The following is a 72,089-nucleotide window of genomic DNA, read 5'->3' on the forward strand; positions in this document are numbered from 1 at the left end:
GTATGCCCACATTCTGCAAGTATCAATAATAGCCCCAGGTTCGCTCCGACTTGTGCCCACTTTTCCACCCTTGATCTAACTTTTATAGGTGGCATATCAGTTGCAAGGCCAGTGGGAAATTGTATGCGATCGGGGGTCCCACCTAGTTTTGTACCACACCTCTTGCTGGCCAGCAACAATGCAGACATATACCGCTTGTTTTCCACCAGCCGGAGCTTGTATGTGGAACATTTTACATATAAGCAGTCAGCAGACATACAAAAAAGAAACAACGGATTGAAAGAACGAAATTTATTGCATCTACGGTGCCAGTACATCGTGAAATGCACTGTGCCGGAGCCGCTGAATCGATGAGTCATATCGGCACTAATCGTTGCACTCCTCTTGTAAGAGAACTTTTGCAGTGCCTTGAAACAAATTCCTCGCCAAGCTCTTGCACGATGACCTGGCTGTACATCGCAGCTGCAAAGAGGTGCATGATGTGATCATGAGTGTAAGTACAACCATCGCAGAAAAAAGACAAGAAATAAAATAACACATTGATCTTATTGGCGCGCAGTGTGCGAGAAGGTACTCGCAACATATGTTGAAAGTATAATTTCTAAATTACTCTTAATATAAATCCCCACACTAATAGCAAAACGTTGAATTGAATTTAACAATTTTTTCCCACCGTATTGCTAATTTCTAATCGCAATTTGCCGTGTCACACCCTCAAATGCATATTAAAAGTCACAAAAAGAGATAAATATAGTGTTTAATACAAATCAATCTATTTTTATATTTCCTATCAAAATTATAGGTCTATTGCGAGCTGGTTGTTTGCCTTTTTGTTCCAGCAAAGTATGGCACAGATGGTAGCAGCTCCTCCCTATTGAACAGCTGTGAGCAATTTTTTTTTCGCTATGAAATATAATATTCCATGCAAAGACAGCTTGCACAGTTTTGCGAAATGCGCTGAACGCAGGAGACCGAATACACTTTTTTTAAAGTAAGCAGATTATCGATGCCGCTTGGCATGCATGTAACGGGGCAGACGGAAATCTTACTTGAAAACCACACGAAATCACTCTTCCGATAGTCCATGGGTGATTAATTCCGAGACAACATGGATAAAGTTCGCTGGGACCAGGAATTCCGCTTTTTCTCGTACGCCTGCAACTGGCCAAGACAAAGGCACCCGGCACGGGAATATTACACGCGGCCAGAAAACTGCTGCAGTGGAAGAATAAGCGCTTCTGGTACTCATCTTGCACAAACGATAGACGACCAATGTCGTAATGAACGCAACATGAGTCGGGCCACACAACACTCCGCCACGGTGATTGAAGAGATAGTCAACGTTCGGTAAATCCATTTTTTCAAAGCTGAAAAATAAAGTTCTCACCATTCTGTGCATGCCTTTGCGCTAGACATTTCGCTGTGAAAGTTGCCATTCAGAAGTTGGCGCCAGTGCTTTGTCGCTTTCTCTTTTCCTGCCGGAGAAACAAAAGGTCGGCGCTGATTCAAAGCGGCAATTACGCCAAGAACCATATTCATTTCCGAACACATTTCAATATAAAAGTATGGTGGTACTCACAAATAGAATCTTGCAGGCCAGGTTACTGAATTCCGTCATAATTGTCAAATCGTATCGGGTGCGGATTCTCGACAACGAACGGCGTCAGCTTGAGCGCGCATGCTTCGTCGGCACGCTGGTTGTGTGGCTTTTCGCCGCCTTGCTAGCTACAGGCGATACTCGTTGGGCGAGTGTTCGGGAAAGGAGGAGACGACGATGGGACAGGTTTCTTATATTTTTCGGAGAATTTGCTGCAGCAAGAGAAACGGCAGCTGGAAAAGGGGTAGAAGAAAATCTAGGGAGGGTGGATGAGCGGCGTTGCGGTTAGTTGGGCGCGAGGGGAAAACAGGTTAGAGAACGTCAGTGTACCTAAAATCACAAAGAAAAAAATAACTCCTAGCATGGTGAGGGCCAGCGCTCTTCCAACAAAGAGGCTCGGCCCGGCAAAAGCCGGCTGTATGGGACTTCAAAAAGGGGGTGGAGAGGGGGGGGGGTGAAATGAGTGAAAGAATTCCGGAATGTCCGGAGGGTGCGCCATAGGCGTTGAGCACGTGAAAAGCGGCAAGGGAACGACAATGCGGAGATGTTGGAAGTGGAAACGTGGTGCTTGGGCATGAATTTCGTCAAAACGGCTCCAAACATTAGCGTAATCTCTGCGGTCGTGTGCCTCTTTGGTTGAAGCTGAGATAAATGTGTTACTATGAAAATACCGGAAATATAAAACAATCAATAAAATTAGCGGGGACAATGCGTGTTCTTTGAGTGTTTCATATATGATACTTGTGGCGGACAAAGTAGGATGACATACGTCCAAGCAACACCATTCATCAATATAATCCATTGATTCGCTTCTAGAGCGACGAATACCCTACATTTTATACACACCAGTGTAGGCAGGTCGGTCTAAGCCATAGTCATGCGGCCCACCCGTGCGTGTCTGCGCTAGCTCGAAATGACGCGGCGCGCTACTCAGCAATGCACCTGTTATGGCTCATTGGTATTAAGGATACGCGCAAAGAAAAGGCAAAAAAAAACTAGTGGAAATGCGACCGGGAAAAAGTTCCGATCTTTAATTTGATAAACGTGATAATTTAAAGCAAAAACGTATGCTAGAGCCGTCGTTATAGAATACCCAAGAAGCACAGCAGGATAACAAAACAATTTGCAACATCAAAAAAACCTAGCCACCTTAGCTTCGCGGCTTCAGGAAGCAGAGCCGTTTGTTCGCTTATTATTTTTTTTTAAATTTAACATACATCTACATTTTCTTTTCCGTCTGCTGCTTCTTCACGCAGTAAATGCGCGGCCACCGCGGTGGCTCAGCGGTTATGGTGCTCGGCTGCTGTCCCGAAAGACGCGGGTTCGATCCCGGCCGCGGCGGCTAGAATTTCTTTGGTGGAGAAATTCTAGAGGCCCGTGTACTGTGCGATGTCAGTGCACGTTAAAGAACCCCAGGTGGTCGAAATTTCCGGAGCCCTCCACTACGGCGTCTCTCATAGCCTTAGTTGCATTGGGACGTTAAACCACATAAACCAAACCAAACCAGTAAATGCGCAGGAAGTTGTTCACGTCAACTGTTTATTTGCGATAAAACCAAAATCCCGTTTTACTCACATCGTTTATCTCTCAAAATGCGCCACGCAATAATTTGTGACCTAGTGGAAAAAGCGATTTATTTGTTTTTTTCTAGGGTGAGCATCCTGTGGGTGAGGCATTGTGTTCCAGATTGTGTAATACGATTCAGCGTTTCGTGCAGCATAAACTTATTAGTTAAGTTGAGCCTATATCTTGAGACACGAATTTGAACCGGCAACCCAGAATCGGGGGCTGTGGTATGCGAGGTATGCGAGAGATATGCGAGGCAGTACGTTAATTAGTGCATTATTATACCATTCCTCGAATCTAAATTTCATTTTCTTGATTGTGGTGTTAAAAAATAAATAAATAAACAAGTCCGAATATTGACAAAAAAACGGATTGAGAGAAATAACCACATATATTCCCAGGGACATCCTTTGGTGTGCCGCGGAGCGGCACTGCCAATACAGGGAAAACAGCGGACAAGTAGGGCCATCGTTGCGGGTGTAATGAGGCGGCACTGCCAATATGGGGACGACAGCGGAAATTTAGGGCCATCGTTGGAGGTGTAACTAAGTGGCATTGCCAATATGGGGAAAACATCGGACAAGTAGGGCCATCGTTGGAGGTGTAACTAAGCGGCATTGCCAATATGGGGAAAACATCGGACAAGTAGGGCCAATGTTGGAAATGGCACATTGTGGCAGTGCCAACATGGGGACAATGAAGGCAACATTGGTCCTGTATAGGGCCACACATAGCCAACAGGCTCCCAATATTGGGCCAACGGTTTGTGCTGCCCTTTTAACATCAGCGGAATATCCGCATCTGAAATATCCCTGGAGCAGGAAAATTTGTCAATCTCGGCAGCTAGAAGTATCTCTGACGAGGTTGCGCTGCCGTATCCCCCCTCTAAATTTCTGTCTGCACAGATCTGGTTTGGCGTTATATCCCCTCTGTGCATTTTGCCGTGACCCTGAATCTATCGATCATTTTTGGCTCCATTGTCGTCGTTTCACATCTTTGAGAAGAAGACTGCTGGAGTTGCCCTTAAAGCAACTTGGCCTTAGTTTGAGCAGCCCACACTTGCTATCATTTGGCGCCACCACGCTTGGGTTCAGCCACAGGTCTCTTGGTGACGCTGTTCAGAATTTCTTGCTGGAATCTCATCGACTGCCTTGCTAAAGCTTTCAGTATTTTCTTCTTTATGCTTCATTATTTTTCAAATTAATCTCTCTTCTCTCTCTCTCTCTCTCTCCAATCCAAACTCCTATATATATATATATATATATATATATATGAAGGCAATATATATATTGTTTGCTTATATATATATATATATATATATATATATATATATATATATATAAGCAAACAAGGGAAGGGGAATGCGGGGCTCGTTATAAATATGAGAGAAGCCAACAGCCACACAAGCCAACAGACACAGGCGATTTTTTTTTCAATTTATTTATTTATTTGTAGTGTTCATCAGTTTAGAATATAACTGAATATGTTATCGCTTAAAAGCAGAAGAAAAAACAACCACATGCCGCCGGTAGGATCCGAACCCACGACCTCCGAATTACTCGTCCGGTGCTCTACCTCTGAGCTACAGTGACGGCTGTCAAATCTGCTTTCGGGGGTATTTACGTTTACAAATAACCTAACCTTCAGAGTGTTCATCAGCTAGGTTAGGTTATTTGTAAACGTAAATACCACCGAAAGCAGAAGATCGGACAGCCGTCGTCGTAGCTCAGAGGTAGAGCACTGGACGCGTAATTCGGAGGTCGTGGGTTCGAATCCCACCGGCGGCATGTGGTTTTTTCTTCTGCTTTTCTATTCAATTAGCTTTAAGCGATAACATATTCAGTTATATTCGAAACTGATCAACATAACAAAAGAATAAATCAATTTTAAAGAAATCCCCTTTGTCCGTTGGATTCTGTGGCTGTTGCCTTCTCTCATATTTATAACGAGCCCCTCATCCCCTTCAATTGTTTGCTTAACTGGTTAGCGAGGGCCTCGGTTCTGGCAGCCTTGACGCCATAGGAAGCATCAGAGCGTTCTCACACAGCTTCCACCTTCGCCGTTCGGTGACGTTATACGTCACACCAGCGGTAACTCAAGACGTTCTACGTCCGCCGCTTACGAACGTGGCTAGCGCTGATGAACACTCTGAAGGTTAGGTTATTTGTAAACGTAAATACCACCGAAAGCAGAAGATTTGACAGCCGTCGCCGTAGCTCAGAGGTAGAGCACCGGACGCGTAATTCGGAGGTCGTGGGTTCGGATCCCACCGGCGGCATGTGGTTGTTTTTTCTTCTGCTTTTCTATTCAATTAGCTTTCAGCGATAGCGTTTCTGTGGCTGTTGGCTTCTCTTATACACCAGGTGTCCCAGCTAAATGTGACCAAGCTTTAAAAAACACGGGGTGTCCTAGCCGTCTCAAACCAAATGAGGGTTGTTTAGAGTCGCGGGACCTAGTCTGCAGTATTTTTTTCGTTCTTCAAGGCTGACTAATCAGTTAAGCTTAATTAACAAACTTTTTAATTATTGACTTGATGAACAAAGTGTCAATGGAAAAGTTGTAGATCGCTTTGAGAAACAGCTTACTGAGACATTTGCAGCGAAGTAGTATTTACGTAAAGTAATTTTTTTACCGGCCTTTAACCATAACCCGCACAATAAGAAAAAGCGTTCTCATGACAACTGTGCCACTTCAACGTCCCAAGACGCGCCTTAAACAACAAAATCCATTTATTTCTTAAGTCCTCTCCTCGATGAGACTTTGGGTGCACATTGGGACAGAGAAGTGAGCGAGCAGCTGGTCACGTGACAACTTTCTTTTAAGGCCAATAAATGAAGCTACGTAAATCGTAACTTGACGGAAACTGCACTACCAGCGGTTTTTCGAAGTGGTCTAAAACTTTTGGATCGACACTTTCTTCCTCAAGTTAATAATTAAAAAGTTAGCTAATTAAACTGAACTAATTAATTAACTTTGAAGAGCGAAAAAAATACGAAAGACTAGGCCACGCGACTATGAACAACCCTGTGGTGGTTTCACTGGACTAGGACACTTCGCCTTTTTTAAAAGTTTGGTTATATTTAGCTGGGACACCCGGCATATATATATATATATATATATATATATATATATATATATATATATATATATATATATATATATATATATATATATATATATATATAAGTAAAGAGTTGAAGTACACTTCTTAAAGAAACATTTATTTACCGACGGTTTCGGACGGTGGACCGTCCTTCATCAGGGTAAGGTTGTTTGTGAACAAAAACGATCCACTTGCTCACGGCACCGCACACCGATGGAGAGGGGAAGACGCTCTCCTTTGAGGAAACAAAACAAAACACGAAAAGCAAGACAGTGGCGGACAAGGGTGTTCCTGCCGAATAAGGGGAAAGTGAGGGCTGCAATGCGAGCACACAAAAAAGAAAAGAACGAATTCAAGAAAGGGGAAAAGAGGGGGTGGGGGAAGGGAAGGAGGCAAAAGGTTGTAGCGGAAGTGGAGAGGGTTGAGCTGTCTGCGAGGAAAACCGTTGAGAAGAAATATTGTGGGCGGAGGCTTCCTTCGGCGGGAGCGGGACGTTCGAACACGCGGGAAGAAAACATTATCGCGCCCGTTGCATCACAGTGCCAACCGCCCGACAGAAGTGTAGTACCTGACTGTTTGAATGTGAGTTACGGCGGCGGCGTGATCACATCGGCGGAGAGTTAACCGTGTGCTCGCATTGCAGCCCTCACTTTCCCCTTATTCGGCAGGAACACCCTTGTCCGCCACTGTCTTGCTTTTCGTGTTTTGTTTTGTTTCCTCAAAGGAGAGCGTCTTCCCCTCTCCATCTGTGTGCGGTGCCGTGAGCAAGTGGATCGTTTTTGTTCACAAACAACCTTACCCTGATGAAGGACGGTCCACCGTCCGAAACCGTCGGTAAATAAATGTTTCTTTAAGAAGTGTACTTCAACTCTTTACTTATGTTGTTAGCAGTCGAGCAAGTTTTTTCATCGTAATATATATATATATATATATATATATATATATTATTCCTTATGATTATTATTTTTTCCCCTCTCTCTGCCCTTCTCGTGGTAGACTCCCCCGGTGTTGCTCTCCCGTGTGCTTTTATTTTGCCTTTACTATGTACAGGTGAATACCAACCTTTACGTCTCGATTCTTGGCCGATCCCCCAGTGTGGGTACGTGCCTCCCTGTCACAGGCTACAACAACAAGCTCGCCTAGAACGTTCGGTCACCCCGCACTCGCTCGAGGTTCGGCTGGGACTCGTCTTGAACACCCCCTATAGGAATTCAGCCATATCTCTGCCTGGAGCTTATGGTGGCCCACCAGTTGAAGTACCTGGGCACTGCCATAACCTCCGTGTCTGCGGTAAGTTTCACAAGGTAGAAATTGTTTACGCACCGGCTCCACCAAGCATATGCTGTTTGCTGCGAATGCGAGATCATTGTGGGAAAGCAACGTTCTGTACGCTTCATTCTGCGCAGGACATCGTGGGACATCAGTCGGTGGCGATGCCTGTCACCGCCACGTGGGTTGCGTCGCCGACCCGCTGCCTTCGATCGCGCTGCTCGTCTGCCGTTCCCAGCTCGGCAAGGGCACGAGTGGTAAGCACGCCTTTCCAGCAACTTGTCTCTTCTAAACGTGGCCGTAGCAAAAAATAAACGATGCAACGAATGTTACGCTGACATCATAACAGGAGCCTACCACACTGCTTTGAGCTCCGCAGGAATTATTGAGGGAACATTGGAAAGTATAGGCTCAAGCAATGCCAGACGCTCTGGCTCTGTGAGGTGCGCCAAATATGCTGATTTGTGTTTCGTGCACCGTTGTTTGCGAATTCTCTGACACCCGTGACATTCAGGAGGAGTGGAGGTAGTAGACTCAGACTCAAAAGGATCATGGCCATCTCAAATCGTCACTTTCCGTGCTGAAACCGGTAGCACAAATCTTAGCATAGCGATAGGGCAGAAACGCAGAATGTTACTGCGGTTGCAAGCTGTTTGCAGTGCTAGCGGACAGAGTTGTGATTTACTCGGTTTAAGACTGCAGCAACTGCCTAATTATTAATCAAATATTTGATACACTTGAATGAGGAGTGAATAATTCTCTGAAGTATGCCGACCTATTTCAAGAACAATGTTCTTGCGCATATTAGAGAAATACAACGTCTTTTCTTAAAACTAAAGAAAACCGGAATGCTGTGTGCATACACAACCGACGTTGACACTTCCTGATGCTAGTGGCGCAGCTGTTATTGTAAATTATCTACACCCTATATGCGTGAACATGATGACGTGACCGCAGGCAGCACTTCTTATCGTTGAACTGCTGTGCGAAGATGATTGTTACAATTATTTGCCGAAAGAGCGGGAGTGCCTTTAATTTTGACCGGCCTACTTCAGTATTAAGCATACAGTTTTTGTGTACCTGCATTTGGGATATAACGTGCGAAAATCTAACTTGCGAACCTGTGCCTTCTCATGAAAGTGAAAAATTACCACGAGACCAACCTTCATTATTAGTGAGCTTTACGCTAGGCGCTCTTATTCCCGCACCGCCTTTAACTAAGCGCTCAGAACAAAGAACCCATCCCCTGTGACTATTCGTGGTATCGCATGGCGCTCTGACGCAGCAGGACGTGGTAAACCTCTGGTGCCCAAGAGATGAAATGGCGGCGAAGTAGCATCGATGCAACCTTAAACTGGCTCCCGCTAAACGAGAGCGAATTAGTCCGAGACAAACCACCGTCCGATCGTCACCATGAACACTCAAGATGAAAACGTTCGTGCATAAAATTCTCGCAGCGATAAATTCTTTTAGTCCCTTTAAGGTGCACAGTGCAGATGGGAAAGCGAATGCACTGCGTGTGCAGTCTGAGAGCCAGCATTAAACCCTGCACCTCACCGTTTATATCTCTAAGTCGTATTACTCCTCAATATTCTTATTCTCTCACATCAAGACCAGCCTGTGATAGCAATTTCGGCTCAAGCTGAAAGGAGTCAAACAGCAGAACAAGAAACTTGACCTGGGCATAGATTTGCACATTGAAAACCTTCGCAAGGGGTGCGTAAGGCAGTAGGGCAGTATCGGTGCTTGAATATTAGAGGTTTTTATTCTTGCTGAGACCTACTGTAGTGTACATGAATATCGGTTTATAGGACGCCGGCTGCGCACGCGCAGTAGAAGCGGCGCGGCCAGGCGGGGGTACGGCGTGTGCGCAGGGAGCACCCTGTGATGAGGTGCAGGATAAGTCACTAAGTCTCTGTGTACAAGTCTCTATAACCATGAGGTCCACTGAGAGCAAACATACGCACGCTTGCTTAAACACGAAGAAGCCGGAAGGTCGCCTCAGAATTAAACGAACCTTGGTCCATGGCTTTGCAAGTATTATCGCCGTGGACCGGTGCCTTCGAGAGCTGTTGGTCCTCAACGCGGAGTTGACGCCCTTCAAAGAGGAACGGACGCGAGCTGCAGATGCCGACTGCGGGGACATATCCCTCAGGGGCTTTCAGGCCGAGTGCTTCCGCACTGACTGGCTGCCATACCCGCATGTGTCCAGTGATGGTACTCAATGCACGCAGCCACCGCCGCACAGCGCGAAAACCGAGAGAGTGATTGTAATCAATAACAGCAGAACGGCTGACAATTCGCTACACAATGACGCGTCCCCCTTTTTAAAGTTTTCGCTACGTAAAGAAATTAGCACATATCCCTTAATAAAACAAGTTAAATTTTCTCCTCTTCCTAAATGAAATTCTTGGTAATGCGGGTTTAAGCTCGAAACTGCTTGATCTTCTATTCCAAATCCGCTTCCGCGTCTTATCCCACCGAGTGAACTCGGGCGCGTTTGCTTGAGTTCAACGCCTCAAGGAAGCGGGTTTACGTGTGTCGGTGGTGGTTGCATTGGAGGTTTGCCAGGTGAAGAATTTGTGGAGTTAAGCAGAGGGACACAGGGCTAATAGCTTGATTTAAACACAAGAGGATTCTGAGCAAGTTTTGTTACCATGGGAACTCGAGCTGCACGCTCTGAGCATTCATCGAACCTCCGAGTTATTGTCCTGAGTGGTCAATTTCGCCATTAAGTCGAATCAAAGGTCCCGGCTCCAGCCTTCTTTTTTATCTCACCTCCATAAAGAGGAGGAGTCAACCAGCGCATGGGATGCCTTTTAGCCAGCTTTGGGGCGGCTTGCTGCTCTGCCACCAGCGGCGCGACAGGTAGCGATCGGCGAATGCAAAGAGTCCACGTGTACCGTATTTTCCGGTGTATAAGACGCACCCTTGTATAGGACGCACCTGCCGTATATGCAAGCTGTCACTGAAAAAGTTCCTATATAAGACGCACCCGTGTATAAGACGCACCCCAGTTTACCCAGTTAGGCTAGTGAGGCTTAATTAAACACGCTTGCGCGACTATCGCGAAATGCACCGTACCTGTGAGCAATTCTTAAGCAACTCTTAACTGCCTTCTTGATCATCCTTTTGACGTTCAGCACAAACTGGAATGCCCGGCCGACTGTCGTGCCCAAGTGGCCCGCTCTGCAGAGTCACTATTTACCTGTGTGAGCATGACAGCATCTGATCATTGTCGGCGGTGACAGACGTACACACGTACAGCACAGAAACTCGTTCGTGGCAATAGGGGGAAGACAGCAAGGCATGAAAGTGTCGAGACGCGATTAGCCAGAAACCTGAACACAGCACAGAGTAGCAAAAAGCCAATGCGAATTGCTGCCAGCCATGACAGAACCAATTATTTCACTCGATACGCAAGGTCACAACCTTTCTACCGCAGAGAGCAGTTTTAGGTTTCCACATCTAGTAACTTATGTAACCTGTCGGGATGCACGCAAACAAGTGGATGCAAAATATGTAATACACGTTATCAACTCCATAAACGCTGCCCCCACATTTTGCGATGATTAGACGCTAATCACCAAGGTAGAGAGCGCAGAATTCATGAGTGCTTCCGGAATTCTTTTGCTTCACATGCAGTTCGCTACGGGATGCTTCATTCCGCTGCATGGTCTTTCTCTTGCAATACCGGTTGGCCGACCGATACTCATAAACAGTGCCGCTGAAATCAAAAGCAACAGAGTGGTGCTTTTTCACGAGCTACTCAGTTTAGATGGTTCTTTTGCTCTGCCCAACATTCAATCGAATATGAACTATCACTATTTCGACCGTATCTTGTAGCTGCTGGTGTTTTTATGCACGTCGCATTAACGTTAGTCCGTTATACCTCTTCATAGGTTGTACATAGTGCATTTCAAATGTATACACCGTGAGTGTTCAAAGGCTGAGGGGAAAATTTGTATTTTGGTGCAACGCAATTTTCTTTTTTTGGTAGGATATGATAAGCGAACTATCGCGCAAACGAAAATATTTTACACTATAGTCCGTGCTTTACAGGTAAAATGCCAGGCACGAGATTTACTTTGCAACGTATCCCATTATCTCTCCTTTTTGTTAACTGCACTGCTCTAGCTGGTATTCATTTAACTTTGAACAACTCTGCTCAGAGAAGTCCTGGTCGACTTCGAATTCTTCGAACACACTACTCGGCACATTCTCATGCCACCTAAATGCACCTGCTAGCCTGGTCACTTAGACACACCATTCTCCTTGAGAAAAACAAACAGGCCAGTTCATAGCAAGCGAGCGGCAATTGTGAAGCCTTGTCTTAAAACTAAACGAGAATACCGTGCCCAGCTGGAGAGCATGTTACACATTTTATTGGCCAGGCCATGGTCTCTGTCTTCACGTGAGGCCGACTTCCCGCTTCCAGAGAGAGAAAAAGGGAAAGAATCAGCTCCAAGAGTGCTTGGAATGCGGCGACGGGCCCCAATTCAATATTTTTTATTTCACTAAGCTACAGTGAAATAAAAATACATTGCGGCATGCTACAGGAAAGGGAAAACCAGCGCCATGGCTTCCTCGCTATCGCGAACACCAATCCAGAGCGTGGAAGCTAGGTCACGCGGCTGACTGCACGACAGCTGACTCTGACTAGAGCAAGGGCCGGAGACCAGGTGGGCTTGAGCCTGCAACGAAGTGTCTATAGATACGTCCGACGGACCCAGTCGCTTCTCATTAAAGGAACGGCGGACGTCGGTGTAGGCTCTTGGCTATAGTCATGTCCAAAGTATGCCTGTCAAGTTGCTTACTATGCGCACTTTCCGGCAGCGCTATATTCGCTACTTTCGAGGAGCTGCAAAAATAACTTTGATCGCACATTCTTACGTCTCCGGACTCCCCCAAAAGACAAACATTCGCGTCTTCACGCCCTGCTGAGCGCGGTGATCACTACTGTTCGTTGCGTGCAAGTGACTGCGGCAGCTATAGGCGAAGTGACGTACGCTCGGAGCCTTCGCTTCGCACTAAATAAGCTGTATCACAGTCTCTCACCTCTGTCTTTTGGTAAACGAACCAAATGACAAGGCACTGCGCTACCTGCGGTTATGCACCTACCTCTGAAGCGCAGATATACTTATTGGGTACCGAGAACTCGTACCCGTCAGAGCACGCATCTGCCCGTACAGAATTAACCCCTGTCCGAACGTAATCCTTAAGAAATGTTATACTAGCTCTTCAATACCCGCTAGCAGAGCAAATAGAATGTTCATCATTAAAACATTTTATTCGACCTCACACCGCTGACAACAGGCATGTCGGATCTTAAGGAAAAAATATACAGGGCAAAAAACAGCGACAGCAGAGAAGACACAAACAACAGGACTGGCCTTCTCTGCTGTCCCTCTTTTTTGCGCTGTATATTACTTTCCTTAAGATGAGCCACCGACCAGCCTATGCGCTGATACAGCGGCGACGACCATGTCAGCGAGCCTTTCAAGAAGAATAGGTGGTCCGTCGCAGTTTACGAGAGACCAAGCGGAAAGGCGGAGGCGTGCATGATCCGCATCCGGGTCGATGATGTTCATGGGAGACGAGGTATGCTCCGAGCCCGCAGCTACGTCTCCTCGCGGATGCTAACGAACTAGAGCTTCACGAAACGCTCATGGAGCGGAACCATCGAGGCGACGTCCGAACGGCCCCCGCTCAGCCGTCGCCACGCACGGCCAGAGGTGTGGCGTGCACTGGACTTGCACCGGAGAAAACGACTCGCCGCGAGGAAAGCCTCAACCTCCCTGCAGTGGACTTCGGCAGACGGCAGAATATCCCATTTGTCCCTTACGTTGCCATGAAAATAGTCAATTAGATTTTGCAGTTCGCATGCGGCAGCCCAACCGAAAGACGTGGTGTTTGTTATTCGTGTAGCGGCACAAGCTGTTCGCTCTTATTTGTGAAACATTCGGAAGTTGTCCGCGACATGAGTGACTTTCGACCAGCTGCAATTGGTGGAGTTGGACTATCTCGTGCCTTCGCTCAGTGATTCTGCTATGGCGAAATTACGTCGTCCGCTCGTTCCTCGCTACTAAAACCAGCGTGTATCGCGTTTATATCCAAGCGTAGTGAAACATCCCCTGCGCTCGCAAAAATCGTCGAGGTCGGCGCATTCGTACGTACACCCGGTAGTGCGCGGCGAGCTCCGCAGTCACTGGCTCATGCAAACAGCAGCGGCGGCAGCGCGCGACGCCACCAGAGGTGTGTATTCGCTCGGAGCCTTACCACTCCAGCTTAATAAACCGTCTCGTAATGTGCCACCTCATTCTGGTCGTAATGTAGGCAAGCTAACAGGGGTGTTGAGGTGTCCCGGCGGTAGCAGCCAGTAGCGGCATCGTAGCGGCATCGGCGGCGCTGCTCGGAAAGCGCGGCGACCCATCCGTTGTGTTCTCTCCACTTCCAATGAAATTTTAGTTTTTTGCTCGTACCGCAGTTGTCGCACTTCATGTAGTCAGCGTTCACAAGTAACGTAACAAGAAACGCGCGGCAAATATTTCCACACACTCTCGTCCTTGCATGTGGCTTACGCAGCATGATTTGAGTCTCACGGAGTGGAGGCGAAATTCTGGAGGCCCGTGTACTGTGCAATCTCAGCGCACGTTAAAGAACCCCAGGTGGTCGAAATTTCCGGTGGTCTTCACCGCGGCGTCTCTCATAGCCTAAGTCGCTTTGGGACGTTAAACCCCTATAAACTAACCAGTTTTGCTGCAAACAGTGGTAAACTTCAGGCAGGCTCAACGATAAAGTGAAAGCAAAACGTTTGAGCTTGGTGTATGCTTAACTTCCCTACAATTTAAGCACTTTGCGGAGTATGGGCTTGCGGTCAAGAAACTTGACAACCGCATTCCTGTCGGTAGCGCTGGCTGCATAGTTGGTGAACAGCGGCTTCATGAACTTTTGTATATTGAGTTCCAGGAGAACCTTGCGATGGTCGCTGTCTATGTTGCCACAGCTTAGAACATTGAGTTATATGAGCGCTGCCACACTTCTTTCGACGCAAACGTTCAAAGGCTTTGTGAAATGCTTTCTGTGCGGAAGCACGTAGTGTACAAGATTTCGAAGACCAATCAGCAGTTTTACGAGCTCCTGACTAGGGTAGTAGAACCCGCCTCGATCTTGTTTGGCAATAAGGCCAAGGAGAGGTGTGGTGTCTTTGTGACCCTGTAGCAGTGCGACGCAGTTCGAGCAAGCCATGTTTTCCCTTGCAACCCTCACAATGAAACCTCCAACCGTAGCGACGCTGGCTTCGTCCGGACCTGTTATGCGCGGTGTCGATGTTCTGCAGTGATTTTTTACGTCGTTCACTGCCTGGTCGAGAAACTTGTTACCAGTGGCAGGCATGGTGGGTCTCTGTTGAGTTGGAAGCAGCTGCCTTGCGACGAATGATGTCGAGCTCTGAACGTTACTCTGGTCGAAGGCAGCAACAATGCCGGTCTTTAGCGTTTTTTCAAGTCCGGATATCCCGCTCTTCACATCAAGGATGTCGTTAGTACCAGAACTTCGGCGCAAGAAGCCAAACATAGGCTCTATCGGGTCCCTCGACATTGTACGTGTGAGCACGAAGCGGAACTCCAAGGTCAGTAAGTGACGAATGCACCTCATATTTGACGTGGTCGCAAAGACAAGAGCGTAGTAAGTCTCCTTGCTTAAAAAGCTTCCAGCCGGGCTTTCGTTCCTCAGGTCTCCTACGTAAGCAAGGAAATAAACCTCAAGCCATTCTAATCTTGGGTCATCTGCGTCCGTTCACTGACGGGCGTCAGCGTTATTGCAGTGGATGCGTTGTTGGCGATTGCTGACGTCCATTAGTGTGAACCACTTCTGTATAATGTGCATGAATTCAATTGTTGGTCCTGCTGAAGCAAAGTCCAGATCACTTGTATGGCCGGCCTGATCTTTGAGGTAGCTAAGCGCGGCAGATACAGGAACTGAAAACAACTGAACCGCTGATCTCACATTCATTTTTTCTAAGTTAGATGGATACACGTGCTTGCGGGTCAAGAACCTAACTGGCTTCACTGTCTAGTCTTCTGCATTTTGTAGAGACTTCTGACATACCTTGATGTGACGTGTTTTGTTTTGCCGAAGTCCTTCGCAAGGAACTGTAACGTCGCATTTTTTTATGATGGGACTTTGGTCAAAGCAAATAAAAAGCTCCGTAGAGGGATCGGCAGGGTGCAATGTCTGTATGTTCGCCATGCCTCCACACAGAATATCCACTGCCGCGACATTCACCTTGCGGTTGTCGGTCACCAGCCGGACGATGTCGAATCCTACATCGGCCGTCTTCTAGAGCTCGTGGCGTATAATTACGGCCAGTTGTTCTCCTGTATAGCCTCTGGTAAAAAAAATACCCCACGGGAATCGTAAACCTTGCGTGAAGGCCACACAGGAAAAAGTTCAAAAGGGAGTTCGCTAGGACCTCGTCTTCTGAGCTGGGACAAATATCTTGAACTTCGGCGCCCATGTCGACATCTCCTACAAATGCATCTCTTTGCTTGTTATAGATCAGCTTCTCCCCAATCCTCATCTCGTCTACTACAAGACCGCACACTTTCGACTGAAGCGTGTCCAGAATTGCTAGTTCTGCTTCCAGGCGGCAACGACGAGGCTGTTAAACCCAACTTCTCCAGCGACTGTTCCAATATATTTCTGTAGAGTGCTTCTACATGGTAGTCGGAGGAGTCCCTCGGACCTGATATGTTCCTAAGTCTTTGCCGATAGGTGTCGAATAGCGATACACTGTCTGATTGTGGTTTCAGACCCCTGCAGTTTCTTCTTTTTTTAATTCTTCACTTGGTCTCGAAGTAGCACTGCTTTGGCACTACCGTCTTCTGCATCGGCGACAACTTCAAAAAATGCACTGACCAAGCAGCTTTTCTTCAGTTTCAGAAGCTCTTGCTTGTACGCGTCCACTGTTCTGCTCAGTCTGGCAGTTTTCGCTCTCAGGGCGTGTTCTTTTCGTCGCCACCGTTTGCGCTGGAAGAAAAAAACTCGAAGAGGGTGTTGGTGCTGTTTGTGTTTGAAATGACCTCTTAGCGTGGGCTTTGGTTTTTCGTTTCTTGTTCCTCACAGCTGTGACCGTTTCTTCGCCATGTAGCAGAGGCTCATGCGATGCGCCACTCGGTGCATTCACATCACGCTCACTGTGAAGTGCGCTGCTTCTACCATCTGTATATTGCCCGTTGGTTGGCGCACCAGCATTTGATGATGTCGATAGCTCACCGGGTAGTTCAACTGGAGGGGCTGCCTTGTGTTCTGCAATCGCATTGTTGCCTTGCTCATCCTCACGCTCATCTAACACGCAAGGCACACTTGGCGAAAGCTCGCGCTTACGTTTTTCTGCTCCTCCACCTGGTTTCTCCGGAACGGCGGACTTCTCCAGGCCCGGCGTTCTAGAAATGAATACACTAGGCCCTGCACCTGGCTTCTGTAGACATCGCTTGTAGTCGTCTCGGAAAACAGATGGTTGGAAGTACAGGCTGCACACAACAGCGTAATCAGATGTTGGCACCCAGTCGTTTCGTGCTATTACTCCTATCCATTGCTCCCGCGTGGCGCTGTCGGATGCTAGCTCGTGTAGTGAGACTCCGGGCTCCTTCCTTCGTTCGCTTGAGGTGCAGCGTGGGACGCAACAATAGAGCATCGCACTTTACAATACCGAACTCTTTCCAAAACGCACAATGCACAAAACTGCTTCTGATGTACCAAAAGACAGAAACAGGTGCGAGCAGCGAGCGGCAGCAGTCATCAGACGTGTTAAACAGCTCTTCTGCTAATAAGTCCGCCGCCGTACTTTTCACAAAAGATTCCAACGTCGTTCAAAGCGTGCTTAAATAACCTATGAGAGAGCCAAGTAAATTTATTTGCGACTTATTTTCTTCCCCTCTGCGCGCTTATGTTTTTGTCTGCGTAAACAGTCGAAAACGCGCGGAAGGTGTCGTCTGCCGCAGAGACGTCGTCTGCTACAGAAACGGAACGCGCGCGCCGCGACCGCGCGGCAGTGTGCGCATGCGCGCATGTGGTGCAAGCGGCCGCCGCAGGGAGCGCTAGCTATCACCTCAAGTGGAAAGGAGGAAAAATAGATTTTAGAAAATTGCGACAAAAATAGTGCGACAAAAATAGAAAATTTTTGTCGCACACGGCAGGCATCTTTCTAGAGGAGGCAAAGGTAGAACCTTCACGTACGTAAACATCAGCAGTCTACGTCAACGGTCTACGCAGCGTACGCTCGTGTCGCTTCGTACAGTTTTAGCTACACGTACGGGACGCAAACTGTGTAGATCTGCCTAGAACTAAAAATGCGCTAGCATGTTATGCCGCGCCGTCTAGTACAGATAAGCAAAACTAATTTTGTTTAGTCGAGCTGCTTGGAGCCGAGCCAAGTCAAGCCACAGTGCGCTTGTAGCAAGACTTGCGGTCGCGCACAGTGCAGGCGGTAAATACTTTCCCCCTTGCTTGTGGCAAACGTCAAGCGATTTCAGTCCACTGCCCTGCATGTTATCTTCCGAGGGATTGCGTTCCCTCTCGTCCCGCAGCATATCTGAATCATCGCTTTTCGAGAAGCGATGGCGCGCTGGTGTCCCACTCGTGTTGACAACGTGTGTGCACGGAGCGGAAACGCGCACAGTTTTGCTTTTCCCGATGACTGTGCCGAGGGTCTCGCGATATCCCGCGGGGTTTCGAGCCCCTCGTGGTCTCGCGAGACCCTCGGCCTCTGTTGCTATGACGACTACAAAACGCTTCTCCGTCAGTTTTAGGAGCTGCTGAAACGGGCTTCTATCTTGAAAACAAAAGCAAGTACTCACCTTAAACTTCATGAAAGAGCAAGAACGGGCCAACTGAAGGCAAATACAACAGTTGACAACACGATACCACGTTGAGGGATTAGCGACAAAGCTGTATTCACTCTGAAGCGGGCGGGCAGGGCGCCGCGATCTTCCCAACGCCACGTACGCAAGCAACATGAAAACCGCAAAGCAAAGATCCGAATCTCACGTACGTCCGTGAGACCCACGCTGACGCTTCCCGTTATGCGCATGCGCACTGGTGACTCGTAAGCGCTCTACGTACGTGAAACTAATAATTCAGGGGGGCACTTTGTTGACCTAAAGTGCGCCGAGGCGAAAGCCTTAAGCGCGCTGTTGCTGCTTGTGTCACTGATGTGTGGTTAAGATGTTCAGGTTCGCCTCTTACGCGGCAGCGTCTTGCAACGCTGCCAGGGAGTCCACAGAACGCCATCACCCGTTCGGTTCTACGCCTTTCTCGTCGGTAAACTGGTTTTTGAGGAAGGGAGATGTATCTGTCTCACATATATCGGTGAACACCTGAACCTCGCCGAAAGGGAAGGAGGAAGATGGGAGTGAACGAAGACACCGTATTCACTAGACGCACCTTTATTCATTCCAAACGATCATGCTGCCATGGCAGAGTGGTTTTTTGAAATTGAAAATTTATTTCTCGACACACATTACAGTGGAAAAAGGGGACACTCAGCAAAACGCTGCATAATGCAGCTTGAAGTAGCACCCAGTGCCCCACGATTAGCGACGGTTAGCGTGAGAGACTCCCACTCCGGAAACCCTGGTTCGATTCCCCAACTCGACCAATTTCCTACGCGGTTTTATTTATCTTTCTGGCATGACTAGAAAGGTTAATTATGTTAACTGGGTAATTGACTTATTACATAAACTCAATCCCACTTACTTGGAGCATCACTATACGATCCCTTTAATTGGTTCCATGGTTACTAGCAAAAAACAATTGGCCCCGTTTGAAATTCGCGCACTGTGATATCACGACAATTTCGACCAATTGAAGAGCGTGACATTTCTGTCGACAACTCCTGCTTACAACGATGAGGCATTGAAGGCTTCCGCGATAAAACTGCCTATTAAAAAACTCATTTTGTTTACTTTTGCGATTGGCCAGCGGAGTACTCCAGAACGCCGCGGTCCGCAGCCCAGTGTGAGCAACTGCTGTTTTATGAACTTGTATGCTACTGTAGTTATAAGCATAAATAGTAGTAAGCATAACACCGGTCACATGTAATGCATCGCTTGAAGGGGGAAGTTCTGGCTAATTATGTAAAACCAATAAGACGTATTAATAACAGTAATTATTAAGCCTTCAAGAGACAAAAAGCGCATTTCCACCGCCAATGTTACTACCAACGGCCTGGTAAAAGAAGAAGAAGTTCCAAAGAATACAGGAAGAAAACGAAGCCAGCACGAGACTTTTCGAGTCTTCTCTCTCCTGAGAACAGGCTGCACGCCCCTCGTTCGGTTCGCTGCTCGTGTTCTACGGTCACCGACAGCGTTCTTCTGTGGTTCCTCACCGGAGTCCTGCTGTCCTGTCCTGGAGTCCTGCTGTCCACCCCGTTGGTGCTGCTGTTCCATGGCCTGCCTGTACGTCTTCTGGCCTGTCTTCAAATTTTGGTGAGGCCGCTCCGCGAGTGGGGAATTTGGCCAGGTCTTTCCCCCTTTGGATGTAGGTTCGAAGGCTCTGTAGGTTTTCCGCCATGGCTATGTCTTCCCCGGGCTCAGGTCCGCTAACCTGGTTCACCAGTTTGCCGGCTGAAAATCTGCCGCTAACTTCTTTTAGTCAAAACGGTGTCAAGCTTATTCTGTGGCGCTGGTCCCTGTAGGAGATGGTGTAATTAAAAAAAAACCTGCCTCTCCCGCAACCGAGAGTAGAGTAAGCATGAAATGTTTACGGGCATAGCACGAAGCGTACGCGGACACAACGAGACGCAGGCCTCACCAACGTTACTAGAACCAACTCAGTTTCACAGCTCCGACCGGAGAGCTGTCCCAAGTGGCGGTCGCGCGAACTAGTGGCGCTGCGATCGAGTCTTGCTCCCTCGTCGCCGCTCGGTGCGGCTCGCTGGTCCTGCTGCGCCCTTTTTACAACAGCGCTCGCGACAGCCGTTTTGTGTCGTCTGATTCTCAGTTAATTTTAAGGCGAAAGCCTCTAATGCCTCATACTGTCGTTAGCAGTTGTGTCGGCAGATGTGTCCGCGTTTCGGCGTCACTACTTAAAAAACTGTCGAGGCTGAGAATTGAACCAGGGCCTTTGGCATTTGAAGTCATTACCTACTCATTTGGCATTTGAACTAATCATTAACTCATGGCTAGTTAGTCATGATTGGTTAATGACTACCTGACCAGTCTTGACTGGTTAGTCATTGGCTAGTCATTAATCACTCATGATTAGTCAGTCATGATTGGTTAGTCATGACTAGTTATTCATTAACCAGTAATTACTAGTCATGTCTGGTCAGTCGTTAGTCAAGGTTAGTCATGACTGGTTAGCCATGGCTAATGACAGATTAGTCATGACTGATTAGTCATTAGGCAGTCATGAGTAGTTAGTCATTAACCAGTCATGACTAGTTATGACTGGTTAGTCATGACTGGTTTGTCATCGCTGGTTAGTCATGACTGGTTTCTCATGACCAATGTTACTAGAACCAAGTCCTAGTAATGTTGGTCATGACTATAGCTAGTCATTAGCTTGACATGACTAGTTTGTCATTAATCAACCATGACTAGTTGGTCATGACTAACTAGTCATTAGCCAGACATGACCACGTCGTCATTAATCAGTCATGACTAGTTGGTCAGGGCTAGCTAATCATTAACCAGTCATCAACTAACTAGTCATGACTAGTTAGTCAATAACCAATCATGACTAGTAAGTCATGGGTCATGACGAATTAGTCATGACCCAATTAGTCTTGATTATTTGGTCATGACTAGCTAGTCATTAAGGAGTCATGACTAGTCATGACTGGTTAGCCATTAGTCATGCCTAGGCATGACTAACCATGACTAATGACTGATTAGTCATTAAGTAATCACGACTTGTTAGTCATTAACCAGTCATGACTGGTTAATGACTGGCTAGTTATGACTGGTTTGTCATCGCTGGTTAGTCATGACTAACTAGTCATTAAGCAGACATGACTAGTTCGTCATTAACCAATCTGGTTTGTATCGCTGGTTAGTCATGACTAGTCCGTCATTACCAATCATGACTTGTTAGTCAATAACCAATCATGACTTACTAGTCAGGATTTACTAACCAGCGACTAATTGGGTCATGACTAATTAGTCATTAGTCATGACCCAATTAGTCATGAATGGTTAGTCATGACTAGTTAGTAATTAAATAGTCATTACTGGTTAGCCATTAGTCATGGTTAGTCATGACTAGTTAATCATGACTAACCAAGGCTAATCCCTGATTAGTCATGACTGGTTAGTTAATAAGCAGGCATGAATAGTTAGTCATGTTTAGTTGGTCATTAAGCAGTCATTAGTAGCTATGACTGGTTAATGACCTTTTAGTCATGACTAGTCATGACTGGTTTGTCATGACTAGCCAGACATGACTAGTTCCTAATTAACCAATCATGACTAGTTATTCATGGGTCATAACTAATTAGTCACGACCCAATTTCTCATGGCTACCTAATCCAAGTCGCCCCATAGCCGCCTCGTGCGTGCCAACGGCCGTGCGGCCAAAGTTGCGGGGAAAGGCTCTCGCCTCGCGCACTTCACATCGTCAGTGTCCCCTGAATTTTTGTTGCTATCTTGTGACATCGGGCCTCTTCATGCTGACCTGCTTTGCACCGGGATGCAATAGCGGGTATCGTAACGATGACTCCACGGACAGTCATTTCTTCGGGCCCCCGAAAGACCCCATCGAGTTTAAAAGGTGGGAGCGTGCACTTCCCAGAAAGGATCGCAAACTGACTTCGAAAAACACAAGCCATTGAGCAAAGCAAGACACAATGCTCGCGAGCGTGCTGGCAGCGTTTTTGCACTTTTTTCACGATATTAACAGCCTAATTTCGCACCACAGAAACGTGTTTTCCCCGATAACACGCAGCTTCGAAGCAAAAGCTGCCGTAATGGAAGCATTATTTACTGCAGCCATGTAGAGCGCAAACGCAGGTTGCCAAAACCTCATATGTACCGGGACGCGCCCGGCAGGGAGCAAGACTCGACTGCAGCGCCGTTAGTTCTCGTGACCGCCGCTTGGGACACTCTCCTCCGTTGGGCGCTATTGGGAGCTGTGAAACTGAGTTGGTTCTAGTAACGTTGAGCTAGCCTGCGTAAAAGGAATTATCCGCGGAGTGGATCCTTCCGCTACACGAGGGGAAATTCCTGCAGACTTTCATGACGCCGGTGTTGGCATCCTCTCAGTTTACCGCTGCACCAGAGAGGCTGGAGGCTCTCGCACACCAACGAAGTCGGTTATTGCAACATTTGCAGGGTCCTCTTGTCCGTCCGAGATCAAAGTTTGGCCTATTGTGTATCGTGTGGACCCACTGCAGCCCCCTCCTTTACAGTGTAAGAATTTCTGGCGGTTCGGTCACAGTGCCAAATCTTGCAAGTCCGCAACGCGCTGTCCCGTTTGCGGCGGTGATCATGCACACGACATTTTCACTTCTGAGTCGCTTAGCTGCTGCCTTTGCAACTCTGATCACACAGCTGACTAACCCAGGCTCACTACCCCAGGATCACACAGGTGACTATCTAGGCTGCTTCATCGGATTTAGGTAACCTCACCTCGTCTAACTGTCCTCCCTCCTCTGCCACTGCTGATATTCAGCCCACCACCCCTTCTGCCTCCACGCCCGTGGGTGTAAATGACTCTGACCAAGTCTCCCTCTCCAACGCTTGTCAGTCAGATGTTGAAATGACTACTCCACCTCAGAAGCGTCGTGCTTCCTCTTCTCCTTCTAAATCTGACCATCATCATGGCAAGACTAAGGAAAGTTCGCCTAGAATTCCAAAGAAAACAGATGTGTTGAAAGAGGCTGTTGCGGCTTCGTTTTTAAAGTAATAATCATGGCGGGAATATCTGTTCTCCAGTGGAATCGTCGCTCTATCTCATCATCTTTCCCGGATTTACAGCAGCTTATTCTAAAACATAGTCCAGACATTATTTTAATACAGGAGTCGTGGCTCAATCCTAATCGCCCATTTTCAATTAAAAATATCTCCGTTTTTAGAAATAATCGCCCAAAACGAAACTGTATCATCGTGCTAAAGTGTCTCACAAAATTATGCGACCTGATTTCATTTCATTTATTTCATTTATTGTTTCCTTAAAGGCCCGAAGGCATTACATAAGGGGGGGAGGCATTTTGTTGTACAACGGCGATGATGGGAACATGCATAACAAAAAAAAGAACAAACATACAAACAAACATAAACGGGGTTGTCACATCAGGGTTCCCCAGCAGGTGGTACATCATTTATCAAAGATATATCAAGCAATACTCGCTACTAAGAGCGCAGAAGTGATCAAGATCTATATGAGGTGAATTTTTACTTTCTCGCGGAATGTTTTGTGATCCGTGCATGCAGCGATGTCGTTAGGCAGTGAATTCCAAAGTGCTATTGCGTTGGGAAAAAATGAGTTGTTGTAAGCAGACGTGTGGCCACTGATGCGTGTCATAGGGTTACCGTGTCTAAGCCGGGAGGATGTTCGTAGTGGGGCGGTTAATACAGCGTGCCGTGATCTTGTGTTATGACAAAATGTATGAAGTAAGCATAAGCGGGAAACGACGCGACGTGATTCTAGTGTTGAGAGACGGAGGGACTGCTTGAGGGCGGTGACACTGGCTTCTCTTGAGTAACATGAAGTGATGAACCGAGCTGCACGATTTTGGATTGATTCCAATTCGATGGTGAGATACGATTGCCATGGGTGCGAGATGGATGATGCATACTCTAATTTTGGCCGCACAAATGTTTCATACGCGAGTTGTATTATGTTAGGGGATGCAGATTTCAGATTTCTTCTGAGGTAGCCAAGTGTGCGTGAAGTGTCGGAGCAAATAGTTCTAATGTGGGTGATCCAAGAAAGTGTTGATGTGAGATGTACACCTAGATATTTATAAGATTTTGCAACGGTTATAGGGACTGATGAAATGCTGTAAGCGTGATTCGTCAAGGCGTGTTTGTGAGTGAAGGACAACGATTTGCACTTAGTAACATTTAAAGGCATCTGCCATTTATCATACCATGATGCAATAACGTCAAGGTCCTGTTGCAAAGTGAGGTTATCGGTTGGGCTGCTTATTGCATTATAGATGACACAATCATCCGCAAAGAGCAGCAATTTGCATTGAATATTAGAGGGCAGATCTTTGATGTATATTAAGAAGAATAATGGTGATAACCCGGCCCCTTGAGGGACACCAGATGTTACATCTGTTAAGGGTGCCTGGATGTTATTGGCGGATGTGAACTGCGAGCGTCCTTTTAGAAAATGTTCGAGCCAGCATATCAGATTGGCAGGAATTCCCAGGAACGAAAGTTTCGCAACCAGATGATTGTGAGGTACGCGATCAAATGCCATCGAGAAGTCTAAGAAGATTGCAGCTACTTGGAGGTTATCGTCTATGGCCTTAAGGATGTCTTGGGTGAACTCTGCCAGCTGGGTTTCGCATGAAAATGATTTCCTGAAGCCATGCTGATGAAGGTCAAAGAAATTGATTGAATCAAGGTGGGACATTAAGCTTGATCATATAATGTGCTCTAGAAGTTTAGAGTATATGCTAGTAAGGGATATTGAACGATAGTTAGCTGGGCATGCGCAATCGCCTGTTTTGAAAATGGGAACAATATGGGCTATCTTCCAATCGTCAGGAATGATTCCGGTGTCTAAAGATTGGATAAATATTAGGTGTAGCATCTGTCTTGATAATGATAGTGTTTTTAAGTAGTTTGCTGTTTATTTGGTCACATCCTGCAGATGATGAGAGCTTGAGTGAACTGATTATTTGGAGATTCCTTCGGGGCTAATTTGAATTTCCGGCATTTCTTTTTGACTATGGGTTTGCAAAACTGTGGGTGTAGAATTGCTGACGGGCAAGAACACAGATGAGAAGTAGTCATTTAAAAGTTTTGCGCATTGATTGGTATCAGCTGGTTCGCCATCAGGTCCTACAAGATCGAGCCGATTAGATTTATGTTTAGGGGAGAGGATACGCCTGAATTTGGTGGGATTTGTTCTGAGAATGGATAGCAAGTCAAGAGAGAAAAATCTATCTTTCGCAGCACTCAACTCATTTAAATATTTTGCATTAGCTGTAGCATCTAACCCCAACGCCGTTGTGCTCACTGATTCCCAGAACGCCTGTCGCAACTTCAATAATGGATTAATTCACAAGTCAGGGTTGTCATTGCTGACTAAGCATCCACCCAACCAGGTCTTAGTCATCTGGTTCCCCGGTCACCTGGAACTACCAAGAGGAAACGAAACCGCCCACAGGCATGCCCGAGCTCTTCTATACCGGGCGTCTCCCCCTGATGACCATGAAGGGTGCCGCGACCTAATAGGTTTAGCAGTGTATGCTGACAATCTTGCGCCATACAGAACAGCCAGAAAGCAGTACCCAACACCACACAAATCCCTCAACAAGTTAGAAGAGAACACCCTTAGGACACTACAAACCAACACATACCCAACACCAGCTAAATTACACCAGTGGTACCCCACACTACGCTCTCCGCAGTGTCCGCATTTTGGAGCGGTAGCTAACCTCTACCATATGGTGTGGGCATGCCAATATAATCCCTTAGTTGACCCCATTCCCAACCCCTCGGAGGAGCAGTGGGAGGCTATTCTGCTCAGCAATGATCCTGACCGTCAGCACTGGCTGGTGGAGAGGGCCAGCGCAGCAGCAGCAGCCAGTGGACTATCGGACTAGGCGGCCCACCCACATGTTCTGAGAACATTGAAGAAATAAAGATGTTTGTAATCAATACTAGCGCAGGCGTGGTATCTTTCCCATGCTTCTCGTTTTTGGCTTAGTTTAGCGGAACGATAAAGCCGTTTTTTCCTACTAAGAAGGTGCTTCAAGTTTTTGTTAAACCAAATATTGTTGGAATGCGATATGACGACAATGGTTGGGATGTACCTATTTTTTAGTGGCAGCATTGCTGACATGTAACTTTCCCAGTTTTCGTGAACTGTGTTGGTTAGATAAAAACCTAGGAAGTCGGTGAAAAAGAATGAAAGTTCCTTATTTATGGAATCGAAGTTACCTCGCTTATAGTCGGTGATTAATTTTTTCGTAGGTGGTCGCCTATTTGAATGTAATGAAGTGCAAATGTGCAGAAACGTGATCGCTGAGGCCCGGAAGCAGAGTTACACTGTGAATGTTGTCTGAGCAAGATGTCAGTAACAAGTCAAGAGTGTGAGGACCTCTTGTGGGGCGTTTGATGGCTTGATGCAGATTGAAGTCCAGTGTTAAGTGAAGAAATTGTTTCGATTCTTTGGACGGTGAATGGCTAGATACAGAGAGGGAAGCCCAGTTTATATGTGGATAGTTAAAATAACCGAACAGAAAGATGTTCGAATTCAAATATGTGTTTTTAATCGCCGTTAATACGTCATGAAGGGAGTCACAGAAGGATGAATCGCTGTCTGGTGGCCTGTAGCAAACGCCCAATGTTTCTTTCAATCCGAAGTTGTGTACGCATATCCAGGTTAGTTCTAGTTTGGTGTCGTGAAAGATTAGTGGTGATGATAGGGTGTTTCGGATGGCGATAAGCACTCCTCCGCCCCTCCGTCCGCGCCGATCAAGACGCGCCGATCACGACGATAAAGAACGTAGTTCCCGTTTGAAGGGAGGAATTCAGTACCTTTCACGCCTTTCTGTAGCCACGTTTCTGTTAGTAGGACAATGTCAGCACCAGTGTCGTCGATAAGGCGGTGCAGTTTATCTCGTTTTGGTGAAATGCTCCGTATGTTAGTGAAGACGATATTGAGATGCTTGCAACGTGAAGGGTCGGGGCGATTTAGTGGCGTAGCATGTTTTGCGTGGTGTCAATCGGTGCTTTGTGATAGTTTGTCGGTGAGCTGCTCGGCTTGAGCACGACCAGCTGGCTGTTTTGCAGACTCAATTACACTCTCAGACACAAGGTCATACACACCATACACATAGCATGTATGCCCTACATGAAGCTTGTCTACGTTAAGCTTGAATGCGCATTTTTTAGGCCGAATAAATTCTATCAATTTAGAGCGAGCAGACGTGTGGCAAAAGCAAAATCTTCTCTGATGGCGTAGCTTGTATCTTTCAGTTTGGGACCGCAGGCTAGGAAGGTGTCATTGGTTTTAAAGTGTGCTAATTTAACAATGATAGGACGTTTCTTTTTTCAGCATTAAATTTTCCTAAACGGTGGGCGCGCTCGATGCTGGTTGGGTCTATCTCGATGGCAAGTTCATTCGAACAGAATGACAAGACTTTTGTGTCAGATTCTGCCCAGTATTCATTTTCAGTGTCTTCAAGGCCTAGGAAGAGCAAATTGTTTCGTCGCATTCGATTACTGGTATCAATACCTGCGGCCTTTAAGACTAATTTTCTTGTTTAAGTTCGCCTGTTTCGTTCAGGTTGGTGTGTGTGCTCAAGTTCTGTTGAGATGTTTCCAGTGCAAGCACGCGGTTTGTTAGTGAGGATATTAACTTTTCATGGGCGATTTGGGTAGTACGTAGCTGTTTCAGCTCAGTACTGAAGGCTGCGTGTTGTTCCTCAAGGCGCTGCAGAGCGTCCAGGATAGCTTTATCATCCGTCTTGGGAGGGGCCGCCGCGGTGGCTCAGTGGCTATGGTGCTCGGCTGCTGTCCCGAAAGACGCGGGTTCGATCCCGGCCGTGGCGGTTGAATTTCTTTGGAGGAGAAATTCGAGGCCCGTGTACTGTGCGATGTCAGTGCACGTTAAAGAACCCCAGGTGGTCGTAATTTCCGGAGCCCTCCACTACGGCGTCTCTCATAGCCTTAGTCGCTTTGGGACGTTAAACCCCATAAACCAAACCAAACCAAACCTTTTTGGGAGGGCCTGGGTTAAGTTCTACATCACCTGAGAGCAAAAGCACTAATCGCGACAGCATTACAAGCGCCAGCATGTCACAACTAAGACGCATAACTCCACGCCAGTCGACAAAAATTGGGGCACGACACCGCGACAAGGCAGCGGTTGCTACTTCGGTATTCTTTACAAGGGTTTAAGTAACCAACCTGGAACAGGAGGATGGCCGTAAACATGGTGCGGCGAACGGTGTCGGGCCCGGTGTTGTGAGATACTTGCCGTTAAAATCATTATTCCGCAGTGCGCCCCTGTTACGGTGGCAAATATCTACTTCCCGCAGGAGTCCGTAGTACGGATGGGCTCGATGCTACTGCGCAACAACAGAAGAGTAGTTCTAGCTGGGGACTTCAATTCACATCATGTAATTTGGGGTTTCAGATCAGACTTTAGTGGGCAATTACTTTGGTCTCGGATGTCAGCAAACGATGTGTGCTGTTACAATAGTCGCGCGATAACTTACATGAGGGCAAATTCTCGATCAGCTATTGATTTAACGTTAGCTGTTAATGGTATAGCGGTATCTTCGTGGTGTACAGTTGACTGCGGTTCGTCAAGTGACCACTACCCCATTACTTTCAATATTGCGTGCAGTCCAGTCAGGGCGACTGGTTCGGCACAAAAATTTATAAATACTACACTGTTCATGATCCTTCTAGGTGAGGCCCTCTCGTCTGTTGCTCCCTCCGATAAATCTGACGAGGGTCCTCAAGTATTAAATTCCCTTTTAGACGCCCCTTGGCGAGCAGTCTTTACAGTCCGGTCAAGCATTAAAAATGAGGCCCCTTCGAGCTGGTGGATTGACGACTGCGAAAAAGCCTATCGTCAAAGGAAAGCTGCATGGAAGAGTCTAGCGCATAACCAGTGCCCAAAGAACTGCATAAATTACAAATTCGTTGGAGCCTCGTTTAAAAGAACAATATCTAAGGCTAAGGATGATTACAATGCCAGCCTGAATACCTATTTGTCTAACCGAGTCAACCGGAAGTCTTTCTATGGATTCATGGAACGTACCAATGTGCTGCCCTCTTCTCATATTTCTCAGTCCAGCGTTCTTTTGTTCTAAGGGTACGTTAACTTCTACAACATAGGCGCAGTCTAGAGGTGTCCCACAAGGCTCCGTTCTTTCACCGTTATAGTTTAAGATACTAATGTGTGATATCCCTATTCAAAGTTTATGTGTATGCGTCAAAGTTTATGTGTATGCGGATGATATTGCTTTTTTTTGCGTCTGCCAAAGACATTCATATCCTGTAGCAATTACTGCAAGAGTATTTAAATGCTTTGGAAGTTTGGCTAGACAGCCTAAAGTTAACTTTAAATGTCAACAAGTGTGCCGTCCTTGTTTTCCCACAGCCAACCCCTCTTTACATCTCTCTGTCGTATCACTCAATCTTGATCCCGCAAGTTCATTCAACAAAATACTTGGGTATAATATATGACCCGCATTTAGACTGGCGGCCACACATTAGAAGCATTGCGCTTAAGGGTGAACGTACCCTTGGCCGGTTGCTGAGGATCAGTAACAAGAAATTCAGTATGCGACGAGACACTCTACTACTACTTTATGATACCTATGTACGGCCGGTACTTGAATTCGGCTCCGTTCTCTTTTCTGGCAGCCCAAAGGGCAAGCGTGAACCCCTATTTGTTATGGAGCGACGCGCTCTGCGCCTTTGAATAGGTCTGCCTAAATCAGTAGCCAATGCTGTGTTGCACTTGGAGGCGCGGATACCTGATCTCAATGCCCGGTTTGAGCTTCTCACTTTGCGGACATTTTTAAGGTATTTGGAGCCTGTTCCTGGATTGGCTAACCCTATATTTACAACGAACCCAGCTCTCTTCTTTGGTACTACCTGGCCTTGGTATAAGCTCGCTCAGGTGGTGTTCACTAATTCCTTGCTCTCAAATATTTCTGTATCAATGAGATCTTTAGTACTAGTCAACCACAGTCGGGCTGATACGCCAGTCTTCTTTGACAACACCCTCCCAAGGAATGCTAAGAACCTGCACGACAATATGTTAAATGATCTCATAGAGGAGTACCTAGACAATTCTCCTAACCATATTGCCGTTTATACAATGCCTCCCCCAGCAAAATGAAAAGGCAGCTATTGGCATTTACTCAACACCTCTTGATTGGAGCTACTCATTTCGGGCCCTTGACTATACCCCTATTTTTCTACCCGAGTTTCTAGCCATTGAGTTGGCCTTAATAAGGATTCCTTGCAGTATCACTCGGGTTATTATACTCTCAGACAACCTTTCTGTTTTGACAGCGCTAGAAAACTCCAGGTATAATCCTATGAGCCGTTCCCTTCAATCTTTTATTCCTACACATGTTAAAGATGTACGCTTTCACTGTGTCCCTGGTCTGTGGCATTGATTCTAATGAGAGGAACGATTTTTTAGCAATGTCTGCCCTTGATGAACCTATTGTCCATTTCGTCCCAAATACCGTTTACTTGACTCTAGCTCGCTTTCAACGATTCCAGCGTCTCCACTCCTTGAGCCATGAGCCTGGCAATGTGAGGTGTCCATAACCCTTTTGCGCTGCAGGATACCGCAGCTGAATCTTGATTTATGCCGATCGGGGTTTTCCATAGCCGACCTTTGTGAGTCTTATGGCGAAATTGAGTCTAAAGAACATTTTTTCCTCTCCTGCTGGCGGCTCGCTGCTCTCCGTAGAATTTACTTGGAGATTCCTCTCGCTCGGCTCGGGCTTCCTCTATCTATTCCGATTCTCCTATCCTTCGAGGCAAGCGCCAAGGGATATGCCCTCAAAAACCAGTGTGCGATTATATTCACGATTGTATAATTTCATCTGGTAGATTCCTCTGTTAGAATGTGAATTCACAACTTTTCCTTCTTCGTATTTTTTGTTTGGTACATATTCTAGCTTTGCGTCCCAAAACTTTTTTTTAAAAAGAGTCCATTCCCTGTACATGAGTGCGTTTGTATCCGCTATGCACCCTGGCCAATCACCCGCCGTGGGCATGTGCCATTAAGCCTAAGGACATCATCATCATCATCATCATCGTCTTTTCTCTTAGGTCCGAGGCCCAAGGATCGAAGCTGTTAAGACCACTCGCGGAGCTGAAGAGAGCTGCGTATGCAACCGGCCCATTGCATACGTGACTTGCCAGACATGCGGAACAACAGTCATGAGCCGTGTGCAGAAGTCTTGTGCAGCACACCCTGCCGTCATACATTTGATGGACATGGAAAAGTGTCCGAAATGCTTCTCGAACAAGCTACTAGAGAAGTACCCCACAAATGGCAACTTGAGCCGGAACGGCCGAGACTGAAGCGGTGCCTTCACCACAGTGTGGTCTGCGTCAACCGTTCCTTGTCAGATTTGTGCGTGTGCTGTGGACGGTGCCATTCGTGATAGTCACTCGCGCCTATTTTTTCTTCTAGCCGGCGGCGCACAAGGATGACGTAGTCGCCCCTCTTCCCCCCCCCCTCTCCCTCTGGTGTTTGAAGGAACCATCACACGTGCACACTTGTTTATATTCACCCCATCCCTCATCCTAAAACTTGTTGTTTGTGGACACATTTTATGACAATAAAATATACCAAGTTGGCAAAAAAAAAAACCGAACCATAGGCCGAGGCCGAGGTCGTGGCCGCGTGTCAGGCGCAATAGCGCCAGTCCTCGGTGTGACATCCCGGGACCCGCTCGGCCAGGAGCTGAGGCTGCAGTCAGCGCAAGCTTCTGCGGCTCCTGCAGCACCCCAGGTAAGCCAATCATCAGTCGAAACACTAAGCAAAGAAGGTTGCCGAGCTTTTTGAAGCAGTTTCATGGATTGAAGTTTACAATCATTTTCTGTACTGCAGCTGTATATAACGGTGCTGAATTGTACAGTTTGTAAAGCAGGGAAAGAACCAATGGATTATTTTACGTTGTCAGCAAATACGGCAATGAGGCCGAACCCGCGGATTTCGGAAGTTAGGCTCTACTTGGCGTTACCCAGAGGTGTCGGACCTCAGCCAGCACCTAGAAAAGAGAACGTCCCCACTTCAGCTGGTTCTGAAACAGCTCCTTGAAAACTTTGAAGTGTTAACAGCTAGGTTATCCACACAGGTGTGAGGGCGAGATAAGAAAGTTTGAGTGCATAAAAGGACCGCGACTGGCACAGGGAACGATTGATAGGAGATCAGCGCTCGTATTGTCTTATTGGTACTGTTTATTTCTTATTCGACATGCCCCGCCGCAGTGGCTCAGTGGTTACGGCGCTCGGCTAATGAGCCGAAAGACGCGGGTTCGACCCCGGCCGCGGCAGCCGGATTTCGATGAAGCCGAAATTCTAGACGCCCGTGTGCTTGCGATGTCAGGGCACGTTAAAGAGCCCCAGGGGGTCGAAATTTCCGAAGCCCCTCACAACGGCGTCCCTCATTGCCTGAGTTGCTTTGGGACGTTAAACCCCAATAAACCAAACCAATCTTATTCGAGCCGTTTTCCTAATAGATAACAAAAAACTATCTCAGATTTCCCTCCTCCTAAATATCAGGTCAGTGGTAACGGTCTTTCCGATGCCGCCTTGCTAGCTACAGGCGATACTCGTTGGGCGAGTGTTCGGGAAAGGAGGAGACGACGATGGGACAGGTTTCTTATATTTTTCGGAGAATTTGCTGCAGCAAGAGAAACGGCAGCTGGAAAAGGGGTAGAAGAAAATCTAGGGAGGGTGGATGAGCGGCGTTGCGGTTAGTTGGGCGCGAGGGGAAAACAGGTTAGAGAAGGTCAGTGTACCTAAAATCACAAAGAAAAAAATAACTCCTAGCATGGTGAGGGCCAGCGCTCTTCCAACAAAGAGGCTCGGCCCGGCAAAAGGCGGCTGTATGGGACTTCAAAAAGGGGGTGGAGAGTGGGGGGGGGTGAAATGAGTGAAAGAATTCCGGAATGTCCGGAGGGTGCGCCATAGGCGTTGAGCACGTGAAAAGCGGCAAGGGAGCGACAATGCGGAGATGTTGGAAGTGGAAACGTGGTGCTTGAGCATGAATTTCGTCAAAACGGCTCCAAACATTAGCGTAATCTCTGCGGTCGTGTGCCTCTTTGGTTGAAGCTGAGATAAATGTGTTACTATGAAAATACCGGAAATATAAAACAATCAATAAAATTAGCGGGGACAATGCGTGTTCTTTGAGTGTTTCATATATGATACTTGTGGCGGACAAAGTAGGATGATATACGTCCAAGCAACACCATTCATCAATATAATCCATTGATTCGCTTCTAGAGCGACGAATACCCTACATTTTATACACACCAGTGTAGGCAGGTCGGTCTAAGCCATAGTCATGCGGCCCACCCGTGCGTGTCTGCGCTAGCTCGAAATGACGCGGCGCGCTACTCAGCAATGCACCTGTTATGGCTCATTGGTATTAAGGATACGCGCAAAGAAAAGGCAAAAAAAAAACTAGTGGAAATGCGACCGGGAAAAAGTTCCGATCTTTAATTTGATAAACGTGATAATTTAAAGCAAAAACGTATGCTAGAGCCGTCGTTATAGAATACCCAAAAAGCACAGCAGGATAACAAAACAATTTGCGACATCAAAAAAACCTAGCCACCTTAGCTTCGCGGCTTCAGGAAGCAGAGCCGTTTGTTCGCTTATTATTTTTTTTTAAATTTAACATACATCTACTTTTTCTTTTCCGTCTGCTGCTTCTTCACGCAGTAAATGCGCGGCCGCCGCGGTGGCTCAGCGGTTATGGTGCTCGGCTGCTGTCCCGAAAGACGCGGGTTCGATCCCGGCCGCGGCGGCTAGAATTTCTTTGGAGGAGAAATTCCAGAGGCCCGTGTACTGTGCGATGTGAGTGCACGTTAAAGAACCCCAGGTGGTCGAAATTTCCGGAGCCCTCCACTACGGCGTCTCTCATAGCCTTAGTTGCTTTGGGACGTTAAACCACATAAACCAAACCAAACCAGTAAATGCGCAGCAAGTTGTTCACGTCAACTGTTTATTTGCGATAAAACCAAAATCCCGTTTTACTCACATCGTTTATCTCTCAAAATGCGCCACGCAATAATTTGTGACCTAGCGGAAAAAGCGATTTATTTGTTTTTTTCTAGGGTGAGCATCCTGTGGGTGAGGCATTGTGTTCCAGATTGTGTAATACGATTCAGCGTTTCGTGCAGCATAAACTTATTAGTTAAGTTGAGCCTATATCTTGAGACACGAATTTGAACCGGCAACCCACAATCGGGGGCTGTGGTATGCGAGGTATGCGAGAGATATGCGAGGCAGTACGTTAATTAGTGCATTATTATACCATTACTCGAATCTAAATTTCATTTTCTTGATTGTGGCACCTGTTTCTCTCTTTCTTTTTTTCTTTGCATACCATAATTACAAAAGACGCCGCTTTTCAAAATTCGTTACCTTCGTGAATGAATCTGACCTCTGCTCACTTTCGCGCAATCGATTACATCGCACTTTTTATTGTAATTTCGCGTCAGAGTTCGACGCTAGCGCTGTTGTTGGTGTTAAAAAATAAATAAATAAACAAGTCCGAATATTGAAAAAAGAACGGATTGAGAGAAATAACCACATATATTCCCAGGGGCATCCTTTGGTGTGCCGCGGAGCGGCACTGCCAATACAGGGAAAACAGCGGACAAGTAGGGCCATCTTTGCGGGTGTAATGAGGCGGCACTGCCAATATGGGGACGACAGCGGAAATTTAGGGCCATCGTTGGAGGTGTAACTAAGTGGCATTGCCAATATGGGGAAAACATCGGACAAGTAGGGCCATCGTTGGAGGTGTAACTAAGCGGCATTGCCAATATGGGGAAAACATCGGACAAGTAGGGCCAATGTTGGAAATGGCACATTGTGGCAGTGCCAACATGGGGACAATGAAGGCAACATTGGTCGTGTATAGGGCCACACATAGCCAACAGGCTCCCAATATTGGGCCAACGGTTTGTGCTGCCCTTTTAACATCAGCGGAATATCCGCATCTGAAATATCCCTGGAGCAGGAAAATTTGTCAATCTCGGCAGCTGGAAGTATCTCTGACGAGGTTGCGCTGCCGTATCCCCCCTCTAAATTTCTGTCTGCACAGATCTGGTTTGGCGTTATATCCCCTCTGTGCATTTTGCCGTGACCCTGAATCTATCGATCATTTTTGGCTCCATTGTCGTCGTTTCACATCTTTGAGAAGAAGACTGCTGGAGTTGCCCTTAAAGCAACTTGGCCTTAGTTTGAGCAGCCCACACTTGCTATCATTTGGCGCCACCACGCTTGGGTTCAGCCACAGGTCTCTTGGTGACGCTGTTCAGAATTTCTTGCTGGAATCTCATCGACTGCCTTGCTAAAGCTTTCAGTATTTTCTTCTTTATGCTTAATTATTTTTCAAATTAATCTCTCTTCTCTCTCTCTCTCTCCAATCCAAACTCCTATATATATATATATATATATATATATATGTGAAGGCAATATATATATTGTTTGCTTATATATATATATATATATATAAGCAAACAAGGGAAGGGGAATGCGGGGCTCGTTATAAATATGAGAGAAGACAACAGCCACTCAAGCCAACAGACACAGGCGATTTTTTTTTCAATTTATTTATTTATTTGTAGTGTTAATCAGTTTAGAATATAACTGAATATGTTATCGCTTAAAAGCAGAAGAAAAAACAACCACATGCCGCCGGTAGGATCCGAACCCACGACCTCCGAATTACTCGTCCGGTGCTCTACCTCTGAGCTACAGTGACGGCTGTCAAATCTTCTGCTTTCGGGGGTATTTACGTTTACAAATAACCTAACCTTCAGAGTGTTCATCAGCTAGGTTAGGTTATTTGTAAACGTAAATAGCACCGAAAGCAGAAGATCGGACAGCCGTCGTCGTAGCTCAGAGGTAGAGCACTGGACGCGCAATTCGGAGGTCGTGGGTTCGAATCCCACCGGCGGCATGTGGTTTTTTCTTCTGCTTTTCTATTCAATTAGCTTTAAGCGATAACATATTCAGTTATATTCGAAACTGATCAACATAACAAAAGAATAAATAAATTTTAAAGAAATCCCCTTTGTCCGTTGGATTCTGTGGCTGTTGCCTTCTCTCATATTTATAACGAGCCCCTCATCCCCTTCAATTGTTTGCTTAACTGATTAGCGAGGGCCTCGGTTCTGGCAGCCTTGACGCCATAGGAAGCATCAGAGCGTTCTCACACAGCTTCCACCTTCGCCGTTCGGTGACGTTATACGTCACACCAGCGGTAACTCAAGACGTTCTACGTCCGCCGCTTACGAACGTGGCTAGCGCTGATGAACACTCTGAAGGTTAGGTTATTTGTAAACGTAAATAGCACCGAAAGCAGATTTGACAGCCGTCGCCGTAGCTCAGAGGTAGAGCACCGGACGCGTAATTCGGAGGTCGTGGGTTCGGATCCCACCGGCGGCATATGGTTGTTTTTTCTTCTGCTTTTCTATTCAATTAGCTTTAAGCGATAGCGTTTCTGTGGCTGTTGGCTTCTCTTATATACCAGGTGTCCCAGCTAAATGTAACCAAGCTTTAAAAAACACGGGGTGTCCTAGCCGTCTCAAACCAAATGAGGGTTGTTTAGAGTCGCGGGACCTAGTCTGCAGTATTTTTTTCGTTCTTCAAGGCTGACTAATCAGTTAAGCTTAATTAACAAACTTTTTAATTATTGACTTGATGAACAAAGTGTCAATGGAAAAGTTGTAGATCGCTTTGAGAAACAGCTTACTGAGACATTTGCAGCGAAGTAGTATTTACGTAAAGTAATTTTTTTACCGGCCTTTAACCATAACCCGCACAATAAGAAAAAGCGTTCTCATGACAACTGTGCCACTTCAACGTCCCAAGACGCGCCTTAAACAACAAAATCCATTTATTTCTTAAGTCCTCTCCTCGATGAGACTTTGGGTGCACATTGGGACAGAGAAGTGAGCGAGCAGCTGGTCACGTGACAACTTTCTTTTAAGGCCAATAAATGAAGCTACGTAAATCGTAACTTGACGGAAACTGCACTACCAGCGGTTTTTCGAGGTGGTCTAAAACTTTTGGATCGACACTTTCTTCCTCAAGTTAATAATTAAAAAGTTAGCTAATTAAACTGAACTAATTAATTAACTTTGAAGAGCGAAAAAAATACGAAAGACTAGGCCACGCGACTATGAACAACCCTGAGGTGGTTTCACTGGACTAGGACACTTCGCCTTTTTTTAAAAGTTTGGTTATATTTAGCTGGGACACCCGGCATATATATATATATATATATATATATATATATATATATATATATATATATATTATTCCTTATGATTATTATTTTTTCCCCTCTCTCTGCCCTTCTCGTGGTAGACTCCCCCGGTGTTGCTCTCCCGTGTGCTTTTATTTTGCCTTTACTATGTACAGGTGAATACCAACCTTTACGTCTCGATTCTTGGCCGATCCCCCAGTGTGGGTACGTGCCTCCCTGTCACAGGCTACAACAACAAGCTCGCCTAGAACGTTCGGTCACCCCGTACTCGCTCGAGGTTCGGCTGGGACTCGTCTTGAACACCCCCTATAGGAATTCAGCCATATCTCTGCCTGGAGCTTATGGTGGCCCACCGGTTGAAGTACCTGGGCACTGCCATAACCTCCGTGTCTGCGGTAAGTTTCACAAGGTAGAAATTGTTTACGCACCGGCTCCACCAAGCATATGCTGTTTGCTGCGAATGCGAGATCATTGTGGGAAAGCAATGTTCTGTACGCTTCATTCTGCGCAGGACATCGTGGGACATCAGCCGGTGGCGATGCCTGTCACCGCCACGTGGGTTGCGTCGCCGACCCGCTGCCTTCGATCGCGCTGCTCGTCTGCCGTTCCCAGCTCGGCAAGGGCACGAGTGGTAAGCACGCCTTTCCAGCAACTTGTCTCTTCTAAACGTGGCCGTAGCAAAAAATAAACGATGCAACGAATGATACGCTGACATCATAACAGGAGCCTACCACACTGCTTTGAGCTCCGCAGGAGTTATTGAGGGAACATTGGAAAGTATAGGCTCAAGCAATGCCAGACGCTCTGGCTCTGTGAGGTGTGCCAAATATGCTGATTTGTGTTTCGTGCACCGTTGTTTGCGAATTCTCTGACACCCGTGACATTCAGGAGGAGTGGAGGTAGTAGACTCAGACTCAAAAGGATCATGGCCATCTCAAATCGTCACTTTCCGTGCTGAAACCGGTAGCACAAATCTTAGCATAGCGATAGGGCAGAAACGCAGAATGTTACTGCGGTTGCAAGCTGTTTGCAGTGCTAGCGGACAGAGTTGTGATTTACTCGGTTTAAGACTGCCGCAACTGCCTAATTATTACCAAATATTTGATACACTTGAATGAGGAGTGAATAATTCTCTGAAGTATGCCGACCTATTTCAAGAACAATGTGCTTGCGCATATTAGAGAAATACAACGTCTTTTCTTAAAACTAAAGAAAACCGGAATGCTGTGTGCATACACAACCGACGTTGACACTTCCTGATGCTAGTGGCGCAGCTGTTATTGTAAATTATCTACACCCTCTATGCGTGAACATGATGACGTGACCGCAGGCAGCACTTCTTATCGTTGAACTGCTGTGCGAAGATGATTGTTACAATTATTTGCCGAAAGAGCGGGAGTGCCTTTAATTTTGACCGGCCTACTTCAGTATTAAGCATACAGTTTTTGTGTACCTGCATTTGGGATATAACGTGCGAAAATCTAACTTGCGAACCTGTGCCTTCTCATGAAAGTGAAAAATTACCACGAGACCAACCTTCATTATTAGTGAGCTTTACGCTAGGCGCTCTTATTCCCGCACCGCCTTTAACTAAGCACTCAGAACAAAGAACCCATCCCCTGTGACTCTTCGTGGTATCACATGGCGCTCTGACGCAGCAGGACGTGGTAAACCTCTGGTGCCCAAGAGATGAAATGGCGGCGAAGTAGCATCGATGCAACCTTAAACTGGCTCCCGCTAAACGAGAGCGAATTAGTCCGAGACAAACCACCGTCCGATCGTCACCATGAACACTCAAGATGAAAACGTTCGTGCATAAAATTCTCGCAGCGATAAATTCTTTTAGTCCCTTTAAGGTGCACAGTGCAGATGGGAAAGCGAATGCACTACGTGTGCAGTCTGAGAGCCAGCATTAAACCCTGCACCTCACCGTTTATATCTCTAAGTCGTATTACTCCTCAATATTCTTATTCTCTCACATCAAGACCAGCCTGTGATAGCAATTTCGGCTCAAGCTGAAAGGAGTCAAACAGCAGAACAAGAAACTTGACCTGGGCATAGATTTGCACATTGAAAACCTTCGCAAGGGGTCCGTAAGGCAGTAGAGCAGTATCGGTGCTTGAATATTAGAGGTTTTTATTCTTGCTGAGACCTACTGTAGTGTACATGAATATCGCTTTATAGGACGCCGGCTGCGCACGCGCAGTGGAAGCGGCGCGGCCAGGCGGGGGTACGGCGTGTGCGCAGGGAGCACCCTGTGATCAGGTGCAGGATAAGTCACTAAGTCTCTGTGTACAAGTCTCTATAACCATGAGGTCCACTGAGAGCAAACATACGCACGCTTGCTTAAACACGAAGAAGCCGGAAGGTCGCCTCAGAATTAAACGAACCTTGGTCCATGGCTTTGCAAGTATTATCGCCGTGGACCGGTGCCTTCGAGAGCTGTTGGTCCTCAACGCGGAGTTCACGCCCTTCAAAGAGGAACGGACGCGAGCTGCAGATGCCGACTGCGGGGACATATCCCTCAGGGGCTTTCAGGCCGAGTGCTTCCGCACTGACTGGCTGCCATACCCGCATGTGTCCAGTGATGGTACTCAATGCACGCAGCCACCGCCGCACAGCGCGAAAACCGAGAGAGTGATTGTAATCAATAACAGCAGAACGGCTGACAATTCGCTACACAATGACGCGTCCCCCTTTTTAAAGTTTTCGCTACGTAAAGAAATTAACACATATCCCTTAATAAAACAAGTTAAATTTTCTCCTCTTCCTAAATGAAATTCTTGGTAATGCGGGTTTAAGCTCGAAACTGCTTGATCTTCTATTCCAAATCCGCTTCCGCGTCTTATCCCACCGAGTGAACTCGGGCGCGTTTGCTTGAGTTCAACGCCTCAAGGAAGCGGGTTTACGTGTGTCGGTGGTGATTGCATTGGAGGTTTGCCAGGTGAAGAATTTGTGGAGTTAAGCAGAGGGACACAGGGCTAATAGCTTGATTTAAACACAAGAGGATTCTGAGCAAGTTTTGTTACCATGGGAACTCGAGCTGCACGCTCTGAGCATTCATCGAACCTCCGAGTTATTGTCCTGAGTGGTCAATTTCGCCATTAAGTCGAATCAAAGGTCCCGGCTCCAGCCTTCTTTTTTATCTCACCTCCATAAAGAGGAGGAGTCAACCAGCGCATGGGATGCCTTTTAGCCAGCTTTGGGGCGGCTTGCTGCTCTGCCACCAGCGGCGCGACAGGTAGCGATCGGCGAATGCAAAGAGTCCACGTGTACCGTATTTTCCGGTGTATAAGACGCACCCTTGTATAGGACGCACCTGCCGTATATGCAAGCTGTCACTGAAAAAGTTCCTATATAAGACGCACCCGTGTATAAGACGCACCCCAGTTTACCCAGTTAGGCTAGTGAGGCTTAATTAAACACGCTTGCGCGACTATCGCGAAATGCACCGTACCTGTGAGCAATTCTTAAGCAACTCTTAACTGCCTTCTTGATCATCCTTTTGACGTTCAGCACAAACTGGAATGCCCGGCCGACTGTCGTGCCCAAGTGGCCCGCTCTGCAGAGTCACTATTTACCTGTGTGAGCATGACAGCATCTGATCATTGTCGGCGGTGACAGACGTACACACGTACAGCACAGAAACTCGTTCGTGGCAATAGGGGGAAGACAGCAAGGCATGAAAGTGTCGAGACGCGATTAGCCAGAAACCTGAACACAGCACAGAGTAGCAAAAAGCCAATGCGAATTGCTGCCAGCCATGACAGAACCAATTATTTCACTCGATACGCAAGGTCACAACCTTTCTACCGCAGAGAGCAGTTTTAGGTTTCCACATCTAGTAACTTATGTAACCTGTCGGGATGCACGCAAACAAGTGGATGCAAAATATGTAATACACGTTATCAACTCCATAAACGCTGCCCCCACATTTTGCGATGATTAGACGCTAATCACCAAGGTAGAGAGCGCAGAATTCATGAGTGCTTCCGGTATTCTTTTGCTTCACATGCAGTTCGCTACGGGATGCTTCATTCCGCTGCATGGTCTTTCTCTTGCAATACCGGTTGGCCGACCGATACTCATAAACAGTGCCGCTGAAATCAAAAGCAACAGAGTGGTGCTTTTTCACGAGCTACTCAGTTTAGATGGTTCTTTTGCTCTGCCCAACATTCAATCGAATATGAACTATCACTATTTCGACCGTATCTTGTAGCTGCTGGTGTTTTTATGCACGTCGTATTAACGTTAGTCCGTTATACCTCTTCATAGGTTGTACATAGTGCATTTCAAATGTATACACCGTGAGTGTTCAAAGGCTGAGGGGAAAATTTGTATTTTGGTGCAACGCAATTTTCTTTTTTTGGTAGGATATGATAAGCGAACTATCGCGCAAACGAAAATATTTTACACTATAGTCCGTGCTTTACAGGTAAAATGCCAGGCACGAGATTTACTTTGCAACGTATCCCATTATCTCTCCTTTTTGTTAACTGCACTGCTCTAGCTGGTATTCATTTAACTTTGAACAACTCTGCTCAGAGAAGTCCTGGTCGACTTCGAATTCTTCGAACACACTACTCGGCACATTCTCATGCCACCTAAATGCACCTGCTAGCCTGGTCACTTAGACACACCATTCTCCTTGAGAAAAACAAACAGGCCAGTTCATAGCAAGCGAGCGGCAATTGTGAAGCCTTGTCTTAAAACTAAACGAGAATACCGTGCCCAGCTGGAGAGCATGTTACACATTTTATTGGCCAGGCCATGGTCTCTGTCTTCACGTGAGGCCGACTTCCCGCTTCCAGAGAGAGAAAAAGGGAAAGAATCAGCTCCAAGAGTGCTTGGAATGCGGCGACGGGCCCCAATTCAATATTTTTTATTTCACTAAGCTACAGTGAAATAAAAATACATTGCGGCATGCTACAGGAAAGGGAAAACCAGCGCCATGGCTTCCTCGCTATCGCGAACACCAATCCAGAGCGTGGAAGCTAGGTCACGCGGCTGACTGCACGACAGCTGACTCTGACTAGAGCAAGGGCCGGAGACCAGGTGGGCTTGAGCCTGCAACGAAGTGTCTATAGATACGTCCGACGGACCCAGTCGCTTCTCATTAAAGGAACGGCGGACGTCGGTGTAGGCTCTTGGCTATAGTCATGTCCAAAGTATGCCTGTCAAGTTGCTTACTATGCGCACTTTCCGGCAGCGCTATATTCGCTACTTTCGAGGAGCTGCAAAAATAACTTTGATCGCACATTCTTACGTCTCCGGACTCCCACAAATGACAAACATTCGCGTCTTCACGCCCTGCTGATCGCGGTGATCACTACTGTTCGTTGCGTGCAAGTGACTGCGGCAGCTATAGGCGAAGTGACGTACGCTCGGAGCCTTCGCTTCGCACTAAATAAGCTGTATCACAGTCTCTCACCTCTGTCTTTTGGTAAACGAACCAAATGACAAGGCACTGCGCTACCTGCGGTTATGCACCTACCTCTGAAGCGCAGATATACTTATTGGGTACCGAGAACTCGTACCCGTCAGAGCACGCATCTGCCCGTACAGAATTAACCCCTGTCCGAACGTAATCCTTAAGAAATGTTATACTAGCTCTTCAATACCCGCTAGCAGAGCAAATAGAATGTTCATCATTAAAACATTTTATTCGACCTCACACCGCTGACAACAGGCATGTCGGATCTTAAGGAAAAAATATACAGGGCAAAAAACAGCGACAGCAGAGAAGACACAAACAACAGGACTGGCCTTCTCTGCTGTCCCTCTTTTTTGCGCTGTATATTACTTTCCTTAAGATGAGCCACCGACGAGCCTATGCGCTGATACAGCGGCGACGACCATGTCAGCGAGCCTTTCAAGAAGAATAGGTGGTCCGTCGCAGTTTACGAGAGACCAAGCGGAAAGGCGGAGGCGTGCATGATCCGCATCCGGGTCGATGATGTTCATGGGAGACGAGGTATGCTCCGAGCCCGCAGCTACGTCTCCTCGCGGATGCTAACGAACTAGAGCTTCACGAAACGCTCATGGAGCGGAACCATCGAGGCGACGTCCGAACGGCCCCCGCTCAGCCGTCGCCACGCACGGCCAGAGGTGTGGCGTGCACTGGACTTGCACCGGAGAAAACGACTCGCCGCGAGGAAAGCCTCAACCTCCCTGCAGTGGACTTCGGCAGACGGCAGAATATCCCATTTGTCCCTTACGTTGCCATGAAAATAGTCAATTAGATTTTGCAGTTCGCATGCGGCAGCCCAACCGAAAGACGTGGTGTTTGTTATTCGTGTAGCGGCACAAGCTGTTCGCTCTTATTTGTGAAACATTCGGAAGTTGTCCGCGACATGAGTGACTTTCGACCAGCTGCAATTGGTGGAGTTGGACTATCTCGTGCCTTCGCTCAGTGATTCTGCTATGGCGAAATTACGTCGTCCGCTCGTTCCTCGCTACTAAAACCAGCGTGTATCGCGTTTATATCCAAGCGTAGTGAAACATCCCCTGCGCTCGCAAAAATCGTCGAGGTCGGCGCATTCGTACGTACACCCGGTAGTGCGCGGCGAGCTCCGCAGTCACTGGCTCATGCAAACAGCAGCGGCGGCAGCGCGCGACGCCACCAGAGGTGTGTATTCGCTCGGAGCCTTACCACTCCAGCTTAATAAACCGTCTCGTAATGTGCCACCTCATTCTGGTCGTAATGTAGGCAAGCTAACAGGGGTGTTGAGGTGTCCCGGCGGTAGCAGCCAGTAGCGGCATCGTAGCGGCATCGGCGGCGCTGCTCGGAAAGCGCGGCGACCCATCCGTTGTGTTCTCTCCACTTCCAATGAAATTTTAGTTTTTTGCTCGTACCGCAGTTGTCGCACTTCATGTAGTCAGCGTTCACAAGTAACGTAACAAGAAACGCGCGGCAAATATTTCCACACACTCTCGTCCTTGCATGTGGCTTACGCAGCATGATTTGAGTCTCACGGAGTGGAGGCGAAATTCTGGAGGCCCGTGTACTGTGCAATGTCAGCGCACGTTAAAGAACCCCAGGTGGTCGAAATTTCCGGTGGTCTTCACCGCGGCGTCTCTCATAGCCTAAGTCGCTTTGGGACGTTAAACCCCTATAAACTAACCAGTTTTGCTGCAAACAGTGGTAAACTTCAGGCAGGCTCAACGATAAAGTGAAAGCAAAACGTTTGAGCTTTGTGTATGCTTAACTTCCCTACAATTTAAGCACTTTGCGGAGTATGGGCTTGCGGTCAAGAAACTTGACAACCGCATTCCTGTCGGTAGCGCTGGCTGCATAGTTGGTGAACAGCGGCTTCATGAACTTTTGTATATTGAGTTCCAGGAGAACCTTGCGATGGTCGCTGTCTATGTTGCCACAGCTTAGAACATTGAGTTATATGAGCGCTGCCACACTTCTTTCGACGCAAACGTTCAAAGGCTTTGTGAAATGCTTTCTGTGCGGAAGCACGTAGTCTACAAGATTTCGAAGACCAATCAGCAGTTTTACGAGCTCCTGACTAGGGTAGTAGAACCCGCCTCGATCTTGTTTGGCAATAAGGCCAAGGAGAGGTGTGGTGTCTTTGTGACCCTGTAGCAGTGCGACGCAGTTCGAGCAAGCCATGTTTTCCCTTGCAACCCTCACAATGAAACCTCCAACCGTAGCGACGCTGGCTTCGTCCGGACCTGTTATGCGCGGTGTCGATGTTCTGCAGTGATGTTTTACGTCGTTCACTGCCTGGTCGAGAAACTTGTTACCAGTGGCAGGCATGGTGGGTCTCTGTTGAGTTGGAAGCAGCTGCCTTGCGACGAATGATGTCGAGCTCTGAACGTTACTCTGGTCGAAGGCAGCAACAATGCCGGTCTTTAGCGTTTTTTCAAGTCCGGATATCCCGCTCTTCACATCAAGGATGTCGTTAGTACCAGAACTTCGGCGCAAGAAGCCAAACATAGGCTCTATCGGGTCCCTCGACATTGTACGTGTGAGCACGAAGCGGAACTCCAAGGTCAGTAAGTGACGAATGCACCTCATATTTGACGTGGTCGCAAAGACAAGAGCGTAGTAAGTCTCCTTGCTTAAAAAGCTTCCAGCCGGGCTTTCGTTCCTCAGGTCTCCTACGTAAGCAAGGAAATAAACCTCAAGCCATTCTAATCTTGGGTCATCTGCGTCCGTTCACTGACGGGCGTCAGCGTTATTGCAGTGGATGTGTTGTTGGCGATTGCTGACGTCCATTAGTGTGAACCACTTCTGTATAATGTGCATGAATTCAATTGTTGGTCCTGCTGAAGCAAAGTCCAGATCACTTGTATGGCCGGCCTGATCTTTGAGGTAGCTAAGCGCGGCAGATACAGGAACTGAAAACAACTGAACCGCTGATCTCACATTCATTTTTTCTAAGTTAGATGGATACACGTGCTTGCGGGTCAAGAACCTAACTGGCTTCACTGTCTAGTCTTCTGCATTTTGTAGAGACTTCTGACATACCTTGATGTGACGTGTTTTGTTTTGCCGAAGTCCTTCGCAAGGAACTGTAACGTCGCATTTTTTTATGATGGGACTTTGGTCAAAGCAAATAAAAAGCTCCGTAGAGGGATCGGCAGGGTGCAATGTCTGTATGTTCGCCATGCCTCCACACAGAATATCCACTGCCGCGACATTCACCTTGCGGTTGTCGGTCACCAGCCGGACGATGTCGAATCCTACATCGGCCGTCTTCTAGAGCTCGTGGCGTATAATTACGGCCAGTTGTTCTCCTGTATAGCCTCTGGTAAAAAAAATACCCCACGGGAATCGTAAACCTTGCGTGAAGGCCACACAGGAAAAAGTTCAAAAGGGAGTTCGCTAGGACCTCGTCTTCTGAGCTGGGACAAATATCTTGAACTTCGGCGCCCATGTCGACATCTCCTACAAATGCATCTCTTTGCTTGTTATAGATCAGCTTCTCCCCAATCCTCATCTCGTCTACTACAAGACCGCACACTTTCGACTGAAGCGTGTCCAGAATTGCTAGTTCTGCTTCCAGGCGGCAACGACGAGGCTGTTAAACCCAACTTCTCCAGCGACTGTTCCAATATATTTCTGTAGAGTGCTTCTACATGGTAGTCGGAGGAGTCCCTCGGACCTGATATGTTCCTAAGTCTTTGCCGATAGGTGTCGAATAGCGATACACTGTCTGATTGTGGTTTCAGACCCCTGCAGTTTCTTCTTTTTTTAATTCTTCACTTGGTCTCGAAGTAGCACTGCTTTGGCACTACCGTCTTCTGCATCGGCGACAACTTCAAAAAATGCACTGACCAAGCAGCTTTTCTTCAGTTTCAGAAGCTCTTGCTTGTACGCGTCCACTGTTCTGCTCAGTCTGGCAGTTTTCGCTCTCAGGGCGTGTTCTTTTCGTCGCCACCGTTTGCGCTGGAAGAAAAAAACTCGAAGAGGGTGTTGGTGCTGTTTGTGTTTGAAATGACCTCTTAGCGTGGGCTTTGGTTTTTCGTTTCTTGTTCCTCACAGCTGTGACCGTTTCTTCGCCATGTAGCAGAGGCTCATGCGATGCGCCACTCGGTGCATTCACATCACGCTCAATGTGAAGTGCGCTGCTTCTACCATCTGTATATTGCCCGTTGGTTGGCGCACCAGCATTTGATGATGTCGATAGCTCACCGGGTAGTTCAACTGGAGGGGCTGCCTTGTGTTCTGCAATCGCATTGTTGCCTTGCTCATCCTCACGCTCATCTAACACGCAAGGCACACTTGGCGAAAGCTCGCGCTTACGTTTTTCTGCTCCTCCACCTGGTTTCTCCGGAACGGCGGACTTCTCCAGGCCCGGCGTTCTAGAAATGAATACACTAGGCCCTGCACCTGGCTTCTGTAGACATCGCTTGTAGTCGTCTCGGAAAACAGATGGTTGGAAGTACAGGCTGCACACAACAGCGTAATCAGATGTTGGCACCCAGTCGTTTCGTGCTATTACTCCTATCCATTGCTCCCGCGTGGCGCTGTCGGATGCTAGCTCGTGTAGTGAGACTCCGGGCTCCTTCCTTCGTTCGCTTGAGGTGCAGCGTGGGACGCAACAATAGAGCATCGCACTTTACAATACCGAACTCTTTCCAAAACGCACAATGCACAAAACTGCTTCTGATGTACCAAAAGACAGAAACAGGTGCGAGCAGCGAGCGGCAGCAGTCATCAGACGTGTTAAACAGCTCTTCTGCTAATAAGTCCGCCGCCGTACTTTTCACAAAAGATTCCAACGTCGTTCAAAGCGTGCTTAAATAACCTATGAGGGAGCCAAGTAAATTTATTTGCGACTTATTTCCTTCCCCTCTGCGCGCTTATGTTTTTGTCTGCGTAAACAGTCGAGAACGCGCGGAAGGTGTCGTCTGCCGCAGAGACGTCGTCTGCTACAGAAACGGAACGCGCGCGCCGCGACCGCGCGGCAGTGTGCGCATGCGCGCATGTGGTGCAAGCGGCCGCCGCAGGGAGCGCTAGCTATCACCTCAAGTGGAAAGGAGGAAAAATAGATTTTAGAAAATTGCGACAAAAATAGTGCGACAAAAATAGAAAATTTTTGTCGCACACGGCAGGCATCTTTCTAGAGGAGGCAAAGGTAGAACCTTCACGTACGTAAACATCAGCAGTCTACGTCAACGGTCTACGCAGCGTACGCTCGTGTCGCTTCGTACAGTTTTAGCTACACGTACGGGACGCAAACTGTGTAGATCTGCCTAGAACTAAAAATGCGCTAGCATGTTATGCCGCGCCGTCTAGTACAGATAAGCAAAACTAATTTTGTTTAGTCGAGCTGCTTGGAGCCGAGCCAAGTCAAGCCACAGTGCGCTTGTAGCAAGACTTGCGGTCGCGCACAGTGCAGGCGGTAAATACTTTCCCCCTTGCTTGTGGCAAACGTCAAGCGATTTCAGTCCACTGCCCTGCATGTTATCTTCCGAGGGATTGCGTTCCCTCTCGTCCCGCAGCATATCTGAATCATCGCTTTTCGAGAAGCGATGGCGCGCTGGTGTCCCACTCGTGTTGACAACGTGTGTGCACGGAGCGGAAACGCGCACAGTTTTGCTTTTCCCGATGACTGTGCCGAGGGTCTCGCGATATCCCGCGGGGTTTCGAGCCCCTCGTGGTCTCGCGAGACCCTCGGCCTCTGTTGCTATGACGACTACAAAACGCTTCTCCGTCAGTTTTAGGAGCTGCTGAAACGGGCTTCTATCTGGAAAACAAAAGCAAGTACTCACCTTAAACTTCATGAAAGAGCAAGAACGGGCCAACTGAAGGCAAATACAACAGTTGACAACACGATACCACGTTGAGGGATTAGCGACAAAGCTGTATTCACTCTGAAGCGGGCGGGCAGGGCGCCGCGATCTTCCCAACGCCACGTACGCAAGCAACATGAAAACCGCAAAGCAAAGATCCGAATCTCACGTACGTCTGTGAGACCCACGCTGACGCTTCCCGTTATGCGCATGCGCACTGGTGACTCGTAAGCGCTCTACGTACGTGAAACTAATAATTCAGGGGGGCACTTTGTTGACCTAAAGTGCGCCGAGGCGAAAGCCTTAAGCGCGCTGTTGCTGCTTGTGTCACTGATGTGTGGTTAAGATGTTCAGGTTCGCCTCTTACGCGGCAGCGTCTTGCAACGCTGCCAGGGAGTCCACAGAACGCCATCACCCGTTCGGTTCTACGCCTTTCTCGTCGGTAAACTGGTTTTTGAGGAAGGGAGATGTATCTGTCTCACATATATCGGTGAACACCTGAACCTCCCCGAAAGGGAAGGAGGAAGATGGGAGTGAACGAAGACACCGTATTCACTAGACGCACCTTTATTCATTCCAAACGATCATGCTGCCATGGCAGAGTGGTTTTTTGAAATTGAAAATTTATTTCTCGACACACATTACAGTGGAAAAAGGGGACACTCAGCAAAACGCTGCATAATGCAGCTTGAAGTAGCACCCAGTGCCCCACGATTAGCGACGGTTAGCGTGCAAGACTCCCACTCCGGAAACCCTGGTTCGATTCCCCAACTCGACCAATTTCCTACGCGGTTTTATTTATCTTTCTGGCATGACTAGAAAGGTTAATTATGTTAACTGGGTAATTGACTTATTACATAAACTCAATCCCACTTACTTGGAGCATCACTATACGATCCCTTTAATTGGTTCCATGGTTACTAGCAAAAAACAATTGGCCCCGTTTGAAATTCGCGCACTGTGATATCACGACAATTTCGACCAATTGAAGAGCGTGACATTTCTGTCGACAACTCCTGCTTACAACGATGAGGCATTGAAGGCTTCCGCGATAAAACTGCCTATTAAAAAACTCATTTTTTTTACTTTTGCGATTGGCCAGCGGAGTACTCCAGAACGCCGCGGTCCGCAGCCCAGTGTGAGCAACTGCTGTTTTATGAACTTGTATCCTACTGTAGTTATAAGCATAAATAGTAGTAAGCATAACACCGGTCACATGTAATGCATCGCTTGAAGGGGGAAGTTCTGCCTAATTATGTAAAACCAATAAGACGTATTAATAACAGTAATTATTAAGCCTTCAAGAGACAAAAAGCGCATTTCCACCGCCAATGTTACTACCAACGGCCTGGTAAAAGAAGAAGAAGTTCCAAAGAATACAGGAAGAAAACGAAGCCAGCACGAGACTTTTCGAGTCTTCTCTCTCCTGAGAACAGGCTGCACGCCCCTCGTTCGGTTCGCTGCTCGTGTTCTACGGTCACCGACAGCGTTCTTCTGTGGTTCCTCACCGGAGTCCTGCTGTCCTGTCCTGGAGTCCTGCTGTCCACCCCGTTGGTGCTGCTGTTCCACGGCCTGCCTGTACGTCTTCTGGCCTGTCTTCAAATTTTGGTGAGGCCGCTCCGCGAGTGGGGAATTTGGCCACGTCTTTCCCCCTTTGGATGTAGGTTCGAAGGCTCTGTAGGTTTTCCGCCATGGCTATGTCTTCCCCGGGCTCAGGTCCGCTAACCTGGTTCACCAGTTTGCCGGCTGAAAATCTGCCGCTAACTTCTTTTAGTCAAAACGGTGTCAAGCTTATTCTGTGGCGCTGGTCCCTGTAGGAGATGGTGTAATTAAAAAAAAACCTGCCTCTCCCGCAACCGAGAGTAGAGTAAGCATGAAATGTTTACGGGCATAGCACGAAGCGTACGCGGACACAACGAGACGCAGGCCTCACCAACGTTACTAGAACCAACTCAGTTTCACAGCTCCGACCGGAGAGCTGTCCCAAGTGGCGGTCGCGCGAACTAGTGGCGCTGCGATCGAGTCTTGCTCCCTCGTCGCCGCTCGGTGCGGCTCGCTGGCCCTGCTGCGCCCTTTTTACAACAGCGCTCGCGACAGCCGTTTTGTGTCGTCTGCTTCTCAGTTAATTTTAAGGCGAAAGCCTCTAATGCCTCATACTGTCGTTAGCAGTTGTGTCGGCAGATGTGTCCGCGTTTCGGCGTCACTACTTAAAAAACTGTCGAGGCTGAGAATTGAACCAGGGCCTTTGGCATTTGAAGTCATTACCTACTCATTTGGCATTTGAACTAATCATTAAGTCATGGCTAGTTAGTCATGATTGGTTAATGACTACCTGACCAGTCTTGACTGGTTAGTCATTGGCTAGTCATTAATCACTCATGATTAGTCAGTCATGATTGGTTAGTCATGACTAGTTATTCATTAACCAGTAATTACTAGTCATGACTGGTCAGTCGTTAGTCAAGGTTAGTCATGACTGGTTAGCCATGGCTAATGACAGATTAGTCATGACTGATTAGTCATTAGGCAGCCATGAGTAGTTAGTCATTAACCAGTCATGACTAGTTATGACTGGTTAGTCATGACTGGTTTGTCATCGCTGGTTAGTCATGACTGGTTTCTCATGACCAATGTTACTAGAACCAAGTTCTAGTAATGTTGGTCATGACTATAGCTAGTCATTAGCTTGACATGACTAGTTTGTCATTAATCAACCATGACTAGTTGGTCATGACTAACTAGTCATTAGCCAGACATGACCACGTCGTCATTAATCAGTCATGACTCGTTGGTCAGGGCTAGCTAGTCATTAACCAGTCATCAACTAACTAGTCATGACTAGTTAGTCAATAACCAATCATGACTAGTAAGTCATGGGTCATGACGAATTAGTCATGACCCAATTAGTCTTGATTAGTTAGTCATGACTAGCTAGTCATTAAGGAGTCATGACTAGTCATGACTGGTTAGCCATTAGTCATGGCTAGGCATGACTAACCATGACTAATGACTGATTAGTCATTAAGTAATCACGACTTGTTAGTCATTAACCAGTCATGACTGGTTAATGAATGGTTAGCTATGACTGGTTTGTCATCGCTGGTTAGTCATGACTAACTAGTCATTAAGCAGACATGACTAGTTCGTCATTAACCAATCTGGTTTGTATCGCTGGTTAGTCATGACTAGTCCGTCATTACCAATCATGACTTGTTAGTCAATAACCAATCATGACTTACTAGTCAGGATTTACTAACCAGCGACTAATTGGGTCATGACTAATTAGTCATTAGTCATGACCCAATTAGTCATGAATGGTTAGTCATGACTAGTTAGTAATTAGTCATTACTGGTTAGCCATTAGTCATGGTTAGTCATGACTAGTTAATCATGACTAACCAAGGCTAATCCCTGATTAGTCATGACTGGTTAGTTAATAAGCAGGCATGAATAGTTAGTCATGTTTAGTTGGTCATTAAGCAGTCATTAGTAGCTATGACTGGTTAATGACCTTTTAGTCATGACTAGTCATGACTGGTTTGTCATGACTAGCCAGACATGACTAGTTCCTAATTAACCAATCATGACTAGTTATTCATGGGTCATAACTAATTAGTCACGACCCAATTTCTCATGGCTACCTAATCCAAGTCGCCCCATAGCCGCCTCGTGCGTGCCAACGGCCGTGCGGCCAAAGTTGCGGGGAAAGGCTCTCGCCTCGCGCACTTCACATCGTCAGTGTCCCCTGAATTTTTGTTGCTATCTTGTGACATCGGGCCTCTTCATGCTGACCTGCTTTGCACCGGGATGCAATAGCGGGTATCGTAACGATGACTCCACGGACAGTCATTTCTTCGGGCCCCCGAAAGACCCCATCGAGTTTAAAAGGTGGGAGCGTGCACTTCCCAGAAAGGATCGCAAACTGACTTCCAAAAACACAAGCCATTGAGCAAAGCAAGACACAATGCTCGCGAGCGTGCTGGCAGCGTTTTTGCACTTTTTTCTCGATATTAACAGCCTAATTTCGCACCACAGAAACGTGTTTTCCCCGATAACACGCAGCTTCGAAGCAAAAGCTGCCGTAATGGAAGCATTATTTACTGCAGCCATGTAGAGCGCAAACGCAGGTTGCCAAAACCTCATATGTACCGGGACGCGCCCTGCAGGAAGCAAGACTCGGCTGCAGCGCCGTTAGTTCTCGTGACCGCCGCTTGGGACACTCTCCTCCGTTGGGCGCTATTGGGAGCTGTGAAACTGAGTTTGTTCTAGTAACGTTGAGCTAGCCTGCGTAAAAGGAATTATCCGCGGAGTGGATCCTTCCGCTACACGAGGGGAAATTCCTGCAGACTTTCATGACGCCGGTGTTGGCATCCTCTCAGTTTACCGCTGCACCAGAGAGGCTGGAGGCTCTCGCACACCAACGAAGTCGGTTATTGCAACATTTGCAGGGTCCCCTTGTCCGTCCGAGATCAAAGTTTGGCCTATTGTGTATCGTGTGGACCCACTGCAGCCCCCTCCTTTACAGTGTAAGAATTTCTGGCGGTTCGGTCACAGTGCCAAATCTTGCAAGTCCGCAACGCGCTGTCCCGTTTGCGGCGGTGATCATGCACACGACATTTTCACTTCTGAGTCGCTTAGCTGCTGCCTTTGCAACTCTGATCACACAGCTGACTAACCCAGGCTCACTACCCCAGGATCACACAGGTGACTATCTAGGCTGCTTCATCGGATTTAGGTAACCTCACCTCGTCTAACTGTCCTCCCTCCTCTGCCACTGCTGATATTCAGCCCACCACCCCTTCTGCCTCCACGCCCGTGGGTGTAAATGACTCTGACCAAGTCTCCCTCCCCAACGCTTGTCAGTCAGATGTTGAAATGACTACTCCACCTCAGAAGCGTCGTGCTTCCTCTTCTCCTTCTAAATCTGACCATCATCATGGCAAGACTAAGGAAAGTTCGCCTAGAATTCCAAAGAAAACAGATGTGTTGAAAGAGGCTGTTGCGGCTTCGTTTTTAAAGTAATAATCATGGCGGGAATATCTGTTCTCCAGTGGAATCGTCGCTCTATCTCATCATCTTTCCCGGATTTACAGCAGCTTATTCTAAAACATAGTCCAGACATTATTTTAATACAGGAGTCGTGGCTCAATCCTAATCGCCCATTTTCAATTAAAAATATCTCCGTTTTAGAAATAATCGCCCAAAACGAAACTGTATCATCGTGCTAAAGTGTCTCACAAAATTATGCGACCTGATTTCATTTCATTTATTTCATTTATTGTTTCCTTAAAGGCCCGAAGGCATTACATAAGGGGGGGGGGCATTTTGTTGTACAACGGCGATGATGGGAACATGCATAACAAAAAAAGAACAAACATACAAACAAACATAAACGGGGTTGTCACATCAGGGTTCCCCAGCAGGTGGTACATCATTTATCAAAGATATATCAAGCAATACTCGCTACTAAGAGCGCAGAAGTGATCAAGATCTATATGAGGTGAATTTTTACTTTCTCGTGGAATGTTTTGTGATCCGTGCATGCAGCGATGTCGTTAGGCAGTGAATTCCAAAGTGCTATTGCGTTGGGAAAAATGAGTTGTAAGCAGACGTGTGGCCACTGATGCGTGTCATAGGGTTACCGTGTCTAAGCCGGGAGGATGTTCGTAGTGGGGCGGTTAATACAGCGTGCCGTGATCTTGTGTTATGACAAAATGTATGAAGTAAGCATAAGCGGGAAACGACGCGACGTGATTCTAGTGTTGAGAGACGGAGGGACTGCTTGAGGGCGGTGACACTGGCTTCTCTTGAGTAACATGAAGTGATGAACCGAGCTGCACGATTTTGGATTGATTCCAATTCGATGGTGAGATACGATTGCCATGGGTGCGAGATGGATGATGCATACTCTAATTTTGGCCGCACAAATGTTTCATACGCGAGTTGTTTTATGTTAGGGGATGCAGATTTCAGATTTCTTCTGAGGTAGCCAAGTGTGCGTGAAGTGTCGGAGCAAATAGTTCTAATGTGGGTGACCCAAGAAAGTGTTGATGTGAGATGTACACCTAGATATTTATAAGATTTTGCAACGGTTATAGGGACTGATGAAATGCTGTAAGCGTGATTCGTCAAGGCGTGTTTGTGAGTGAAGGACAACGATTTGCACTTAGTAACATTTAAAGGCATCTGCCATTTATCATACCATGATGCAATAACGTCAAGGTCCTGTTGCAAAGTGAGGTTATCGGTTGGGCTGCTTATTGCATTATAGATGACACAATCATCCGCAAAGAGCAGCAATTTGAATTGAATATTAGAGGGCAGATCTTTGATGTATATTAAGAAGAATAATGGTGATAACCCGGCCCCTTGAGGGACACCAGATGTTACATCTGTTAAGGGTGCCTGGATGTTATTGGCGGATGTGAACTGCGAGCGTCCTTTTAGAAAATGTTCGAGCCAGCATATCAGATTGGCAGGAATTCCCAGGAACGAAAGTTTCGCAACCAGATGATTGTGAGGTACGCGATCAAATGCCTTCGAGAAGTCTAAGAAGATTGCAGCTACTTGGAGGTTATCGTCTATGGCCTTAAGGATGTCTTGGGTGAACTCTGCCAGCTGGGTTTCGCATGAAAATGATTTCCTGAAGCCATGCTGATGAAGGTCAAAGAAATTGATTGAATCAAGGTGGGACATTAAGCTTGATCATATAATGTGCTCTAGAAGTTTAGAGTATATGCTAGTAAGGGATATTGGACGATAGTTAGCTGGGCATGCGCAATCGCCTGTTTTGAAAATGGGAACACTACAAACCAACACATACCCAACACCAGCTAAATTACACCAGTGGTACCCAACACTACGCTCTCCGCAGTGTCCGCATTTTGGAGCGGTAGCTAACCTCTACCATATGGTGTGGGCATGCCAATATAATCCCTTAGTTGACCCCATTCCCAACCCCTCGGAGGAGCAGTGGGAGGCTATTCTGCTCAGCAATGATCCTGACCGTCAGCACTGGCTGGTGGAGAGGGCCAGCGCAGCAGCAGCAGCCAGTGGACTATCGGACTAGGCGGCCCACCCACATGTTCTGAGAACATTGAAGAAATAAAGATGTTTGTAATCAATACTAGCGCAGGCGTGGTATCTTTCCCATGCTTCTCGTTTTTGGCTTAGTTTAGCGGAACGATAAAGCCGTTTTTTCCTACTAAGAAGGTGCTTCAAGTTTTTGTTAAACCAAATATTGTTGGAATGCGATTTGACGACAATGTTTGGGATGTACCTATTTTTTAGTGGCAGCATTGCTGACATGTAACTTTCCCAGTTTTCGTGAACTGTGTTGGTTAGATAAAAGCCTAGGAAGTCGGTGAAAAAGAATGAAAGTTCCTTATTTATGGAATCGAAGTTACCTCGCTTATAGTCGGTGATTAATTTTTTCGTAGGTGGTCGCCTATTTGAATGTAATGAAGTGCAAATGTGCAGAAACGTGATCGCTGAGGCCCGGAAGCAGAGTTACACTGTGAATGTTGTCTGAGCAAGATGTCAGTAACAAGTCAAGAGTGTGAGGACCTCTTGTGGGGCGTTTGATGGCTTGATGCAGATTGAAGTCCAGTGTTAAGTCAAGAAATTGTTTCGATTCTTTGGACGGTGAATGGCTAGATACAGAGAGGGAAGCCCAGTTTATATGTGGATAGTTAAAATAACCGAACAGAAAGATGTTCGAATTCAAATATGTGTTTTTAATCGCCGTTAATACGTCATGAAGGGAGTCACAGAAGGATGAATCGCTGTCTGGTGGCCTGTAGCAAACGCCCAATGTTTCTTTCAATCCGAAGTTGTGTACGCATATCCAGGTTAGTTCTAGTTTGGTGTCGTGACAGATTAGTGGTGATGATAGGGTGTTTCGGATGGCGATAAACACTCCTCCGCCCCTCCGTCCGCGCCGATCAAGACGCGCCGATCACGACGATAAAGAACGTAGTTCCCGTTTGAAGGGAGGAATTCAGTACCTTTCACGCCTTTCTGTAGCCACGTTTCTGTTAGTAGGACAATTTCAGCACCAGTGTCGTCGATAAGGCGGTGCAGTTTATCTCGTTTTGGTGAAATGCTCCGTATGTTAGTGAAGACGATATTGAGATGCTTGCAACGTGAAGGGTCGGGGCGATTTAGTGGCGTAGCATGTTTTGCGTGGTGTCAATCGGTGCTTTGTGATAGTTTGTCGGTGAGCTGCTCGGCTTGAGCACGACCAGCTGGCTGTTTTGCAGACTCAATTACACTCTCAGACACAAGGTCATACACACCATACACATAGCATGTATGCCCTACATGAAGCTTGTCTACGTTAAGCTTGAATGCGCATTTTTTAGGCCGAATAAATTGTATCAATTTCGAGCGAGCAGACCTGTGGCAAAAGCAAAATCTTCTCTGATGGCGTAACTTGTATCTTTCAGTTTGGGACCGCAGGCTAGGAAGGTGTCATTGGTTTTAAAGTGTGCTAATTTAACAATGATAGGACGTTTCTTTTTTCAGCATTAAATTTTCCTAAACGGTGGGCGCGCTCGATGCTGGTTGAGTCTATCTCGATGGCAAGTTCATTCGAACAGAATGACAAGACTTTTGTGTCAGATTCTGCCCAGTATTCATTTTCAGTGTCTTCAAGGCCTAGGAAGAGCAAATTGTTTCGTCGCATTCGATTACTGGTATCAATACCTGCGGCCTTTAAGACTAATTTTCTTGTTTAAGTTCGCCTGTTTCGTTCAGGTTGGTGTGTGTGCTCAAGTTCTGTTGAGATGTTTCCAGTGCAAGCACGCGGTTTGTTAGTGAGGATATTAACTTTTCATGGGCGATTTGGGTAGTACGTAGCTGTTTCAGCTCAGTACTGAAGGCTGCGTGTTGTTCCTCAAGGCGCTGCAGAGCGTCCAGGATAGCTTTATCATCCGTCTTGGGAGGGGCCGCCGCGGTGGCTCAGTGGCTATGGTGCTCGGCTGCTGTCCCGAAAGACGCGGGTTCGATCCCCGCCGTGGCGGTTGAATTTCTTTGGAGGAGAAATTCGAGGCCCGTGTACTGTGCGATGTCAGTGCACGTTAAAGAACCCCAGGTGGTCGTAATTTCCGGAGCCCTCCACTACGGCGTCTCTCATAGCCTTAGTCGCTTTGGGACGTTAAACCCCATAAACCAAACCAAACCAAACCTTTTTCAGGAGGGCCTGGGTTAAGTTCTACATCACCTGAGAGCAAAAGCACTAATCGCGACAGCATTACAAGCGCCAGCATGTCACAACTAAGACGCATAACTCCACGCCAGTCGACAAAAATTGGGGCACGACACCGCGACAAGGCAGCGGTTGCTACTTCGGTATTCTTTACAAGGGTTTAAGTAACCAACCTGGAACAGGAGGATGGCCGTAAACATGGTGCGGCGAACGGTGTCGGGCCCGGTGTTGTGAGATACTTGACGTTAAAATCATTATTCCGCAGTGCGCCCCTGTTACGGTGGCAAATATCTACTTCCCGCAGGAGTCCGTAGTACGGATGGGCTCGATGCGTTACTGCGCAACAACAGAAGAGTAGTTCTAGCTGGGGACTTCAATTCACATCATGTAATTTGGGGTTTCAGATCAGACTTTAGTGGGCAATTACTTTGGTCTCGGATGTCAGCAAACGATGTGTGCTGTTACAATAGTAGCGCGATAACTTACATGAGGGCCAATTCTCGATCAGCTATTGATTTAACGTTAGCTGTTAATGGTATAGCGGTATCTTCGTGGTGTACAGTTGACTGCGGTTCGTCAAGTGACCACTACCCCATTACTTTCAATATTGCGTGCAGTCCAGTCAGGGCGACTGGTTCGGCACAAAAATTTATAAATACTACACTGTTCATGATCCTTCTAGGTGAGGCCCTCTCGTCTGTTGCTCCCTCCGATAAATCTGACGAGGGTCCTCAAGTATTAAATTCCCTTTTAGACGCCCCTTGGCGAGCAGTGTTTACAGTCCGGTCAAGCATTAAAAATGAGGCCCCTTCGAGCTGGTGGATTGACGACTGCGAAAAAGCCTATCGTCAAAGGAAAGCTGCATGGAAGAGTCTAGCGCATAACCAGTGCCTAAAGAACTGGATAAATTACAAATTCGTTGGAGCCTCGTTTAAAAGAACAATATCTAAGGCTAAGGATGATTACAATGCCAGCCTGAATACCTATTTGTCTAACCGAGTCAACCGGAAGTCTTTCTATGGATTCATGGAACGTACCAATGTGCTGCCCTCTTCTCATATTTCTCAGTCCAGCGTTCTTTTGTTCTAAGGGTACGTTAACTTCTACAACATAGGCGCAGTCTAGAGGTGTCCCACAAGGCTCCGTTCTTTCACCGTTATAGTTTAAGATACTAATGTGTGATATCCCTATTCAAAGTTTATGTGTATGCGTCAAAGTTTATGTGTATGCGGATGATATTGCTTTTTTTTGCGTCTGCCAAAGACATTCATATCCTGTAGCAATTACTGCAAGAGTATTTAAATGCTTTGGAAGTTAGGCTAGACAGCCTAAAGTTAACTTTAAATGTCAACAAGTGTGCCGTCCTCGTTTTCCCACAGCCAACCCCTCTTTACATCTCTCTGTCGTATCACTCAATCTTGATCCCGCAAGTTCATTCAACAAAATACTTGGGTATAATATATGACCCGCATTTAGAGTGGCGGCCACACATTAGAAGCATTGCGCTTAAGGGTGAACGTACCCTTGGCCGGTTGCTGAGGATCAGTAACAAGAAATTCAGTATGCGACGAGACACTCTACTACTACTTTATAATACCTATGTACGGCGGGTACATGAATTCGGCTCCGTTCTCTTTTCTGGCAGCCCAAAGTGCAAGCGTGAACCCCTATTTGTTATGGAGCGACGCGCTCTGCGCCTTTGAATAGGTCTGCCTAAATCAGTAGCCAATGCTGCGTTGCACTTGGAGGCGCGGATACCTGATCTCAATGCCCGGTTTGAGCTTCTCACATTGCGGACATTTTTAAGGTATTTGGAGCCTGTTCCTGGATTGGCTAACCCTATATTTACAACGAACGCAGCTCTCTTCTTTGGTACTACCTGGCCTTGGTATAAGCTCGCTCAGGTGGTGTTCACTAATTCCTTGCTCTCAAATATTTCTGTATCAATGAGATCTTTAGTACTAGTCAACCACAGTCGGGCTGATACGCCAGTCTTCTTTGACAACACCCTCCCAAGGAATGCTAAGAACCTGCACGACAATATGTTAAAGATCTCATAGAGGAGTACCTAGACAATTCTCCTAACCATATTGCCGTTTATACAATGCCTCCCCCAGCAAAATGAAAAGGCAGCTATTGGCATTTACTCAACACCTCTTGATTGGAGCTACTCATTTCGGGCCCCTGACTATACCCCTATTTTTCTACCCGAGTTTCTAGCCATTGAGTTGGCCTTAATAAGGATTCCTTGCAGTATCACTCGGGTTATTATACTCTCAGACAACCTTTCTGTTTTGACAGCGCTAGAAAACTCCAGGTATAATCCTATGAGCCGTTCCCTTCAATCTTTTATTCCTACACATGTTAAAGATGTACGCTTTCACTGTGTCCCTGGTCTGTGGCATTGATTCTAATGAGAGGAACGATTTTTTAGCAATGTCTGCCCTTGATGAACCTATTGTCCATTTCGTCCCAAATACCGTTTACTTGACTCTAGCTCGCTTTCAACGATTCCAGCGTCTCCACTCCTTGAGCCATGAGCCTGGCAATGTGAGGTGTCCATAACCCTTTTGCGCTGCAGGATACCGCAGCTGAATCTTGATTTATGCCGATCGGGGTTTTCCATAGCCGACCTTTGTGAGTCTTATGGCGAAATTGAGTCTAAAGAACATTTTTTCCTCTCCTGCTGGCGGCTCGCTGCTCTCCGTAGAATTTACTTGGAGATTCCTCTCGCTCGGCTCGGGCTTCCTCTATCTATTCCGATTCTCCTATCCTTCGAGGCAAGCGCCAAGGGATATGCCCTCAAAAACCAGTGTGCGATTATATTCACGATTGTATAATTTCATCTGGTAGATTCCTCTGTTAGAATGTGAATTCACAACTTTTCCTTCTTCGTATTTTTTGTTTGGTACATATTCTAGCTTTGCGTCCCAAAACTTTAAAAAGAGTCCATTCCCTGTACATGAGTGCGTTTGTATCCGCTATGCACCCTGGCCAATCACCGGCCGTGGGCATGTGCCATTAAGCCTAAGGACATCATCATCATCATCATCATCGTCTTTTCTCTTAGGTCCGAGGCCCAAGGATCGAAGCTGTTAAGACCACTCGCGGAGCTGAAGAGAGCTGCGTATGCAACCGGCCCATTGCATACGTGACTTGCCAGACATGCGGAACAACAGTCATGAGCCGTGTGCAGAAGTCTTGTGCAGCACACCCTGCCGTCATACATTTGATGGACATGGAAAAGTGTCCGAAATGCTTCTCGAACAAGCTACTAGAGAAGTACCCCACAAATGGCAACTTGAGCCGGAACGGCCGAGACTGAAGCGGTGCCTTCACCACAGTGTGGTCTGCGTCAACCGTTCCTTGTCAGATTTGTGCGTGTGCTGTGGACGGTGCCATTCGTGATAGTGACTCGCGCCTATTTTTTCTTCTAGCCGGCGGCGCACAAGGATGACGTAGTCGCCCCTCTTCCCCCCCCCTCTCCCTCTGGTGTTTGAAGGAACCATCACACGTGCACACTTGTTTATATTCACCCCATCCCTCATCCCAAAACTTGTTGTTTGTGGACACATTTTATGACAATAAAATATACCAAGTTGGCAAAAAAAAAACCGAACCATAGGCCGAGGCCGAGGTCGTGGCCGGGTGTCAGGCGCAATAGCGCCAGTCCTCGGTGTGACATCCCGGGACCCGCTCGGCCAGGAGCTGAGGCTGCAGTCAGCGCAAGCTTCTGCGGCTGCTGCAGCACCCCAGGTAAGCCAATCATCAGTCGAAACACTAAGCAAAGAAGGTTGCCGAGCTTTTTGAAGCAGTTTCATGGACTGAAGTTTACAATCATTTTCTGTACTGCAGCTGTATATAACGGTGCTGAATTGTACAGTTTGTAAAGCAGGGAAAGAACCAATGGATTATTTTACGTTGTCAGCAAATACGGCAATGAGGCCGAACCCGCGGATTTCGGAAGTTAGGCTCTACTTGGCGTTACCCAGAGGTGTCGGACCTCAGCCAGCACCTAGAAAAGAGAACGTCCCCACTTCAGCTGGTTCTGAAACAGCTCCTTGAAAACTTTGAAGTTTTAACAGCTAGGTTATCCACACAGGTGTGAGGGCGAGATAAGAAAGTTTGAGTGCATAAAAGGACCGCGACTGGCACAGGGAACGATTGATAGGAGATCAGCGCTCGTATTGTCTTATTGGTACTGTTTATTTCTTATTCGACATGCCCCGCCGCAGTGGCTCAGTGGTTACGGCGCTCGGCTAATGAGCCGAAAGACGCGGGTTCGACCCCGGCCGCGGCAGCCGGATTTCGATGAAGCCGAAATTCTAGACGCCCGTGTGCTTGCGATGTCAGTGCACGTTAAAGAGCCCCAGGGGGTCGAAATTTCCGAAGCCCCTCACAACGGCGTCCCTCATTGCCTGAGTTGCTTTGGGACGTTAAACCCCAATAAACCAAACCAATCTTATTCGAGCCGTTTTCCTAATAGATAACAAAAAAATATCTCAGATTTCCCTCCTCCTAAATATCAGGTCAGTGGTAACGGTCTTTCTGATGCCGCCTTGCTAGCTACAGGCGATACTCGTTGGGCGAGTGTTCGGGAAAGGAGGAGACGACGATGGGACAGGTTTCTTATATTTTTCGGAGAATTTGCTGCAGCAAGAGAAACGGCAGCTGGAAAAGGGGTAGAAGAAAATCTAGGGAGGGTGGATGAGCGGCGTTGCGGTTAGTTGGGCGCGAGGGGAAAACAGGTTAGAGAAGGTCAGTGTACCTAAAATCACAAAGAAAAAAATAACTCCTAGCATGGTGAGGGCCAGCGCTCTTCCAACAAAGAGGCTCGGCCCGGCAAAAGGCGGCTGTATGGGACTTCAAAAAGGGGGTGGAGAGGGGGGGGGTGAAATGAGTGAAAGAATTCCGGAATGTCCGGAGGGTGCGCCATAGGCGTTGAGCACGTGAAAAGCGGCAAGGGAACGACAATGCGGAGATGTTGGAAGTGGAAACGTGGTGCTTGGCCATGAATTTCGTCAAAACGGCTCCAAACATTAGCGTAATCTCTGCGGTCGTGTGCCTCTTTGGTTGAAGCTGAGATAAATGTGTTACTATGAAAATACCGGAAATATAAAACAATCAATAAAATTAGCGGGGACAATGCGTGTTCTTTGAGTGTTTCATATATGATACTTGTGGCGGACAAAGTAGGATGACATACGTCCAAGCAACACCATTCATCAATATAATCCATTGATTCGCTTCTAGAGCGACGAATACCCTACATTTTATACACACCAGTGTAGGCAGGTCGGTCTAAGCCATAGTCATGCGGCCCACCCGTGCGTGTCTGCGCTAGCTCGAAATGACGCGGCGCGCTACTCAGCAATGCACCTGTTATGGCTCATTGGTATTAAGGATACGCGCAAAGAAAAGGCAAAAAAAAACTAGTGGAAATGCGACCGGGAAAAAGTTCAGATCTTTAATTTGATAAACGTGATAATTTAAAGCAAAAACGTATGCTAGAGCCGTCGTTATAGAATACCTAAAAAGCACAGCAGGATAACAAAACAATTTGCGACATCAAAAAAACCCAGCCACCTTAGCTTCGCGGCTTCAGGAAGCAGAGCCGTTTGTTCGCTTATTATTTTTTTTTAAATTTAACATACATCTACATTTTCTTTTCCGTCTGCTGCTTCTTCACGCAGTAAATGCGTGGCCGCCGCGGTGGCTCAGCGGTTATGGTGTTCGGCTGCTGTCCCGAAAGACGCGGGTTCGATCCCGGCCGCGGCGGCTAGAATTTCTTTGGAGGAGAAATTCTAGAGGCCCGTGTACTGTGCGATGTCAGTGCACGTTAAAGAACCCCAGGTGGTCGAAATTTCCGGAGCCCTCCACTACGGCGTCTCTCATAGCCTTAGTTGCTTTGGGACGTTAAACCACATAAACCAAACCAAACCAGTAAATGCGCAGCAAGTTGTTCACGTCAACTGTTTATTTGCGATAAAACCAAAATCCCGTTTTACTCACATCGTTTATCTCTCAAAATGCGCCACGCAATAATTTGTGACCTAGCGGAAAAAGCGATTTATTTGTTTTTTCTAGGGTGAGCATCCTGTGGGTGAGGCATTGTGTTCCAGATTGTGTAATACGATTCAGCGTTTCGTGCAGCATAAACTTATTAGTTAAGTTGAGCCTATATCTTGAGACACGAATTTGAACCGGCAACCCACAATCGGGGGCTGTGGTATGCGAGGTATGCGAGAGATATGCGAGGCAGTACGTTAATTAGTGCATTATTATACCATTCCTCGAATCTAAATTTTATTTTCTTGATTGTGGCACCTGTTTCTCTCTTTCTTTTTTTCTTTGCATACCATAATTACAAAAGACGCCGCTTTTCAAAATTCGTTACCTTCGTGAATGAATCTGACCTCTGCTCACTTTCGCGCAATCAATTACATCGCACTTTTTATTGTAATTTCGCGTCAGAGTTCGACGCTAGCGCTGTTGTTGGTGTTAAAAAATAAATAAATAAACAAGTCCGAATATTGAAAAAAGAACGGATTGAGAGAAATAACCACATATATTCCCAGGGACATCCTTTGGTGTGCCGCGGAGCGGCACTGCCAATACAGGGAAAACAGCGGACAAGTAGGGCCATCGTTGCGGGTGTAATGAGGCGGCACTGCCAATATGGGGACGACAGCGGAAATTTAGGGCCATCGTTGGAGGTGTAACTAAGTGGCATTGCCAATATGGGGAAAACATCGGACAAGTAGGGCCATCGTTGGAGGTGTAACTAAGCGGCATTGCCAATATGGGGAAAACATCGGACAAGTAGGGCCAATGTTGGAAATGGCACATTGTGGCAGTGCCAACATGGGGACAATGAAGGCAACATTGGTCCTGTATAGGGCCACACATAGCCAACAGGCTCCCCATATTGGGCCAACGGTTTGTGCTGCCCTTTTAACATCAGCGGAATATCCGCATCTGAAATATCCCTGGAGCAGGAAAATTTGTCAATCTCGGCAGCTAGAAGTATCTCTGACGAGGTTGCGCTGCCGTATCCCCCCTCTAAATTTCTGTCTGCACAGATCTGGTTTGGCGTTATATCCCCTCTGTGCATTTTGCCGTGACCCTGAATCTATCGATCATTTTTGGCTCCATTGTCGTCGTTTCACATCTTTGAGAAGAAGACTGCTGGAGTTGCCCTTAAAGCAACTTGGCCTTAGTTTGAGAAGCCCACACTTGCTATCATTTGGCGCCACCACGCTTGGGTTCAGCCACAGGTCTCTTGGTGACGCTGTTCAGAATTTCTTGCTGGAATCTCATCGACTGCCTTGCTAAAGCTTTCAGTATTTTCTTCTTTATGCTTCATTATTTTTCAAATTAATCTCTCTTCTCTCTCTCTCTCTCTCCAATCCAAACTCCTATATATATATATATATATATATATATCTAAGCAAACAAGGGAAGGGGAATGCGGGGCTCGTTATAAATATGAGAGAAGACAACAGCCACACAAGCCAACAGACACAGGCGATTTTTTTTTTCAATTTATTTATTTATTTGTAGTGTTAATCAGTTTAGAATATAACTGAATATGTTATCGCTTAAAAGCAGAAGAAAAAACAACCACATGCCGCCGGTAGGATCCGAACCCACGACCTCCGAATTACTCGTCCGGTGCTCTACCTCTGAGCTACAGTGACGGCTGTCAAATCTTCTGCTTTCGGGGGTATTTACGTTTACAAATAACCTAACCTTCAGAGTGTTCATCAGCTAGGTTAGGTTATTTGTAAACGTAAATACCACCGAAAGCAGAAGATCGGACAGCCGTCGTCGTAGCTCAGAGGTAGAGCACTGGACGCGTAATTCGGAGGTCGTGGGTTCGAATCTCACCGGCGGCATGTGGTTTTTTCTTCTGCTTTTCTATTCAATTAGCTTTAAGCGATAACATATTCAGTTATATTCGAAACTGATCAACATAACAAAAGAATAAATAAACTTTAAAGAAATCCCCTTTGTCCGTTGGATTCTGTGGCTGTTGCCTTCTCTCATATTTATAACGAGCCCCTCATCCCCTTCAATTGTTTGCTTAACTGATTAGCGAGGGCCTCGGTTCTGGCAGCCTTGACGCCATAGGAAGCATCAGAGCGTTCTCACACAGCTTCCACCTTCGCCGTTCGGTGACGTTATACGTCACACCAGCGGTAACTCAAGACGTTCTACGTCCGCCGCTTACGAACGTGGGTAGCGCTGATGAACACTCTGAAGGTTAGGTTATTTGTAAACGTAAATAGCACCGAAAGCAGAAGATTTGACAGCCGTCGCCGTAGCTCAGAGGTAGAGCACCGGACGCGTAATTCGGAGGTCGTGGGTTCGGATCCCACCGGCGGCATATGGTTGTTTTTTCTTCTGCTTTTCTATTCAATTAGCTTTAAGCGATAGCGTTTCTGTGGCTGTTGGCTTCTCTTATATACCAGGTGTCCCAGCTAAATGTAACCAAGCTTTAAAAAACACGGGGTGTCCTAGCCGTCTCAAACCAAATGAGGGTTGTTTAGAGTCGCGGGACCTAGTCTGCAGTATTTTTTTCGTTCTTCAAGGCTGACTAATCAGTTAAGCTTAATTAAGAAACTTTTTAATTATTGACTTGATGAACAAAGTGTCAATGGAAAAGTTGTAGATCGCTTTGAGAAACAGCTTACTGAGACATTTGCAGCGAAGTAGTGTTTACGTAAAGTAATTTTTTTACCGGCCTTTAACCATAACCCGCATAATAAGAAAAAGCGTTCTCATGACAACTGTGCCACTTCAACGTCCCAAGACGCGCCTTAAACAACAAAATCCATTTATTTCTTAAGTCCTCTCCTCGATGAGACTTTGGGTGCACATTGGGACAGAGAAGTGAGCGAGCAGCTGGTCACGTGACAACTTTCTTTTAAGGCCAATAAATGAAGCTACGTAAATCGTAACTTGACGGAAACTGCACTACCAGCGGTTTTTCGAGGTGGTCTAAAACTTTTGGATCGACACTTTCTTCCTCAAGTTAATAATTAAAAAGTTAGCTAATTAAACTGAACTAATTAATTAACTTTGAAGAGCGAAAAAAATACGAAAGACTAGGCCACGCGACTATGAACAACCCTGAGGTGGTTTCACTGGACTAGGACACTTCGCCTTTTTTAAAAGTTTGGTTATATTTAGCTGGGACACCCGGCATATATATATATATATATATATATATATATATATATATATATATATATATATATATTATTCCTTATGATTATTATTTTTCCCCTCTCTCTGCCCTTCTCGTGGTAGACTCCCCCGGTGTTGCTCTCCCGTGTGCTTTTATTTTGCCTTTACTATGTACAGGTGAATACCAACCTTTACGTCTCGATTCTTGGCCGATCCCCCAGTGTGGGTACGTGCCTCCCTGTCACAGGCTACAACAGCAAGCTCGCCTAGAACGTTCGGTCACCCCGTACTCGCTCGAGGTTCGGCTGGGACTCGTCTTGAACACCCCCTATAGGAATTCAGCCATATCTCTGCCTGGAGCTTATGGTGGCCCACCAGTTGAAGTACCTGGGCACTGCCATAACCTCCGTGTCTGCGGTAAGTTTCACAAGGTAGAAATTGTTTACGCACCGGCTCCACCAAGCATATGCTGTTTGCTGCGAATGCGAGATCATTGTGGGAAAGCAATGTTCTGTACGCTTCATTCTGCGCAGGACATCGTGGGACATCAGCCGGTGGCGATGCCTGTCACCGCCACGTGGGTTGCGTCGCCGACCCGCTGCCTTCGATCGCGCTGCTCGTCTGCCGTTCCCAGCTCGGCAAGGGCACGAGTGGTAAGCACGCCTTTCCAGCAACTTGTCTCTTCTAAACGTGGCCGTAGCAAAAAATAAACGATGCAACGAATGATACGCTGACATCATAACAGGAGCCTACCACACTGCTTTGAGCTCCGCAGGAGTTATTGAGGGAACATTGGAAAGTATAGGCTCAAGCAATGCCAGACGCTCTGGCTCTGTGAGGTGCGCCAAATATGCTGATTTGTGTTTCGTGCACCGTTGTTTGCGAATTCTCTGACACCCGTGACATTCAGGAGGAGTGGAGGTAGTAGACTCAGACTCAAAAGGATCATGGCCATCTCAAATCGTCACTTTCCGTGCTGAAACCGGTAGCACAAATCTTAGCATAGCGATAGGGCAGAAACGCAGAATGTTACTGCGGTTGCAAGCTGTTTGCAGTGCTAGCGGACAGAGTTGTGATTTACTCGGTTTAAGACTGCCGCAACTGCCTAATTATTAATCAAATATTTGATACACTTGAATGAGGAGTGAATAATTCTCTGAAGTATGCCGACCTATTTCAAGAACAATGTGCTTGCGCATATTAGAGAAATACAACGTCTTTTCTTAAAACTAAAGAAAACCGGAATGCTGTGTGCATACACAACCGACGTTGACACTTCCTGATGCTAGTGGCGCAGCTGTTATTGTAAATTATCTACACCCTCTATGCGTGAACATGATGACGTGACCGCAGGCAGCACTTCTTATCGTTGAACTGCTGTGCGAAGATGATTGTTACAATTATTTGCCGAAAGAGCGGGAGTGCCTTTAATTTTGACCGGCCTACTTCAGTATTAAGCATACAGTTTTTGTGTACCTGCATTTGGGATATAACGTGCGAAAATCTAACTTGCGAACCTGTGCCTTCTCATGAAAGTGAAAAATTACCACGAGACCAACCTTCATTATTAGTGAGCTTTACGCTAGGCGCTCTTATTCCCGCACCGCCTTTAACTAAGCGCTCAGAAAAAAGAACCCATCCCCTGTGACTCTTCGTGGTATCGCATGGCGCTCTGACGCAGCAGGAAGTGGTAAACCTCTGGTGCCCAAGAGATGAAATGGCGGCGAAGTAGCATCGATGCAACCTTAAACTGGCTCCCGCTAAACGAGAGCGAATTAGTCCGAGACAAAACACCGTCCGATCGTCACCATAAACACTCAAGATGAAAACGTTCGTGCATAAAATTCTCGCAGCGATAAATTCTTTTAGTCCCTTTAAGGTGCACAGTGCAGATGGGAAAGCGAATGCACTACGTGTGCAGTCTGAGAGCCAGCATTAAATCCTGCACCTCACCGTTTATATCTCTAAGTCGTATTACTCCTCAATATTCTTATTCTCTCACATCAAGACCAGCCTGTGATAGCAATTTCGGCTCAAGCTGAAAGGAGTCAAACAGCAGAACAAGCAAACTTGACCTGGGCATAGATTTGCACATTGAAAACCTTCGCAAGGGGTCCGTAAGGCAGTAGAGCAGTATCGGTGCTTGAATATTAGAGGTTTTTATTCTTGCTGAGACCTACTGTAGTGTACATGAATATCGCTTTATAGGACGCCGGCTGCGCACGCGCAGTGGAAGCGGCGCGGCCAGGCGGGGGTACGGCGTGTGCGCAGGGAGCACCCTGTGATCAGGTGCAGGATAAGTCACTAAGTCTCTGTGTACAAGTCTCTATAACCATGAGGTCCACTGAGAGCAAACATACGCACGCTTGCTTAAACACGAAGAAGCCGGAAGGTCGCCTCAGAATTAAACGAACCTTGGTCCATGGCTTTGCAAGTATTATCGCCGTGGACCGGTGCCTTCGAGAGCTGTTGGTCCTCAACGCGCAGTTCACGCCCTTCAAAGAGGAACGGACGCGAGCTGCAGATGCCGACTGCGGGGACATATCCCTCAGGGGCTTTCAGGCCGAGTGCTTCCGCACTGACTGGCTGCCATACCCGCATGTGTCCAGTGATGGTACTCAATGCACGCAGCCACCGCCGCACAGCGCGAAAACCGAGAGAGTGATTGTAATCAATAACAGCAGAACGGCTGACAATTCGCTACACAATGACGCGTCCCCCTTTTTAAAGTTTTCGCTACGTAAAGAAATTAACACATATCCCTTAATAAAACAAGTTAAATTTTCTCCTCTTCATAAATGAAATTCTTGGTAATGCGGGTTTAAGCTCGAAACTGCTTGATCTTCTATTCCAAATCCGCTTCCGCGTCTTATCCCACCGAGTGAACTCGGGCGCGTTTGCTTGAGTTCAACGCCTCAAGGAAGCGGGTTTACGTGTGTCGGTGGTGATTGCATTGGAGGTTTGCCAGGTGAAGAATTTGTGGAGTTAAGCAGAGGGACACAGGGCTAATAGCTTGATTTAAACACAAGAGGATTCTGAGCAAGTTTTGTTACCATGGGAACTCGAGCTGCACGCTCTGAGCATTCATCGAACCTCCGAGTTATGGTCCTGAGTGGTCAATTTCGCCATTAAGTCGAATCAAAGGTCCCGGCTCCAGCCTTCTTTTTTATCTCACCTCCATAAAGAGGAGGAGTCAACCAGCGCATGGGATGCCTTTTAGCCAGCTTTGGGGCGGCTTGCTGCTCTGCCACCAGCGGCGCGACAGGTAGCGATCGGCGAATGCACCAAGTGTACCGTATTTTCCGGTGTATAAGACGCACCCTTGTATAGGACGCACCTGCCGTATATGCAAGCTGTCACTGAAAAAGTTCCTATATAAGACGCACCCGTGTATAAGACGCACCCCAGTTTACCCAGTTAGGCTAGTGAGGCTTAATTAAACACGCTTGCGCGACTATCGCGAAATGCACCGTACCTGTGAGCAATTCTTAAGCAACTCTTAACTGCCTTCTTGATCATCCTTTTGACGTTCAGCACAAACTGGAATGCCCGGCCGACTGTCGTGCCCAAGTGGCCCGCTCTGCAGAATCACTATTTACCTGTGTGAGCATGACAGCATCTGATCATTGTCGGCGGTGACAGACGTACACACGTACAGCACAGAAACTCGTTCGTGGCAATAGGGGGAAGACAGCAAGGCATGAAAGTGTCGAGACGCGATTAGCCAGAAACCTGAACACAGCACAGAGTAGCATAAAGCCAATGCGAATTGCTGCCAGCCATGACAGAACCAATTATTTCACTCGATACGCAAGGTCACAACCTTTCTACCGCAGAGAGCAGTTTTAGGTTTCCACATCTAGTAACTTATGTAACCTGTCGGGATGCACGCAAACAAGTGGATGCAAAATATGTAATACACGTTATCAACTCCATAAACGCTGCCCCCACATTTTGCGATGATTAGACGCTAATCACCAAGGTAGAGAGCGCAGAATTCATGAGTGCTTCCGGAATTCTTTTGCTTCACATGCAGTTCGCTACGGGATGCTTCATTCCGCTGCATGGTCTTTCTCTTGCAATACCGGTTGGCCGACCGATACTCATAAACAGTGCCGCTGAAATCAAAAGCAACAGAGTGGTGCTTTTTCACGAGCTACTCAGTTTAGATGCTTCTTTTGCTCTGCCCAACATTCAATCGAATATGAACTATCACTATTTCGACCGTATCTTGTAGCTGCTGGTGTTTTTATGCACGTCGTATTAACGTTAGTCCGTTATACCTCTTCATAGGTTGTACATAGTGCATTTCAAATGTATACACCGTGAGTGTTCAAAGGCTGAGGGGAAAATTTGTATTTTGGTGCAACGCAATTTTCTTTTTTTGGTAGGATATGATAAGCGAACTATCGCGCAAACGAAAATATTTTACACTATAGTCCGTGCTTTACAGGTAAAATGCCAGGCACGAGATTTACTTTGCAACGTATCCCATTATCTCTCCTTTTTGTTAACTGCACTGCTCTAGCTGGTATTCATTTAACTTTGAACAACTCTGCTCAGAGAAGTCCTGGTCGACTTCGAATTTTTCGAACACACTACTCGGCACATTCTCATGCCACCTAAATGCACCTGCTAGCCTGGTCACTTAGACACACCATTCTCCTTGAGAAAAACAAACAGGCCAGTTCATAGCAAGCGAGCGGCAATTGTGA

General features: G+C 47.0%; 1 non-coding gene across 1 annotated transcript; it reads left to right on the forward strand.

Annotated features, from left to right (window-relative positions):
• Positions 1-36,338: 36,338 nt before the first annotated feature.
• Positions 36,339-36,410, forward strand: TRNAA-CGC (transfer RNA alanine (anticodon CGC)). The gene has a single exon. It is a non-coding gene; the product is annotated as a tRNA-Ala (tRNA).
• The last annotated feature ends 35,679 nt before the right edge of the window (positions 36,411-72,089 follow it).

Source organism: Amblyomma mixtum, chromosome 3 (assembly GCF_055824585.1).
Source record: "Amblyomma mixtum isolate Tamu chromosome 3, ASM5582458v1, whole genome shotgun sequence".
Taxonomy (NCBI): Eukaryota; Metazoa; Arthropoda; class Arachnida; order Ixodida; family Ixodidae; genus Amblyomma; species Amblyomma mixtum.